Consider the following 72,089-nt stretch of genomic DNA (forward strand, 5'->3'; position numbering starts at 1 on the left):
CACACACTCTCAATGAACCCGTCATGTGCCCAATTTGCACCCGGTAACGATAAGGTATCATTGTGGCCTAACCCCACCTTTATCCCTAATATTATTAACCCATCTTTGATGCGTCTTCCCCTTGAGCTGGTAGCTTTTTATCCCCCACCGTTTTCCTCTCTGGGAACATCAATGGGTTACATATGTTGTGCCCAGTACGCGCTCTGCACATCTACATGGACAGGACTAAGGGGTTTAGAAAATATGATCAGCTGTTTGTTTCCTAGGCAAAACCTTACACAGGTAAAGCGCTGACTAAACAGCGCCTCTCCCACTGGATAGTGGGGGCTATTGTTTTGTGCATACACAAGTAAGGGTCTTCAGTCTCCTGCTGGCCTACGGGCTCATTCTACTAGAGGAATGGCTACATCCTGGGCTTTATTTAATGACATATCTATCCAAGATATTTGCTCAGCAGCGAGTTGGGCTTCGCCTCATACATTTGCAAAGTTTTATAGGCTCGATATCACTGCACCGACCCTGGTGCATACCGTTTTACATGTAGGATCTTTTGAAAGGCATGGGCAATTTGTGTGATATATCTCACAGGGCAGTCGGTCGTCATGATCAGCTTGTCTGGCAATACGGGAGTCAGTATATTGTCACGTCCTGACCAGTATAGAGGATATTTTGTTATTGTAGTTTGGTCAGGACGTGGCAGAGGGTAGTTTATTTATGTATTACGGTTTTTTTTTGGTCACTGGTCTATGTTTGTATTTCTATGTGTATGTTCTAGGGTAGTTTTTCTATGTGTAGGTTGGGTGCTGGACTCTCAATTGGAGACAGGTGTTTCTAGTTGCCTCTGATTGGGAGTCCTATAAATAGGTGTGTGTTTTGTTTGTCACTTGTGGGTAGTTGTTTGAGAGCACTGCTTTTGTTGAGTCTGCTTCTCTGTTCCTGTCGTTAGTTTGTTTATTGTTTTTCCGTGGTGTTCGCATTTTTTATAATAAATATGTTGAGCACGCAACCCGCTGCGTTTTGGTCCCATTCTCTCTTCCACGACAGCTGTGACATATATCCCATAAGTGAAATACCAAAACGAATACTTGAAAGAGAACTTTAGGTTATGACCATAACCCCGGTTCTCTGATAGTAGGAGTGAGGTATTTCATCAGACCACCCTCCTTGCATGAGCGAGGAAGAGGTGTTGTTTATTTTTGAAGGACTCTGATGCTGCGCCTGACCTTTTATAGTGTAGGAGGGACACCCTTCCCCAACGAACACATCTTGACATCCAGCCAATCACGGCTGGCGTAGTGTAATAAAGACTTCTGACGAATACACTGGGGACGTATCCCATAAGTGAAATACCCCACTCATACTATCAGAGAACCGGGGTTACGGACGTAACCTAAAGTTTTGTGCCTACCCAAAAACGGGTTAAATATATCTATTAGAATTAGTCTTCAAAACCTTGTTTCTTATTATTATTTTTTGGACTGTCCATTTTGCCATTCATGAATGTGTTAAATATATTATATATATATATATATATATATACACTGCTCAAAAAAATAAAGGGAACACTAAAATAACACATCCTAGATCTGAATGAATGAAATAATCTTATTAAATACTTTTTTCTTTACATAGTTGAATGTGCTGACAACAAAATCACACAAAAATAATCAATGGAAATCCAATTTATTAACCCATGGAGGTCTGGATTTGGAGTCACACTCAAAATTAAAGTGGAAAACCACACTACAGGCTGATCCAACTTTGATGTAATGTCCTTAAAACAAGTCAAAATGAGGCTCAGTAGTGTGTGTGGCCTCCACGTGCCTGTATGACCTCCCTACAACGCCTGGGCATGCTCCTGATGAGGTGGCGGATGGTCTCCTGAGGGATCTCCTCCCAGACCTGGACTAAAGCATCCGCCAACTCCTGGACAGTCTGTGGTGCAACGTGGCGTTGGTGGATGGAGCGAGACATGATATCCCAGATGTGCCCAATTGGATTCAGGTCTGGGGAACTGGCGGGCCAGTCCATAGCATCAATGCCTTCCTCTTGCAGGAACTGCTGACACACTCCAGCCACATGAGGTCTTGCATTAGGAGGAATGTCTGTCACATGTGCTCAGTGTGAACCTGCTTTCATCTGTGAAGAGCACAGGGCGCCAGTGGCGAATTTGCCAATCTTGGTGTTCTCTGACAAATGTCAAACGTCCTGCACGGTGTTGGGCTGTAAGCACAACCCCCACCTGTGGATGTCGGGCCCTCATACCACCCTCATGGAGCCTGTTTCTGACCGTTTGAGCAGACACATGCACATTTGTGGCCTGCTGGAGGTCATTTTGCAGGGCTCTGGCAGTGATCCTCCTGCTCCTCCTTGCACAAAGGTGGAGGTAGCGGTCCTGCTGCTGGGTTGTTGCCCTCCTACGGCCTCCTCTACGTCTCCTGATGTACTGGCCTGTCTCCTGGTAGCGCCTCCATGCTCTGGACACTACGCTGACAGACACAGCAAACCTTCTTGCCACAGCTCGCATTGATGTGCCATCCTGGATGAGCTGCACTACCTGAGCCACTTCTGTGGGTTTTAGACTCCGTCTCATGCTACCACTAGAGTGAAAGCACCGCCAGCATTCAAAAGTGACCAAAACATCAGCCAGGAAGCATAGGAACTGAGAAGTGATCTTTGGTCACCACCTGCAGAACCACTCCTTTATTGGGGGTGTCTTGCTAATTGACTATAATTTCCACCTGTTGTCTATTCCATTTGCACAACAGCATGTGAAATTTATTGTCAATCAGTGTTGCTTCCTAAGTGGACAGTTTGATTTCACAGAAGTGTGATTGACTTGGAGTTACATTGTGTTGTTTAAGTGTTCCCTTTATTTTTTTGAGCAGTATATATATATATATATATATATACCTAAAATTCCAAATCAAATAGCTAAATGATACATAGTGTTCCCATCTTAAAACAATTATATATGTCAGTTTAGTTTGACCCAACATCTTGGGTCGAACTATTGTTACCATTTTCTTTGTTTTCTTTTCTTATCTTATCACTCCCTGGGCCAATCTCTTTCACTCCAAATGACCATTTCACTCATTTCTGGTTCAAGTGCCTGAAGGACTCAAGGTATCATGTGACATTAACAATGATTTGACTTCCACTCTCCCAATCCCCCGACCCCACTCCAACCCCCCACTTTCCCCATTTTTCTGAAAGACACATGAGCTACATTATGTAGGCATCTTGAAGCAGCAGCAAAATAAGTACACTTTAGTTTTGATCTGTAGCTTCCCACCAATACAGCACAAACAACACCAGGCAACCTTACCTTACCTCTTAATTTGTCTTCCTTCCTCTGCCCTCCAGAGGCAGTAGCATTTCAGAAATGTCAATCAAGGGACACCTGTTTGACCACGGGCAACAGAAGTACTCAAAATTAATTACTGGAGATCAGTGGTGATTTTAGCATGTCAATCTTGGTGGGGCAAACTCCCCCAATTTTTTTAGATGCATGCCAGCAAAGCCACTACACAACACAACACTAAATAATACATTAATGTGCACTACAACGGTGAAAAATGGTGCCCACAAACTGTTCGGGCCTACATAAAGCTGTCCTAACAGCAGAGTCCCAACAGCAGTCCCAACACCTTACCACTACTACAACAGGCTATCAGCTGAACATTGTCTAGCAGCGGAACAGTTCATTCAGCCTCATTTTTTGCCTTTAAAAAAAACATTGCTGATATGGCTGATTTGCTTAAACAAATTTGGTTTTACTGACAAATAAGAAGTACAAACTATGGCATAAGGGGACAACGAGCCAAAGAGGCAATCTGTCATTTCGATTAAAACATTAATGAGTGAGCTAGGAAGGACGTAGTCAATATATCTATTTGTTCAGCACTTTTGAAATGTACATCGACAGAATTCAGAATATGGCCATTTTTACACTATTCACCCTGTACACCAAGTCAGAACCGTAGGATAAATAAAGAGGGCATATAAGCAGACAATGAAAGCTCTTACAATATTTGATGATGATATCTTTGCTCTTTGCTTTATCTTGGCCAGGTCGCAGTTGTAAATGAGAACTTGTTCTCAACTTGCCTACCTGGTTAAATAAAGGTGAAATAAAAAAATGTTAAAAATAAAAAATCTCTCAAAGAGGCTATAGGCTACATGTGCACCAAGCCAGAACAGTAGGCTAAGTTATTAGGGAAAAAGGTACTAAATTAGGATGTGGCATATGGGCTCCTAACAGCTTACTACACAACATACACCTGGTAGTACTTTCTTAGCTACAGTGTATATATCTCCCTGGCACATTACATAATTTATGCAGCATTTTTTTGACTCACCTTGTTGTGCTCACTTGAACAGGAAGGTGAAGTGACGGTCCTTCGTGGGCAAATTTTGTAATCAAACATTGTCATCAAAGTCTGGCATTCTCTGGATTTATGGTGCTTTCAAGACAACTGGGATCTAAAAAAAAAAACAAGGTCGAATCATGATGTCAGTGATCTTCAGGTCAGAGCTCTAGAAAGAGGCCTGAGTTCCCGGCTTGGAATTCCGAGTTGGATGACCGTTCAAAATGTATTTTCCCAGTCAGAGCTTGTTCCCCCCCCCCAGAGTTCCCAGTTGACTAGAATTCACTGAAGTCTGAGATTTCCCAGTTCTGAGTTTCCAGTTGTTTTGAACGTGACAGAAGTCATGCTGGATTGACAGCATGGCCAATGTTGAATGTTTATCCTTTTAAACTTGGAAAAGAGACCCTTAATCCCAGACTTGGACCACACACACTCTGACTCCACTGAATATCTAGCTAGTGATTGCTTTGTAATGCTTGCAGTCAGCCACTGATTCCTTCTAAACCACCCATTGTTGAATTTGCAATTTCCAACTTGTTGTGTAGTGTTTATGTCCAATAGCCAATGAGCACTCACACGTTTAATCTATCATTTCTCTTTATATAACAAGGGTTGAAAAGGATTTGCGAGTAGAATGCTGACTTGATTCTTGATGATGACAGCTACTAGCTTGCTGGCTAAGAATTAGAAAATATGATGTTGACATGATCAGTTCAATCAAAGCTACGGTAGATATAATGCGATTTGTCGTCATTTTATCTGTGGCCAATGACGTTGAGTCTTCTTAGATGGGCACTTCTAATGTAACTCTATGGCAGCACCCAAAGGGCTTGATTTTTCGAGCTCTCCCCGTAGATTTTGCGGTGACGTAGTGTCCCCAAGAGTGACAGAACACTGATCCAATCACAGTGCACCTTGAGAATATTATCAACCCCTATTCTCCATATTTTCCGCTGGCTGCCCCACCACCACAGAAAGCATTGAGCTAGGCTGAAACACCTGCATGTTGGAGCTGCCTTACTCAAGAAAGCAAAAAAGAGACCATGTTTGTATGCAGCTTTACTAGCTCAATGATAAAAAAAATGTTGACATAGTTTGCAAACTGATATGTGACACGTATTAATGCCAAAATAACATGCAAAACAGGCACACCAAAAATAATTTTATATATATACAGTGCCTAGTTAAATAAAGGTTAAATAAAAAAAATATATAAATAAAACCAGTCAAAAGTTTGGACACACCTACTCATTCAAGGGTTTTTCTTTATTTTTACTATTTTCTGTCACGTTGTATAAATGATTGAAGACAGGCGCAGGAATACGTAATAGGGGATTTTAATACTCCACCCAAATTACACAACATGTCATGAAGGCACAGGGACAAAGCCCAAAACAAACACGTATACAAAACACACAGGGATATAACCCAAACCAAAGAGCGAGGTTAAACCTCTAATAAATACGCGGGACGAGACCCGTAATAACAATGCACGGGACGAGACCCGTAATACAATGCACGGGACGATACCCGTAATAACAATTGCACAAAACACGTAGCATGAAAGCCGAAACAACAACACAGGTACTCACAGGACCAACGGACATGGCAACAATAACTGACAACACAATGGTGAACAAAGGGCACATACTGTATATACAATTACTAATCAGGGGAAAATAGGAACCAGGTGTGCGTAATTAGACAAGACAGGGGTTGGTGGTAATGAACCAGTTCAGTGACACCTAGAAGCCGGTGACGTAGAACTCCGGAACTGGTGCACGGAATGAGCAGCAGTACTGGAGAGATCCGTGACAATTTTCTACATTGTAGAATAGTAGTGAAGACATCAAAACTATGAAATAACACATATGGAATCATGTAGTAACCAAAAAAAGTGTTAAACAAATCAAAATATATTTTATATTTGAGATTCTTCAAAGTAGCCACCCTTTGCCTTGATAACAGTTTTGCACATTTTTGGTACTGTAAATATTTTTTTTGCTAAACAGGCGGTGCTCTGAATGACGGGTCACCACTGCTTGAGATAGAGTTCAAAAATCCCCCCTCTCTCTTTCTCTCTCTTTCTTTTAATTGTCATCCTTCTCCTCCTCCTCTACCTCCACCTCCTCCCTTATTCACTCTCATGATAATGGTTCATCATTAATTACTCTCCCCATTAAAGCAGTGCTAAGTTGTTGCTTCACAGTGTGGACTCTATTTCAATACTCATGAAGAGTTTTTGAGAATGGTTCTTTCACCACAGTTGGCACCTTGCTCATTCACCTGGGTGACTACAGTACTACTATTGTTGTTATTCATTGGTGCTTATAGGGACAGCCAACACAGGTGCTGCACGGCCCTAGCTACAATTTAGCACCCTGACAATGTTGTTTGTTTCAGTGTGAGTCCCCCTCTACTTTAGACCAATAAACACCCAGCGATACAGATGATGATACCCTTCTGTCAGGACAAGCTGCTGTGAGTGGGTCATTTAGGAGATGGTAAAGAGGAAATGATGAACAGGCAGGTCTGTAAATTCACTCTTAATGTGTGCTCACACAACCACAACAACCCTCCACCCTGTCATTGCATTGAAATCAACATACAATTATTGGATGAATAGAATATTCAGTTTTACTTTCCGGTTTTGGTCTATATCATTTTCCATTCCCCACAAAGAAATAATAAAAGCTAGCTATGGATATTTCATTCTGTTTTGCTGGAATGGCCACAGTCCATGAGCTGTAACTTTTTCTCAATTTCCCTCTGCATCTCTGCCAACATCACAGCTCTTTTCTAACGGAAAGATTTGTATTCTCTATCATAACCTGTCAAATCGAATGTTTTTCCAAAACAAAAGGAAATCTAAAATGTGAAGTCAAGGTTCAATAGAGATCGCAAGACATGAACATTTATTCTTTACCCATAAAACATTTGCATTTTATGTAAGAGAGGAAAGCTAATGATTAGAGATAGATATATGGCTCATCAAGTCTGTGAGACTTTTCGACTCCTGTTCGGGCCTACCCTGTCCAAAATAGGAGCTGTGGGAAGCCTCCTGCTAGATAAAGCTCCTTGCTCTAGTCCCTGTGTTTTCACATTGCCTATAAATCAGCGATAGCCATTCTATCCAGTCTATGAGTACAAATTGAAATGGGCTTCCTCTGTCAATCATTGAACTAATGAAACCCCCAAACATTCTTTATATTGTCTATTCATGAAACTTACATTGTTCATTTATGAAAGGACAATTATATTTGACAGCTGCAACATGTATTATTTAGTGAAATATGGCACAATTGCATCCGAGGAGAAAGATGGCTGTAACCAAATGAATCCCTAGGCCTGGAGGGAAACGTGCTATAATTCAGCAAACATCCACTGCATTCTTTTTACTTTTTAATGCATGTTTCCATCTACATTTCTTTTTACATAATTGGGATAATTATATTAAACCATTTTATGTGCTTTTCATGCATTGCATAGTTATAATGCTGTTCCATTTCTATTGGTCGCACAGGTGTTGACCAGGAAAGAGCAGATTGGTTTCCACATACGATACTCTTTGTCAATTTCAATTGAACTGATAAAAGATGCCAAATGCAGCACCACAACTAGGTTTAACATGGAATCGCACGACAACGTGCTGTTTGTTTGAAATCTGGATGTTGTCTCTTTCACACTATGTCTGTAGGGAACTCTGCAGGATAGTATACACCTGCCTTTGAACCAGCAGCCCTGTGTGTATTGGTGCATACCAGGGACATGCAGGATGAGAGAACTTTGCCTGCCTTGCCTGTGAAATCCATTTTTACACTTGTTACACCTATGTTGAATGTCATGCTGTCATAATTAATTATGGTCACCAGCAAGACTGACATGACATGCCTATAAGCGTTCCCTCCCATTCCTTCGCAATCTCTCCCCACCCCCAGCACGGGCAGCCAACCGGATGCACTCCATCTTAACTCCTCCTCCAAATTTACTGGATTGCTTGAATAGTGCATAAGAGAACCTCCCCCGACATCTTTTCTCTCTCATCAGGACCAGAAAGAAAGAAACACCGCTCAGGTGTTTCTTTTATACCTTCTACGTTAGGTTAGTCTCTCTCAATCCCTCCCATAGAGTTATAAATATAGGCCGTTTTAGCATGGGCAACACCATTGAGAACTTTCACAATTTTTAAGTAGTCAACTGGCTGGGACTTGCTATGGGTTAAGGAAGGATCACATAATTCCATCGAGGTCATCAGGAGGGATCAGCCAATGAATTATACTTGTGAGCATCCATTCCATAACTACATCGCCAACATTGCCTTCATACCTGTTCAAACAACACACTCCAGGTGGGAGTATGCACCCTTTCAGTTTGTTTACCAACTCATGGAAATAGAAAAATAAGAAAATGGAGATGGCCTCAATGGTGCTGCCCATGCTCTCACAGATGCCGTAATGGGAAAGATACAGCAATGTGATCTCTATACAACTATATTGTCCTCCCTGAGCTCCACAGAGCTCCATCTCCACCCAGAGCAGGAGTGACGAGGGGGCGAGCCTCCATCTCTTAATGATTTGTTACCTGTGGATTGGCTCTCTTGTCTATTTACATAAACTCTCCCCTAATTTACACAACCTGTCTCCTCCCCCTTGACATCAAACCCCTGCAGTAAGACACTTGTTCAGTAGGCTTCACCTGCTAAGATCAGACAGGCTGAGTATCCTGGGGAGAATACCCTCTGAAGCCTCCACCTCATCCAGCATCCTGCAGCCTGTTCACCCTGTGACGCCTCTGAACTTTCCCATCGCAGGCCTGCCAGTGATGCTCCATAGAGGGGATTAATGAATAAGACACCCTCCTTCCCTCCACCTCTCCACTGGAGCCCCCCTCAGGAGGCTGTGTAGCCCAAAAAGCTGCTCAGCAGGTGAAGCCCAGCAGTATGGTCACTCACAGTGTAGGCTACACTCCATACTGCAGTCTTCCTTTTTAATGACTGGTTCTTATTCTGGGAGATTCAATCAATCAATCAAATGTATTTATAAGGACCTGTTTACATCAGCAGATGTCACAAAGTGCTTGTACAGAAACCCAGCCTAAAACCCCAAACAGCAAGCAATGCAGATGTAGAAGCACGGTGGCTAGGAAAAACTCCCTAGAAAGCCAGGAACCGAGGAAGAAACCGAGAGAGGAAGCAGGCTTAACACTCTATGTCCCTATTTCAGGTATTTCTCGGCTGTATTCTTCAAAAACCATTAGGAACTGTACAAATATTATGGGTTTATTGAGGTTATTGCTTTGAAACTTTGATGAACACTCAGCAACAAGTTTTGGTCTTGCAATGTTCCACTGTCTCGTAAATATGAGTAGACTCTGTTATTGTGCACATTGAACTATATAAGCACAATACTGAATGTTCGTCAATAAAACTATGGCCCTGACATTTATTGCTGAATAGCTCCAGACTGTTGCGCTGCTGTGTACTTGAGGTGAAGACATAGGTACTTAACCAAGCTATTTTGCATTTTGTTTTCAAAAGCTTTTTAAAACACAGAAATGCCATTTGGCCTATTTCTTTTCATCCCCTTTTGTATTTATGAGTCTATAGCGTTTTACAACAGCTCGTTTAAGAAAACGATTGAAGTATTGTTTGAACTCCTGCTTTTCTCCCAGCCACATAAGCATGACTAGACCTTGTCAATGTTTGTGAGCAATGCATTGCTATATAATTCTTAAAGGTAAGCAGTCATCGGTTTCCAGTCTGTGTACAGGGCCACAGTCTCACAGTAATTCAAATACACTTTGCACAGATCCAGAGTAGTCTCACTTTCTATTTCTTTCCACACAATCCACTTCAGTAAAATGTCTACTGTAGAAAGGGAGTATACTGTAGGTTTAAATGCATGATTACACAATGCATTCTGCAGCCACTTTATTTTACTGGCCATTCAAGCATTTCTTACAGGCAAAATTCTCATTACATTGCCAATAAATGATCAAATATGGCTCACCAGGTAAAATTTAAGATTTCATCATAACGATTTTTAAGGGCTTGCTTAGTCGAGAGGGATTGCATGTTGAGAAACATTATGCATGCATTTTCTCAGTGAAGTGTTCCTTTTTTAACTTAAATAGTTCATGAAACGTCATGAGTCTGAGAGAAATTAATGCTAAAAGTATAGAAATAATTGGGCATCCACAGAGGCATTATCGTATGAGTGGATTGACTGATGTTAGCATGATTCAACTCTCCTCTGCATGTGTCCTGTTTCTGAGGAGAGGATGTGTGAGGGGGCAGCAGCACTCTGGTGAGGTCATTTGTTCTTGTTGAGAACTCTGACGTTCTGCTATCGGCCTGCTGGGTCCTCATTATTTACCTCAGTAGAGCTGAGACGTCCACAGTTAGAGCAGGAACAGGACAAGGGGTCTGAGGAGTACTGGATACGATGCTACTGCAACGTTGTGGGACATTTATGGTGGTCTTTGTCTCGCTCTCAATCTCTTCCTCTCTCGCTCTCTTTCTCCCCCCTCTCTCTATGTGGTGTGCTGGTTTCTTGGCTGGTGGAAAATGCCAGTGCTAACGCTTAATTAATCAAGGCAAGTTGTGTCATGGAATCAGATATTTGGGGAGTGGAAAGTAGAGTGTCCAAGCAACTAATGAGGTCCCTGGAGGTGAGACCACCCTGACAGACAGACAGACAGGACCTGAAATGTACCATCCCACACTGCATGTTCTCCTGTCTTCCCCTTGGAGAGGGCCAAGGACATAGGTTTATTTGGTAAGCAACATGTTGTAAATAGGTTCTGGGAATGTCTTGTGCTTACAACCAAATATTTGGTGTTTGGACCCATACTAAAAAAGATATGAAGATATGTCAGGTAATGTCAAATGCTGAATTCTACATCTTGGTTAAGCACGTACTATCAGGAATCAAGGTAAGACCCAAGTGCAGACTGTGAGAAGTAACAATGTTTATTGTAACCACAGGGGCAGGCAAACGACAGGTCAAGGCAGGCAGGGGTCAATAATCCAGAGCAGAGACCAAGGTACAGGACGGCAGGCAGGCTCAGGGTCAGGTCAGGCAGAGGTCGGTAATCCAGAGGTGGAGCAAAGGTACAGGACGGCAGGCAGGCTCAGGGTCAGAGACAGGCAGAGGTCGGTAATCCAGAGGTGGAGTAAAGGTACAGGACGGCAGGCAGGCTCAGGGTCAGGTCAGGCAGAAGTCGGTAATCCAGAGGTGGAGTAAAGGTACAGGACGGCAGGCAGGCTCAGGGTCAGGTCAGGCAGAGGTCGGTTGAATGGGTTGAGTCACTGACGTGATCTTCCTGTCCCCCCTTGGGTTGTGCCGTGGCGGAGATCTTTGTGGCTATACTTGGCCTTGTCTCAGGATGGTTAGTTGGTGGTTGAAGATATCCCTCTAGTGGTGTGGGGGCTGTGCTTGGAAAAGTGGGTGGGGTTACATCCTGCCTGTTTGGCCCTGTCTGGGGGTATCGTCTGATGGGGCCACAGTGTCTCTCGACCCCTCCTGTCTCAGCCTCCAGTATTTATGCTGCAGTAATTTATGTGTCTTATCCGGTGTTCTGTGTGAATTTAAGTATGCTCTCTCTCTCTTTCTCTCTCTCTCTCGGAGGACCTGAGCCCTAGGACCATGCCTCAGGACTACCTGGCCTGATGACTCCTTGCTGTCCCCAGTCCACCTGGCTGTGCTGCTGCTCCAGTTTCAACTGTTCTGCCTGTGGCTATGGAACCCTGACCTGTTCACCGGATGTGCTACCTGTCCCAGACCTGCTGTTTTCAACTCTCTAGAGACAGCAGGAGTGGTAGAGATACTCTGAATGATCGGCTATGAAAAGCCAACTGACATTTACTCCTGATGTGCTGACCTGTTGCACCCTCTACAACCACTGTGATTATTATTATCTGACCATGCTGGTCATCTATGAACATTTGAACATCTTATCCATGTTCTGTTAAAATCTCCACCTGGCACAGCCAGAAGAGGACTAACATAATAACTGCATAATAACATAATAACATAATAACTGCAAAAAGCTAAAGTGTTGCTCTACTGTGGAATTAGAGTATGACAGCTAAGGAGATGGAGAAGATTCTGGCTTTTGATTGCAAATATGCAGAGGGAGTCGAAAAGAGAACACACAGAAGGCTGTTGTATAAAACACCTGTCTCCAGATTACATCTTCAAACTAAGGGCAACCATGGCATCTGTGACAGAGAGGGAGAAGCATCCATCCATGTATACAGGTAAGATAGTCTAGCTAGCTACATTTTCAGAGATTACACATTTCTAATTTAGTCAGAAAGTCGTTTATTTCAAGTTAAAGCATACCGTTAGCTAGCTAGCGAACATTAGCTGGCTGGCTTGCTAGCTAATGTTACATGTAGTAATATTATTTGTATATAAGAGCCATTGCTTTGCTAGTTATTGCCTAATGTTAGCTAGCTAACTAGCAAAGCAAATGGCTACCTGCAGTTTCATGCAGGTTAGTGACATTATGAGTTGGGATTTTTGTCCATTGTTTAGCTAGCTACATGTCTAAGCAAAATACTCCACTATGCAAGTAACCATTTCAATAGAATGTTCATGTCACTAAAACAACTGTCAATAGACATTGCTGGTAAATTTGCCCTGGCCATCTACTCCAATTTCAGAGCACCCTCATCTGAGTGCTAACCAGCTCTGCTAGGGCGAGTAAAATGGTCAGAGTGAGCTGTTCTCTCATTTGTATTTGGAAGTAGCTAGCAATCTTGCCAATGTTAGCCAGTTAACTTGGGTGTTTGACTGCTGTTGTTAGGTCAGAACGCTCGGCTCAACACTCGGCCAATCTGACAACGTTCTGAGTTTACAAATGCCCAGAGTGCACTCTGGGCATTTACGAACACACCCGAAGTATAAACCAGCCTTTAGTCTTGAAATATTTGGTTGTTTAGTATGTGGCCTCACATCTGAAATCTTAAAGAGATGGGTGTGGCTAGGGCTTAAGAGGGTGTGAACGATGCTGAATGGGTGCAGACTAAGACGAGCTCTCCAGTAGGTGTACAAAAACATTCAAGGACTATTTTGTCAAAAGTGAGGTTACAAGTTTATCAGCATTCAAAGGAGAATTAATTTCCCATTGTTCCTCAACTGCAGTGTATGATATACAATTTCTAGCTCTGAGTCTCTACTTTAATCCAATGTAGTAAACACCAATTCAAATTTTGTTACATAAGACCGAATCGAGCCAGTCGGTCACATTTATGTTAGTATTGTGGAGTAAATACAATGTTGTTGATCTAGCCTCAGTTTTCTCCCTTCACAGCCATTAAACCCTTTAACTGTTTTAAAATCTGCATTGGCCTCATGGTGAAATCCATGAACGGTTTCCTTCCTCTCCGACAATTGAGTTAGTAAGAAGGGCACCTGTATCTTTGTAGTGACTGGGTGTATTGATACACCTTCCAAAGTGTAATTAATAACTTCACCATGCTCAAAGGGATATTCAATGTCTGCTTTGTTATTTACCCAATAGGTGCTCTTTTTGCGAACCATTGGAAAACCTCCCTGGTCTTTGTGGTTGAATCTGTGTTAGAAATTCACTGCTCGACTAAGAGACCTTACAGATAATTGTATTTGTTGGGTATAGAGATGGGGTAGTCGTTTAAAAATCATGTTAAACACAATTATTGCATGCAGAGTGAGTCTGCAACTTATTATTCGACTTGTTAAGCACATTTTTTGCCCTGAACTTATTTATGCTTGCCAAAACAAAAGGTTGAATATTTATTGACAAGACATTTCAGCTTTTCATTTTTAATTAATTTATATACATTTCTAAAAACATGATTCCACTTTCACATTATGGGGTTGTGTTTGTAGGCCAGTGAAAAAAACAAATCTAAATGTATTTTCATTTCAGGCTGCAACACAACAAAATGTGGAAAAGTCAAGGGGTGTGATTACTTTCTGAAGGCACTGTAAGTCGACTTCAAAGTGTTCTGGCTTCTAAAGGCCATGTCAGCCATCACATCAATTGTTGGATCATTCAGAATGAAATAATTGAATATACTTTGAAAATTCAATCATACCAATTACTTTTTCATCAATATGTCAAACCATTCAGACAAAAATAACTATCTGCTTCCCAGATCATTAACACGTGTTCTGTGTATAATTCACTTTCAACAGGGAGTTAGTTCTAAACTTAATCAAATGGCTTTTCTCTGAAAAGAACAGTATCTCTATCAGCAATATAATTCTATGAGACATGAACTCTGTTTCATATCTTTGATACTTCATGTTCACAAGAGCAAGTCATCTCAGTCAGGTCTGCTTTGGAGCCGAGGGATGAATTACTATTTCTTCATACACCAAAGATCGGAGACTTCACTGTTGCAGCTTCTTGATGCTGTTGCGTCATTAAACAAAGTACCAGAGAACTCAAACTTGCTAATTTTGCACAGTGACACTTGTGGTTCTCTCTGTAGAATAGTAAGACCTATTTACACCTTAACATCCGATGAGACCAACTCAGCCACAACTGATAGCCTGGTGCAGAGTCAATGTTTTCCCACAACAGCTGCATCCACCTCTGTTTGCTTATGCATCACATCATTCAGTTCTAGTGTTATTCATGAACGATTGTGAGTCTGTGATTTATCTTTGTTGACAGCGGTGTTGTGTCAACAACACAACCCAACCATGTCAAAGATAGCATAGTACAAAACATCCCACATAGGACCGGAAAGTATGACACACAATACCTAAGACACACAACAGAACAGAGCCCAATGAGACAACAATGCTGTATCACTCAAGCTCAGTAAGACACACCGAAGAGCGGCCCGCTCCTGACGTCAGGCCCATAAATCACAGTCCTCCAGATCGGGATTTAAGAGTCAAGACGTTTCAGAAATCCATTTTGATTTCCACTGTGGCAGCAAAGGATAAATCATTAAGCACACTCCTTCTCTACGCATCTTGTTAACGACTGGTGAAACGCTCCCTCATAAATCCCATGGGACCCGGCATTCTTTCTTCTTCCAATGCAAGGTGAATTTAGGATAGAACACCGGGGCCTAGCACTACCCTACTGAAACATGCTTTACCCCAGTGCTGCTGCCAGCCTTTTGAAGTGTGAGGAGCAGCTGTTTACCAAGACAATCGTACAAGAAAAGAAACCCCAGAACACCATCCACTGACACGGCGCTCTTTGATTGTTTAGACACAGCCAGCTTCAGAGCTTGGTAAAGAAAAAGCTTTTGAATGTGTGAACAGAGAGGTGTAACACCCCTTTAATAACACAGTCGTGTCAGCCTGGTTTGGATAGGTAGATGGAGAGAGAATTAAATGAGCAGGTAGATATTGCCACACTGTGACAGTAGATGCATTAAAAAGTGCATTTTTGAATGTGGGTAAGTGAACAAACTCATCCACCTTTCACCCAGGAAATATCCGGATGAAAAGTTGGCAAAGCAGCTACTGTAATAACCTATCTGACCTTTGAGATTTCATGACTTCTCTGAGGCTTTACTTTCTTACAGAATTCTTTCCCTTAGCTTTTCTTTCATAATCAAGTTATGTGGGCTGCTGTCAATGTTGGCTGCTCTCACTGGCTTCTTCTGGGACAGGTTGGTGGCTCTGCAGCCTAGTTGTCATGGAGATGTCACATCTCTTGGCTTAAGTGTTCTTGGCCAAGATCACCGTTTTTTTTTTCTATCCAGGGACTTCTCTGGTGATCTCAAAAAGATTGTATAAATCTTCCCTCGTCGAGCCTCACACGTCTGCTTATCAACCATCTCAAGGTGACTGACTTGCACAGACTCACCCTTTCTGAGTGCGCTATTGTACTTGACTGCACAGCAATGTGAACTGAGTGATGGCTCTATGAGCACAATGTGAGAGGCCTGTGATAAGGAACTGCTTGAGATCTCAACAATGCTCTGCTCAAATCCCATCCATAGGGAGGAACTTAAATAAAGTCTTATCGTAGAGCGCTGACAGTGAAGGCTGAGGACAAACAGACTAGAGAGCCCCTGGCCAGGTGTTATTTGGCACAGGGAAGAAGTGGCAGTCTGTCTCTTTATCCCAGGAGAACATCTAATCAAGCCCAAGTCGTCTTGGTTAAATCATCTGTACGTGAAAGGGTTATGCATATATGGTTCCAGGTGATACGAGTTGATTATGTACCTTTTGTGTTTGTTTTTCCTCTCCCACGCTCAGTGTAGCAGAACAGTGATGTTTCTCACTGACACCCACGGTACTCCCAATATACTGGATAAGTTGAATGTGTCAATATTGTAGGCCTTTTCTGTTATGTGCCATATGTAAACACACTTACCCAACCAACCTCTGCTGCAATGCGACGAATCGCTAACATAATATGAGTTCATCTTATTAAACCATACAGAACTTTTTTCCTTCAAGACATAGCTATGAATGCAGGTGAATTTCTAAGTGTGAGAAAATGGTTCTGTGACAACATAATAGATGATATAGATGACAGGTCCTCTTTGATATGCAGATGGAAAACCTCATCTGTCTTTCTCTGCTCATATCAAACTACTGATTAAAACATGCCACCCACACCTCTCCCAGTGGTGACAGAACCTCAGTACACTGGAGCCCAGACAGTCAGTCAGTCAAGGGCACCTTCAGACCTCACAGGATGGGCTGTCTGAACACCCTGGAACTGGAAACTTGAAGGGACACCGGCTTTACACTTCTGTACTGCATAGAGGAGTTTCCACCTACAATACCTAAATGGTCATTCGTAGTCATGACCTGATTCTCCTATTTAAACTTTGTATGAACAAATGTGTCCAAGGGTGTTATCCGTTATCACCTAGATTTGTTTACCCTAAAGATTCAAGGTTTAGATTCCCATGGATTTTAGTCACCCACATCCCAGGTTAGTCTCGATAGTCCCTGGTGTTTAACCCTTGTGTTGTCTTAAGGGTAAAAAAATGACCCGCCACTATGTTAAACAGCAGAGAAAACCCCTTAAATTATATTTTTCCAACTTGAAATATGATTACTTTTCCTAGAGTGACCAACATCAGAAAAAGTGAAACATCACCTTTGTTCATATTTCCATGAAAACTGTACACCACCAGGGTACAATGATTTTCTTAGGGTCATTTTTGACCTGGCAGTTATAAAAAATAATTTACACACCACAAAAACCACAAAGACACACATGAGAAATTGAGATTATGTGTGCTACAGATTGAACTCAGCCAGAAGCTCCTGAAGAGGAAGATCACCATGGTTGGCACAGTTAGAAAGAACAAGCCTGAGCTCCCCCCTGCACTCCTCGCAACAAGGGGGAGAGAAGCCTTCTCATCAAAGTTTGCCTTCACCCCCACTCTAAGTTCTTACCTCCCAAAGAGGAACAAGAATGTGGTCCTCCTGAGCACACTGCACAAAAGGGCTGAGATCAGTGATCGTGAGGACAGGAAGCCAGCTATCATCCTGGACTACAACCACAACAAAGGAGGCGTGGACAATCTGGACAAGGGGATTGGAACTTACAGCTGCAGGAGGACAACTGCCCGCTGGCCCCTGGGCATCTTCCATAACATCATGATCACGATGTGCCCTCATACAATGCCTTCGTGAAATGGAACAAGATCAACCCTAACTTGATGCCTGATAAGCGGAACAAGAGGAGGGTGTTCATTTAGCAGCTGGGAAAGGCACTTGTAACCCCACAAGCCTCTGCAGCGCTTGTGAAAGCTGTTCAGGGGACTGAATTTTGTCCTGATCCACCTGAGGCTTCAGCTGGGGCAGGCAAGAGGATATGCCAGTTCTGCCCCCCAAAGGAGGACTGTAAAACAAATACTACGTGCTGCACATGTGAGAAATACATCCACAAAATCCATGCACACACACTTGCATACTGTCCTAAACGTGCTAATTAGAGTTGATTGATGTATGTTCTTCACATTTTTGTTTTGTATCTATTATCTTGTGTTGTTGTTTATACACCTTGTGGGTGGGGGCAATGGTGCAAAACATGGGAGAAGACTAGTATTTTGTAGTTGAATTCCTCATTATATAAGAATATCACTATGCTGCCAAAAAAGTTTGACTGTTATTGTTTCCCTTCAATAAAATGCATTCAAAACTCATTTCTGCACATTTCTGCTACTTTCATAGGCTATACAAGTGCTATCTCTTGCAAAAAAAAAATGTACACCCATGCAGTACTTTCAGCAATAAACCTCTACTTTACTAAAGAAAACAATTATGACAGGTGTGTTGTAATAAGAACAAGTGGTGTCCACTGATTAAATGCAGTCTATCTGCATTGTGAAGAGGGAAACCCCAGATATTCACAAAGTTTGATGAATTACAGGTTGTTTCTTCATGCAAAATAGATTTTGGGTTTAAAATTCAAATAAGCTGCTTTATTTTAGGGGTTTAGTGAAGGTGTGTCATTTTTTACCTTGATAAGGGGAGTATACACAATGTTAAGAATACACAGGGTGTAGCAGGCTCAAGGGTGTGGGGTTTCCACATCACCAAGATCAATAACAAAACAGGCACCAGTAGCACAAATAGAATGCAAATGGGAAGTTTATTAGGGGTTTTGGTAAACTGGGGAAGAGGGGGAAATGCACCAATCACCTCACAGTCCAGAAGCCGTTCTCATTGTCCGTTCCGTTTTCCAGGGGTAATCCTCACACTCAGGTCCTCAGCCAGTCCGGTACACAAGGGGGGTAATCCGACAGTCCAGGTCACAACGGGTAATCACACAGATATTGTTCTCGCTTATCTCACTCTTCATACCACTCTTGGTTCTCTCCTACTCTGCCCCTTTGTGCAGGCTGCTTCCAATTTTATCCCCAAGCCCTCCCTGGCTTAACAAATCACAGCCTTGCCTCGTTGGGGCAGGAAGTCCATATAAGGCCCGAAGGTGGAGCCAGTGACCTGCAAGATACCTCCCCTTACCTCTTCCTGCCGTCTGCCACAAAGGGTTAAATCAACTGATAGGTTCAGCATTAACACAGATTGTGAACACAAAGGGCACAGAATCCTACATTCTCTCACAGAGCGGGGGCATGGCACAGTAATCATAGGCAAATCTACCTACACCCCACAACACACACTCACATGCACAAACACACACCCAAACTAATTTGCCGAATGTGAGACTATCCGATTCTAACTGGAGGATGATTGTTTTAATTATATTATAGCACAATCTCAAAAAAAGTTAAGAGTTGATATAGGAAAGAAGGCTACGTCTGCGTGCTTTTTATTTGAAAATGCACAGTGGTTATTTTTTTAGGCCCATTAAAAATGACAAATGACTCTTGGTGGCAGTGTCTAATTCAGTCTAAAACTACCTCTGCAGGCCATTGTATCTGAACGTATATATATATATATATATATATATATATATATAAATTAAATGACTTATGGTATTGACCTTCGTGTCTGTGCATTGTAACTGAAGATTAACTAATGACTACTTGTTAAATATCCCCAATTTTCCGTGATGGGATAATTAATTATGTAATTAAGCACAGAGGGTGAGTGCAGAATCATCAGAAAATCCCACAGCGATATTTTTTTCATCTTACCTGACTATCTGTTGCCTGCTCTATCTCCATTTGTGTTTTACTTTCTGCAGTAAACCTGTCTACTCTGTTGGCACCGTGGTCATGATAATGCTGATGATTAAATACTACAATTAAATGTTTCATGCAAATTGTCAGCGAATTCACAGGGGCAAAGCTTACCCCTTGCGATGATTTGTTTGATGCAGACATCGTTATTTTCCGCAGTACACGTTCAAAAAATGCTTCTGAATGGCAAAGCTTCTCCTTCTGCACAGAAAAGCGGAAAAACCACAATCAGAAAAGCTTCATGTACCATACTATGCACCTCGGTACATACAATGCCTTCGGAAGGTGTTCAGACCCATTGACTTTTCCACATTTTGTTACGTTGCAATCTTTTTCTAAAATGGATTAAAGAAAAATTCATCCTCGGCAATCTACACACAATAATCCATACTGTTGAAGCCAAAACAGCTTTTTATAAATTTTTGTAAATTGTTTTAAAACAAAAAAACAGAAACACCTTATTTACATAAGTATTCAGACCCTTTGCTATAAGACTCGAAATTCAGCTCAGGTGCATCCCGCTTCCATTGATCATCCTTCAGATGTTTCTACATATTGATTGTAGTCTAACTGTGATGAATTCAATTGATTGGACATGATTTTGAAAGGCACACACCTGTCTATATAAGGTCCGATAGTTGACAGTGCATGTCAGAGCAAAAACCAAGCCATGAGGTCGAAGGAATTGTCCGTTGAGCTCCGAGACAGGATTGTGTCGAGGCACAGATCTGGGGAAATGTATCGAAACATTTCTGCAACATTAAAGGTCCCCAAGAACACAGTGACCTCAATCATTCTTAAATGGAAGAAGTTTAGATCTACCGCCCAGCAAAACTGAGCAATCGGGGGAGAAGGGCCTTGGTCAGGGAGGTGACCAAGAAGCCGATGGTCACTCTGACAGAGCTCAAGAGTTCCTCTGTGGAGATGGGAGAACCTTCCAGACGACCATCTCTGCAGCACTCCACCAATCAGGCCTTTATGGTAGAGTGGCCAGACGGAAGCCACTCCTCAGTAAAAGGCACATGACAGTCTGCTTGGAGTTTGCCCAAAAGACACCTAAAGACTCTCAGATCATGAGAAACAAGATTCTCTGGTCTGATGAAATCAAGATTGAACTCTTTGGCCTAAATGTCAAGCGTCACGTCTGGAGGAAATCTGGCACCATCCCTATGGTGAAGCATGGTGGTGGCAGCATCATGTTGTGGGATGGTTTTCAGCTGCAGGGACTGGGAGACTATTCAGGATCGAGGGAAAGATGAACGGAGCAAAGTACAGAGAGATCCTAGATGAAAACCTGCTCCAGAGCGCTCAGGACCTCAAACTGGGGCGAAGGTTCATCTTCCAACAGGATAACGACCCTATGTACACAGCCAAGACAACACAGGAGTGGCTTCGGGACAAGTCTCTGAATGTCCTTGAGTGACCCAGCCAGAGCCCGGACTTGAAACCGATCTAACATCTCTGGAGAGACCTGAAAATAGCTGTGCAGCGACACTCCCCATCCAATCTGACAGAGCTTGAGAGGACCTGCAGAGAATAATGGGAGAAACTCCCCAAATACAGGAGTGCCAAGCTTGTAGTGTCATACCCAAGAAGACTCGAGGTTGAAATCGCTGCCAAAGGTGCTTCAACAAAGTACTGAGTAAATGTGATATTTCAGGTTTGTATTTTTTCAGAAATATAAAAAAGTTTTTTTGCTTTGTCATTATGGGATAATGTGTGTAGATTGAGGGAAAAAAATTATTTCATACATTTTAGAAGAAGGCTGTCATCTAACAACATTTTTAAAAAGTCAAAGGGTCTGAATACATTTCGAAGGCGCTCTACATTGTATACTGCTTATTGTGTGAGCAGTCTCACATAGATGCATGCATTTCCCAGCCCATATTCCCTAAAGCACAGTGTATTATACAGGTACACTGACAACTTTATGTAAAGTGATGAGGAATTAACTTCTGATGAAGACCTTGCCTGGGGCGTCTCTGTGGATTTATGTCCTGCTTTATGGAATCACTCTCACCCACGCCGCTGAGAGGGGGGGGGGAGGGAGGAATAGGGAGGGGGGGGGACGGGACAAATGCACTTGATTGGAATGTGTTGTCAGCTGTGCCAGGGCTCTCCAACCCTGTCCTGGAGAGCTACCCTCCTGTAGGTTTTAAATCCAACCCCAGTTGTAACTAACTTGATTCAGCTTATCAACGAGCTAAAAACCTACAGGACAGTAGCTCTTCGGGAATAGGGTTGGAGAACCCTGAGCTAATGAGGGACTTTGGGAGCTGCGCCAGCCAGGCTGAATACAACTCTGTTCTGCTGGAGCTCCTGTGTGTTGCATTGGCCCCAAAAAACACAGACTTAACTCAATAAAGCCACGTCAGTATGAAGACACATAAAACCGCAAGTCAAAATATCTGGCTTATTTGATGTAATATATTAATTGTCAAAATACTATCCCTAGCTCTAACCCTTACCCTAACCCTTATTCTAAATGTATCAACATGTAGTTTGTTGATATCATCTACAGATGGACTATCCAGACTATCCTCATAAAATGTGACCCGTATTTTAGATAAACAAGAATAAGACATATTTTTACTGGACATATTGGTGAAGACAGGAGTTGTCTGCAGGCATGTTCAATCCCTGGCTCAATCTTAACCTTAGCCTTAACCCTAACCCTAGCTTCATGTCCACATCCTGGATGAACCTTAGCCCTAACTCTAGCTTCATGTCCACACCCTGGATCAACTCCAACCCTAACTTCATGTTCAACCTCTGGATCAACCCGTGCCATAACCTTAGCTTCATGTTCAACCCATGGATCAAGCATAAGCCTAGCTTCATGTTTAACCCATGGATCAACCCTAACCCTGGCTTCGTGTTCAACCCATGGATCAACCCTTGCCCCTGGTTCAACCCCAACCCTAGCTTCATGTTCAACCCTAGCACTAGTTCTAGCCATACTTTACGTCTCACTTCCATCCTTACTCTCCACCTCTTACCTCCACCCCAATCCCTGCTACCCCACCTCTTACCTCCTCCCCAATCCCTACTATCCCACCTCTTACCTCCTCCCCAATCCCAACTACCCCACCTCTTACCTCCTCCCCTAACCCCACTACCCCACCTCTTACCTCCACCCCAATCCCTACTACCCCACCTCTTACCTCCACCCCAATTCCTACTACCCCACCTCTTACCTCCACCACAATCCCTACTACCCCACCTCTTACCTCCTCCCCAATCCCTATTACCCCACCTCTTACCTCCACCCCAATCCCTACTACCCCACCTCTTACCATCACCCCAATTCCTACTACCCCACCTCTTACCTCCACCCAAATTCCTACTACCCCACCTCTCACAATCACACTGCCTGGAGCTCCATGGTTAACTAGGCCTGTATATCAGTCCCATAACACCAAGTAGCAGATGGGTCCTTGCTTCTACAAAGCCTGTTTGAGTCAGCACTTTAAATCTAACTGTCTTCAAAGAACAAGACAAATAGGATGAGAATGAGAGGTCAGAAGGCAGATTTAAAAGATGATCATCAAGCTATCAATGTTACCTATTATAGTGAGAAGCGGCTTTGTCTTCACACATAGCTGTAGTATGACTGTAAAGGTCAGAGTCAGAGGACTTTGAGAGAACAGCATCACTCTGCCACCGGGGAATAGAAAAATAATAAGTTGACCCTGATTTCCATAATATGTCCTCTACACTCTTTCTGATCAGAATAACACTTTATACTGGGTCTCTCAACTTTACATGACAATGTCTACTTACTAGCAATAGTAGTTGGGCGGCAGGTAACCTAGCGGTTAGAGCATTGGCGCCGACAGAGAGGGCTGCCTCGCTAAAGGTTCTTAGGAAACTTTACAGTATTTAGTTTTTTTCATGTAGCCCAGAAAATGTTATGTGTTATTAAATACAGCCAGAAAGAACTATTGCATGTCAGAGCAGCGGTAACTCTCCAGAACTACCAGCATTACAACCAGGAATACAACTTTCCCAAAGTGGATACTTTGTTCTCACCACCCAGGGCTATTTAACTGATTCCAGAGGCCGACCCAAAACCACTGCGGCGAAGGAGAGGTACTCGGAGCGGTCTTCTAACCTGACTTAGGAGGCACGCACACCACCCACCGCTTCCAAGTATATTACTCGCTAACGTTCAGTCCCTAGATAATAAAGTTGATAAGCTCAGGGCAAGGGTTTCTTTCCAGAGAAACATCATGGATTGTAATATACTCTGGTTCACGGAAACATGGCTCTCTCGGGATATACTGTCGGAGTCGGTCCAGCCATCTGGATTCTCAGTTCATCGCGCCGGCAGGAATAAACATCTCTCTGGGAAGAAGAAGGGCGGGGATTTATATTTCATGATTAACGACTCATGGTCTAATTGTGATAACATACAGGAACTCAAGTCCTTTTGTTCACCCAACCTAGAATACCTCACAAACAAATGCCGATCGTATTATCTACCAAGATAATTTTCTTCGGCTATAGTCACGGCCGTGTGTATCCCCCCTCAAGCCAATACCACGACGGGCCTCAATGAACTTCACTGGACTTTATGCAAACTGGAAACCATATATCCTGAGGCTGCATTTATTGTAGCTGGGGATTTTAACAAAGCAAATTTGAGGAAAAGGCTGCCTAAATTCTATCAGCATATCGACTGTAGTACTCGCGCTGCTAAAACACTCACCCACTGTTACTCCAACTTCTGGGACGCATACAAGGCCCTCCCCGCCCTCCTTTTGGCAAATCTGACCAAAACTCAATGTTGCTCCTCCCTTGGTATTGGCAGAAACTCAAACAGGAAGTATTTGTGCTAAGGACTATTGAACGCTGGTCTGACCAAACGGAATCCACGCTTCAAGATTGTTTTGATCACATGGACTGGGATGTGTTCAGTGCCACCGACGCGGCCCACTACCAAGGACTGTGGGCTCTCATTCTCCATGGCCGACGTGAGTAAGACATTTAAACGTGTTAACCCTCGCAAGCCTGCCGGCCCAGACGGCATCCCTAGCCGCATCTTCAGAGCATGCACAGACCAGAGACCAGCTGGCTGGTGTGTTTACGGGCATATTCAATCTCTCCCTATCACAGTCTGCTGTCCCCACATGCTTCAAGATGGCCACCATTGTTCCTGTACCAAAGAATGCAAAGGTAACTGAACTAAATGACTATCGCACTGAAGCACTCACTTCTGTCATCATGAAGTGCTTTGAGAGGCTAGTCAAGGATCATATCACCTCCTTCTTACCTGTCACCCTAGACCCACCTCATTTGCTTACTGCCCTAATAGGTCCACATACGATGCAATCGCCATCACACACACTGCACACTGCCCTATCCCATCTGGACAAGAGGAATACCTATGTAAGAATGCTGTTCATTGACTATAGCTCAGCATTCAACACCATAGTACCCTCCAGGCTCATCATTAATCTCGAGGCCCTGGGTCTGAACCCCGCCCTGTGCAATTGGGTCCTGGACTTCCTGACGGGCCACCCCCAGGTGGTAAAGGTAGGAAACAACATCTCCACTTCGATGACCCTCAACACTGGGGCCCCACAAGGGTTTCTGCTCAGCCCCCTCCTGTACTCCCTGTTCACCCATGACTTCGTGGCCAGACAACACAACAGTAGCAGGCTTGATTACCAACAATGACGAGACAGCCTACAGGGAGGAGGTAAGGGCTATGGGAGTGTGGTGCCAGGAAAATAACTTCTCACTCAACGTCAACAAAACAAAGGAGAAGATCATGGACTTCAGGAAACAGCAGAGGGAGCACCCCCCCTATCCACATCAGTGGAAAAGGTATTTATTTCATTTTTTTCTTCCCCTTTTTCATGGTATTCAATTGGTAGTTACAGTCTTGTGTCATCGCTGCAACTCCCGTACTGACAAATTTGATTTTAACCGAAAGGTAGCCAGTTCAAATCCCCGGGCAGATAAAGTGAAACATCTGTTTATGTGCCCTTAAGCAAAGCACCTCACCGTAATAGCTCCAGGTGACCCTGGCCATGACCCCACTCTCTGAGGCTGTCTCTGGGAGAGTTGCGATATGCAAAAAACACATTTCCAATTCAACATGAAAATTAATACCCACTTGTACATGTGTGAAATAGGACAAATATAAGCACCCACCAAATTATTATTGTTGGAGTAGTCATTATGGTCTCTTACTACTCAGTAAACACCAAGTCAGCCCTTCCTCAAAGAGTAAATCAGTCTCTGCTATGTCAATGTCAAACATTGTTTCTCCCCTATGTAGCCAACACAAAATGTATTATTTCACTGCAGCTAGAAACTGTTCAGTGACAATTTATGTGATCACACGGCCTATTTGCTTGAATACTAAAATGTCGTTAGGATTTGACTAACCAAAGAACTTGTGATATTCCTCATTACTTCAGGAAAATGGATTGCTCTCCTAGTAATGTGTAAGTTAAGAGAACATTTCAAGCTCATTGATTTTAACGAGCAGTAGACTGTAGTAGGTGGGGGAGGTCATACCAAGGATCATTTTTTTAATTTTAAGACCCCATTGAAAAACATATACAGTGTATAAAACAATTATTTGATGAATTTTTCTTTTTGGCCTTACTGCTATTAGCCAATACAAATAGCAAACACAAAAATGTAAAGGAAGTTTGTTCTGAAGTGTCTGACCTATATCTGAGAAATATAAGAACATGTGTCCATATACAGTGCATACAGAAAGTATTCAGACCCCTTGACTTATTCCACATTTTGTTACGTTACAGCCTTATTCTAAAATGGATTAAATCGTTTTTTCCCCCTCATCAATATACACACAATACCCCATAATGACAAAGCACAAATAGTTTTTTTGTTGTTATCAAATGTACAAAAAAAACATGAAATATCACATTTACATAAGCATTCAGACCCTTTACTCAGTACTTTTTTGAAGCACCTTTGGCAGTGATTACAGTCTCGAGTCTTCTTGGGTATGATGCTACAAGTTTGGCACACCTGTATTTGGAGAGTTTCACCCATTCTTCTCTGCAGATCCTCTCAAGCTCTGTCAGGTTGGATGGGGAGCGTCACCGCACAGCTATTTTCAGGTCTCTCCGGAGAAGTTTGATCGGGTTCAAGTGAGGGCTCTGGCTGGGCCACTCAAGGACATTCAGCTACTTGTCACGAAGCCACTCCTGTGTTGTCTTGACCTTGGGCTTAGAGTCATTGTCCTGTTGGACGGTGAACCTTCACCCCAGTCTGAGGTTCTGAGTGCTTTGGAGCAGGTTTTCTTCAAGGGTCCCTCTGTACTTGGCTCCGTTCATCTTTCCCTCGATCCTGACTAGTCTCCCAATCCCTGTTGCTGAAAAACATTCCCACAGTATGACGCTGCCACCACCATGCTTCACTGTAGGGATGTTGCCAGGTTTCCTCCAGATGTGATGCTTGGCATTCAGGCCAAAGAGTTCAATCTTGGTTTCATCAGACCAGAGAATCTTGTTTCTCATGGTCTGAGAGTCTTTTAGGGGCCTTTTGGCAAACTCCAAGCAGGCTGTCATGTGCCTTTTACTGAGGAGTGGCTTCCGTCTGGCCACTATCATAAAGGTCTGATAGGTAGTGTGCTGCAGAGATGGTTGTCCTTCTGGAAGGTTCATCCATCTCCACAGAGGAACTCTGTAAGAGTGACTATTGGGATCTTGGTCACCTCCTTAATCTCTTAGTCAACAAGATTTTTGGTGCCCTTCCCCAGATATGAGTCTCAAATCAAAGGGTCTGAATACTTATGTAAATAAGTTGTTTCAAAAAAAATATATATATACATTTGCAACTATTTCTAAAAACCTGTTTTCACTTTGTCATTATGGGGTATTGTGTGTAGATTGATGAGGAAAATATTTATTTAATCTATTTTAGAATAAGGCTGTAATTTAACAAAAGGTACAAAAAGTCAAGGGGTCTGAATACTTTCCGAAAGCACTGTATTCAATGCGTTTGTGAGAGTCTCACCTTTCCTCAGAGGGGTCATAATAGTTTGTAGACCAAACTGTTCAGACGCTACAGAAGATTTTTTGAGAATAATGATTTTCGGGGTGTCTCATGGTCTGACAAACACCACTCTAGCTCTGTCACCTTGCGGAAGTACGACATAGGTGGATGCAGTTGATTGAGACGCATCTTACATTTTTTTTTTTTAAACTAGTTTAAACTGACGGATTTTTATGAGAATATTTTTTATTCTGCTAATTAGATTTACACAGGGGCTCGGAAATCGACCTTAGGGGGTTAAGGTTGTCAATACAATCATTGCTCATGATTTTACATTGTTTTATGACCAGATACAGAGGAATTACATAAGACATTCAGCAAACTGGTATTTATCAGTTCAAAGGGGAAAGATAACCAACATTCTTCTTTACCACCTTTAAGATGCAGAGCATGTCTGAGAGAGCACTATTTAAATCAAATAAACAAACAAAGTAAAAACCTTTAAGCTAACACTGCTTTGAGGCTGCTTAGGCCTCTGCAGAAGATCCTCAATCTCATTCTCGTAACTGATAGAGTTTGATATCCCTGTGTGTGTCATCTCCCCCCTCTCTTTCCTAACAGCACACTCACCAACCACAGGAGTGGGCTGCAGCTTTATAGAAACGCTGTTAATGATGAGAGTGTGCGAGAGGAGGGAGGCACACGCATTATACTTGAAACAGATGCTCTTACCAAGCCCTACCAGCTATCCCTACAGTAGTCCCACACACAACATACACTCACTCACTCAAACCTACTCTCACACTCTGAGAATACTCACCCACCCATAGTATAACAACACATTCTGAGAATACTCAGCCACCCATAGTATAACAACACATTCTGAGAATACTCAGCCACCCATAGTATAACAACACATTCTGAGAATACTCAGCCACCCATAGTATAACAACACATTCTGAGAATACTCAGCCACCCATAGTATAACAACACATTCTGAGAATAGACCCTGTTACATTAGCTCTGGCACCAAACACAAGACACACTTTGAGAAAGTGAGAATCCACTCAGCCACCACTAGTACACAACAACACTGACTGTCTCACATGCAAATTGTTGGTTACATATTTATACAACAACACATGTTCTTATTCTTAACCTAACTTTTAGTGTCAGTGGCAGCAGCTTTAGTACTCTTAGTAAGCCTTGTATTTCTCACATCATAAATTCTCTGTGTTGGTGTCTGAGCATTAATTTACGGCTAATGTTGTCAACAGGGCCCAGGGCCTGTTACTAGCCCCTGACATCAATCTAATTGACCAAAGGGGAACGGCCAAGTTGCATATAGTCACAATTCCGATACATTATTTATTTCCAGGCAATATAAAGTGGTGCGTATTAATAAACAGTGCTGAGGTCAGAGGGCATAATCATGTCAACCCTAGTCAGAGACGGAGAGAACAGGGTAGAATGGCCATACTTTTAAGAACACCCATATGTATGCACGTTCTATCATAGCTATAGCTACAAAGTATGACTGTGTTATGTGTGTCAGAATGGCTGAACATATTGTAAGCACGTAGAAACGTGTATGGCCCGAGTTAAACATTCAGTATACGCAGAGAAAAGAGCAAGCATAATCACAGATGCTTTTTTCTGTTCTAAAAGATAACATTGCTATGTCCTTGGATACGGTAGACTGTGTCATCATTTTCAGCTCAGTAAGTGTTGTAAGTACTCCCACATCTAGTTTATGTAAGTGATAGACACAGTATCCACTGAGAGAGCCGGTGGCTGTGTTTACTCCCCTCTGTCCTTCCTCCATTGATTCCTGCTCATCAAAGAAAGATACAAATTGGGCTTTGTGCACCTCTAAGGAGACTTTATGGATCTGTATGAATGCCACCAGTCTTAGGTCAAGACTTGTCCGTCCTGGAGCTTGTCTCTCTGGTTTAAAGACCAGGGTGTTCGTGAGAAAAGATGGGGTCATTGCAGGTGTACAGGTGTGCATGCACACGTGTGTTTGCACGGCAATGTGCATGTGCCTAGGTGGATGTGCTGTCTCTTACGAGTCAATGTTGCACTCTATGGTATGTGAGGCAAGTGCAGTGCAGTGTCACCCAGGCTGGGATATTTTTGTGATCTTGTGGCAGGCCTGGGGCCTTCTCTAGCACGGAATCATGAATCATTTACTCTTTAAAGACATACAGTTATTATTCAGGCAGTTCTACACACACACACACACACACACACACACACACACACACACACACACACACACACGCACACGCGCACACGCGCACACACGCACACACACGCACACACGCAAACACACACACACACACACAGAGAAATGTGCACTCACAAACAAACATAAATAAGTCTTTATTCACAAACTTTCACTGATATAAACATTGGCCCGACTCAACCTTCTTGTCTAGTCTACCACTGCATCACTTCCTGTTTCTCTGCTGGTGCAGACAGAGAGAGCTCCCCTACACACAGCAGAGTTCACTGTGAGAGAAATACTTCCTGGTGACAGTTACAGTCAGGGGGAAATCTCCAGTGACTTCCTGTCCACTAATGTGTTCTCAAAGAGCATCGTGAATAACAACGCTCAATTTCCATGTTTTGACATCAGTGGGGACATTTGATAAATAGTGGAGGACCTGAGCACATTAGGAAAGAATAAAAAATACATAAATTAAGTTCCATTTTATGCAGATGTCAGTGTGTTTCTCCAGTAAGCGGAAGACTAATTACCCGACTGCAGAGGAGTGATACTGAATTTTAGAGTAGGAAAAAGATCTAGGGATGGCTTCAGTCAATATGTCTCCATATTTACCATATGTGGATGGATTGCATAGTAAAAACAGTCATCTCTCTTTAGCCCTGCTTTCTAAAGTGAGAAGGTCTAACATAATAACTACATCTAATGCTATTTAGTCCTATACAGAAGCAACATGTCACCTTTGAGATGCAACTGCAACATATTCACAGAGTTTCTATCCCATCTCTGTCTATCCCATTTCTTCTAAAGTGCTAGCTGTTATATGTCTCAAGTTCAGACATGGAGATGTGTGTCTGTGGCTGTGAAGGTGCAGAAAGAGTGTCACTCAGGCTAATGCCAATAGACAGACCTATGTGTGTCTCTTTGCCACTTCTTGTGGACCAGAGCGTCCAGACATCGGCAGCTGTCCGCTTTGGTTTCTATCACTGGAGCTTGGACGGGACCTGACACTTCCCATCCCTGACACAGAATGCCCTAGTTAGTACCTCAGACTGCTCGCCATCACAACAGAAAGGATGCATTTTTAATGCCAGCATTACCGGATGGTCCTGAGGTGTTTACATCCAGCCATGACTCGGTTCACTGTAGTAGAACTAATGAGTGATGTAGCGTACACTCAATGACTAATCGAACACATCCCATAGAGGCCACTGAGGCCGTACTCAATGTTCTCACAGCTTTGGCCAAAGACTTAGGAAACAAAATAAGCTAAAGGAAAAGGTGACCCAAGGCTCATCTAATCTAAATGAGGGACCATGTCTATGGCACTTAATATTCTGCAGTCAAAGCCACTCAAAGTCCTTCCAATCCTCAGAGGGGAAAAGGATAGCAAATTGAAAATAATTGTAGTGATTATGAAAACAGCTGTAATGTTTAATAAATGTAGGTCATGGGCATATATCATCACGCTCCAACATTATCAATTGCTCTCCACACTGTCCTTATTAACTTTACATGTTTAATTAAGATAATATTATATCTATATCACATGTTGTTTTGCCATGTACTCTCTGAACATAAACACTCTCTGAGGAAATATTCTGTAGAGGATGTGGAATTAACTGTTGTCTCTTCAAAAAAACTATTTAAACAAACAGTTAAAACTGTTTACATTGATTCCTTTACTTGCTTTACAAAGGACACGCTTTTCTCATCTCTCCTTTGGGTGATCAATAGGTCTATTTGACCAGCTAAATGATCTGCCAAGGTCAAATGAAATATAAAAACAAGTATGTGTTTATAAACTGCCTGGTAGAAGCAGCTAGGCAATAGTGAATACAGTGCCTTCAGAAAGTATTCATACCCTTTGACGTATTCCACATTTTGTTGTGTTACAGACTGAATTCAAAATGCATTAATTATACATTTTTTCATCCATCTACACACAATACCCCATAATGACAAAGTGAAAAAGTAGTTTTTACTTATTTAAAACATTTATTGAAAATGAAATACAGAAATATCTAATTTACATAAGTATTTACACACCTGAGTCAATACTTTATATAAGCCCATTTGGCAGTGATTACAGCTTTCTGGGTAAGTCTCTAAGACCTTTGCACACCTGGATTGTGCAACATTTGCAGATTATTCTTTTCAAAATTCTTCAAGATCTATCAAATTAGCTGTTGATCATTGTTAGACAACCATTGTCAGGTCTTGCCATAGATTTTCAAGTAGATTTAAGTTGATTCAAGTAGGCTTAAAACTGTAACTCGGCCCCTCAGGAACATTCACTGTCTTCTTGGTAAGCAACTTGGCCTTTTATTTTAGGTTATTGTCCTGCTGAAACGTGAATTTATCTCAAAGTGTCTGGTGGAAAGCATTTCCTATGGGATTTTGCCTGTGCTTAGCTCTATTCCAATTGTTGTTTATCCTGAAAAGCTCCCCAACCTTCACCAATTACAAGCATACCCATGGCAGCTTCATTAAATAGTACCCGCAAAAAAAACCAGTCTCAACGTCAACAGTGAAGAGGCGACTCCGGGATGCTGGCCTTCAGGGCAGAGTTCCTCTGTCCAGTGTCTGTTCTTTTGCCCATCTTAATCTTTTATTTTTATTTCTGATCAATTTGATGTTATTTTAATGGAGAATTGTTTTTGCTTTTCTTTCAACAACATGGACATTTCTAAGTGACCCCAAACTTTTGAACGGTAGTGCGTATATATATATATATATATATATATATATATATTTAATCCATTTTAAATTCAGGCTGTAAGACAACAAAATGTGGAAAAAGTCAAGGGGTGTGACTACTTTTTGGAGGCACTGTATATACACTAGCATTTACAGATACTAGATCTTTGGCTGTTTTCTCCTATAGAGCTCTATTTTTATGGAATGGTCTGCCTACCAATGTGAGAGACGCAGACTCAGTCTCAACCTTTAAGTCTTTACTGAAGACTTATCTCTTCAGTAGGTCCTATGATTAAGTATAGTCTGGCCCAGGAGTGTGAAGGTGAACGGAAAGGCTGGAGCAACGAACCGCCCTTGCTGTCTCTGCCTTGCCAGTTCCCCTCTTTCCACTGGGATTCTCTGCCTCTAACCCTTTTACAGGGGCTGAGTCACTGGCTTACTGGTGTTCTTCCATGCCGTCCATGGGAGGGGTGCGTCACTTGAGTGGGTTGAGTCACTGACGTGGTCTTCCTGTCTGGGTTGGCGCCCCCCCTTGGGTTGTGCCATGGCGGAGATCGTTGTGGGCTATACTCGGCCTTGTCTTAGGACGGTAAGTTGGTGGTTGGAGACATCCCTCTAGTGGTGTGGGGGCTGTGCTTTGGCAAAGTGGGTGGGGTTATATCCTGCCTGTTTGGCCCTGTCCGGGGGTATCTTCGGATGGGGCCACAGTGTCTTCTGATCCCTCCTGTCTCAGCCTCCAGTATTTATGCTGCAGTAGTTTATGTGTCGGGGGGCTAGGGTCAGTCTGTTACATCTGGAGTATTTCTCTTGTCTTATCCGGTGTCCTGTGTGAATTTAAATATGCTCTCTCTAATTCTCTCTTTCTTTCTCTCTTTCTGTCTTTCACTCGGAGGACCTGAGCCCTAGGACCATGCCTCAGGACTACCTGGTATGATGACTCCTTGCTGTCCCCAGTCCACCTGGCCGTGCTGCTGCTCCAGTTTCAGCTGTTCTGCCTGCGGCTATGGAACCCTGACCTGTTCACCGGACGTGCTTGTTGCACCCTTGACAACTACTATGATTATTATTATTTGACCATGCTGGTCATTTATGAACATTTTAACATCTTGACCATGTTCTGTTATAATATCCACCCTGCACAGCCAGAAGAGGACTGGCCACCCCTCATAGCCTGGTTCCTCTCTAGGTTTCTTCCTAGGTTTTTGGCCTTTCTAGGGAGTTTTTCCTAGGGAGTTTTTCCTAGCCACCGTGCTTCTTTCACATGCATTGCTTGCTGTTTGTAGTTTTAGGCTGGGTTTCTGTACAGCACTTTGAGATATCAGCTGATGTGATTTGTTTTCAGCTCAGCAATATCTGAATATTACGAATGCAGTATATGTATAGCATTTAGTATACTGCTGTGTACAAACTAAACTACTAGGAGAAGGCCATTAAGATTCCTAGTGCTCCTATGATCAGAAATAGGGGTTATATCAAGGTTCACAACATTTTCCAGACAAAGGCCTTGGGAACCCAGTGTGGGAATGGTGCAGCTAGCCCTGCTCTCCCCAAGGATAAAGTGTTTCATGTCCATCCCCAGGCCGGTCCAGGTCGCTGCTGTATTTGGCACCTGGGAGACCTGTCTGTCTCTCTGTAGGACTTGGCTGGCAGCCTGCAGGTGCTCTCGGAGCCAGGTGTTGTTTTAATTATCTCAGAGCAGAAGTGACCTTTACATCAGAGCTCTGGCTGCCGAGAGCCCAGCCTCCTAGGAGCTGTCTGTCTGGTCCCTCTCTTCTCTCACATTGCCCCAGTGAAGGGCGAAACTGAGACACATCAACAGCAACCATTTCACAACTGCCAGAAAAACCTTCTGTTTTCTAGAACTTTCTGTCTCCCTGGTTTTAGGAGTGTTTGCTGAGTTTCTTAGTCAGTCTCCCCAAATAGTGACCTCTATGCTTTCATAGAACCTTATGTATTCTACTTCATCTGGTGGACACATCCATCAATTTAGTCTAAAACGCTTTTCTGAGTGGTTTCTCTCAGCCACCAGAATCAGGCCAATTGTCTGTATGGAAATATACTCAAACAACTCAAGGCTGCATTTGTTATTTATGTATAATGAGCACTTGAAGCACACATCCCCTTCTCAGTAGATGTTGTATGGTTGAGTAGAGAGAGAGGGAGAGGACACCCACAGTTTAGGGGTGGGGTACACTGCATATAAAGACATGCCTGCCTCAAGTCACTAGTTGTAGTTCTTTTCCTTAGTATGAGTGCACTCCATTGTAAAGCGAACTTGAATGTGGTAATGTTGCTATGGCAACATTAAGTGTCTTCGGGTTCCTGAAGTTGCCCGAAAGCACAACCTGTGAGATGTCCACTTATTTTAAGATCTGAAATACACCCCTTGATTTTGAATAATATGACTTAATGACCTTAATGAGATACTGTTAGTAGTCTTACCTTATCGTAGCAATGTTTTTAAAGAGGGGTCATTAAACATGGAACTACCCAAAGCCTTCATCAGAGTTCCTTACTTTTACTTTAGTTCCTGTCATAGATATGGGACACACACACACACACACACACACACACACACACACACACACACACACACACACACACACACACACACACACACACACACACACACACACACACACACACACACACACAGTTTGTTGTTTTGAAATGTTGTCCTCCAGAGTTTTCTATTCATCCAACTCCTCTACCCTGCAATGACATGGTCACATTGCCCATTTGTTCTATGAGTCTATGACAACATCAGAGATGCATCTATGGCAACCTTATTCTATCCAGAGAGGAAGAAAATCCATACCTAGACAATATCAGATGTCCTCCTATCAGTCATCTAAGGACACCCCAACAAATAAGCTACAATGGAAGGTGAGGCTGAGGTGAGTGTGTTGGGGGGGACAGTTTCACTTGGAAGGAAGGAGAGAGAGAGAGAAAGAAAGAAAAAGAAAGAAAGAAAGAAAGAAAGAAAGAAAGAAAGAAAGAAAGAAAGAAAGAAAGAAAGAAAGAAAGAAAGAAAGAAAGAAAGAAAGAAAGAAAGAAAGAAAGGAGAGATCATAAATAAATCCAATTGAAAACCACTTTATTTTTTGTATTCAGAGGAGTGCTTCAGACGACTCAGCCGTCCCAAATGTAGCTCTGTCGCAATAATACACCCCTTCAGTTCAATCAAATTAATTTGGCGCTGTTTTACCCAGTAATTGTGTTATTCATCGCATTATGTGAAATGTGCTTTGATGTTTTGTAATAAAAATATATACTTTTGTAACTTTTTCTCCTCAGTGAGGTTTGATTGAGTTCTAGCTGCCAAGTTGCCCTGTTCTTTATGTATTTCCCAACACCTTGGCACTGACACTATTAGGAGACAATCAGAGCTTACTTCAATTCAGTTATAGCATTATTGCTCTTAAAATGAGTTGACATTTTGACATCAACCTCCATAGACACATCCTAAAGACTGTGTTCTGTACTTATTATTCACACTGTTGCCACGAGGCCATAACATGCCCATGTATTAGAGCCCCATAGGCATTGAGCACAGTTAACTAAGAGCTGAAATGCTTAAAAAATAAAACAAGTGTCCTCTATTATTATGTGCGTACATTACCAACGACAAGCCTTCTGTTCAGACCGTACTGCATTAAAACGATACAGTATATCAAGTGTAAGGGGAGGATGGCTTTGTTCAACTATGTAAGGTAATGCCTTCTTTTTCCCTTTCCCCAATGTTCTCTCACAATTACAGCAGCCATGAAGGTTTTAAAAGATATCACTGAAGCTCTTGACAAAAAAACAGCATTGTGTCTCACTTTTTATTGATCTCTCTAAGGCTTTTGATACAGTTGATCATGCTATACTAAGGCAGAGATTGTCGAGTGTAGGTCTTTCAGAGCATGCAGTTGCATGGTTTGTTAACTATCTGTCTGATAGAACTCAGTGCACTCAATTTGATGGGCTTATGTCTGTTAAATTGTCTGTCTTTAATGGTGTGCCCCAAGGCTCTGTACTTGGTCCCCTCTTATTCACTATTTATATAAATAATTTAGACAAAAATGTCCAAAATGCGCAACTTCATTTTTATGCTGATGATACTGTTATTTACTGTTGTGCCTCATCTCTTACAAAAGCTTTCCAGAACTTGCAAACTGCTTTTTATACTGTTCAACATACCTTGTGTCAATTGAAGCTTATTCTCAATACTGACAAAACTAATCTAATGGTGTTTTCTAAAGCAAGAAATAGACCTGTGAACCTTTCACCTATTACTACCTGTCAGGGCAAGGAGATTGAGGTTGTAACCTCATATAAATATCTTGGAATTTTGATTGATGATGGCCTCTCTTTTAAAATACATATTCAACAACTTACAAAAAAATTGAAGCTGAAATTGGGATTTTATTTTAGGAATAAGGCCTGTTTTTCTTTTGAAGCCAGAAGGAGGCTAGTATCAGCTACGTTTATGCCTTTACTAGACTATGGGGATATTTTATATATGAATGCTTCCGCTCAGTGTTTGAGATCAATTGACACCCATTGCACTTTGAGATTTATTTTAAACTGCAAAACCCTTACGCACCACTGCACTTTGTATACCAGGGTTGGCTGGCCTTCTCTAGTCACTCGTAGGCTCAGTCATTGGTATACTTTTATTTACAAAGCCATTTTGGGTTTACTACCTTTTTATTTGGCATTTTTATTGTTCAGAAATGTGGTGGGTACTCTCTTTGTTCGCTGGACTTTATCCTGCTAACTGTTCCAAATGTCTGAACTGAATTTGGTAAAAGGGCTTTTATGTACTCTACACCATCGTCTTGGAACGCCTTACAAAATACTTTTAAACTGGAAGAACTTGTCCCGATTGGTATTTTTAAATCACTGATGAATGATCTTGAGACTGATTCCCTGACATGTCAATGTTTTTAATTTGCTGTTTTGATTTTGTTATACTCTTGTGAATTCTATGGTTTTTACTAGATTACTTGTAGTTTTTCATGTTGTTTGTCTGTAATTTTTGTAATGACTTGGTGCTGCCTATCGTGGCCAGGATGCTCTTGAAAAATAGATTTTAAATCTCAATGAGCCTTTCCTGGTTAAATAAAGGTTAAATAAAATAAAATAAATAAAAATAAAAATACACACACAGCTACTGAACTGAAGTGCTGAGATCAGGAATTTACTCAAATCAGACTGCCTCTCTAAATATAGCCAGGCCTAAGACTGGCTGTGATAACATGACAAAGTAAATAGGCTGGAAATATGGTAAGAGTTAGTCCTGTTAACTACAGCCTCATTAATTTAGGAACTGTGATCTGTAGGCATGGGCTGAATACAGACAATGTTCTGGTAAGTGTCTAACTTTTAGGGCTTTATCTTTAGCATTCATACTTTATATCAGTTATAACTACTTTCCTGTTTTAGTCCAAGGATGCAAAATAGAAGTAGATGTTCTGAGCCACCTCTACTACCCTGAATATATTTGCTTGGATGCCTGGATGACGGTTGTTTGACTGGCAGTCCCTGAGAGAAATTGTTTACAGAAATGTGTTATCTTCTTTCATAAGAGGTTATTTTGCAGTCATACTTGACTTTGAAATTCATTTAAACCATCAATTTGAATGCCAAGCCAATAGGAGCTTGCGCCATTGCCAAAGTCTTTCACCTCCTAAGTTGGACAGTTTACTGACTGTTTGTGAACATGGTGTTTACAGCACTTTGCTCCTTATGAAGTGTAAAGTGAAGCAGCTGTTGCGATCCCAGAGGTAATAAAGAACTCTTGATTTGACGCCTTTTGACTCCGCTGTGAGTGCTTTCACACTTCAAGCATTAGGATGGGTGTTTTTGCAAAGAGCTCATGTTTTTGCTTTTTTGTCAGAAATGGCATGTGTGTGTGATGCAAAAAATAACTATTGAGCCGATGAATAGCACAAATGAATTGACATAGCAGGTCTTTTAGAGGCTCCACTTCCACAGCAATGGGTTCTGGGAAAGGAAAAAATTATTAAGCTCATGGCTTCTTATTAGCCGAACCAATCAGGTTCGATGGGTAATTCCTGTCCTGAAGTACTCTCACTAGAAACTCTGACTTCTCAGACATAGAATCACTGAGTGTTGCTGGAACTGAAAGTTCCATTGTGGAATTGCTTACGTCTCATTAAACCATTGATTTACTGAGTAAACTGATATATTCACTATTCTGGAAGTTGATTTCCCCTTGGGTCAATAGTGTGAGAGAATGAGCTGGGTCTTCTAACACTCACCTCCTCCTCTTACACCATCTCTTCCACAGTCACCATAGTGTGTGAAATGTTTTATTTTATTATTTATTTAACCTTTATTTAACTAGGCGAGTCAGTTAAGAACAAATTCTTATTTACAATGACGGCCTACCCTGGACAAACCCGGACGCCCCATGGGACTCCCAATCACAGCCGGATGTGATGCAGTCTGGATTCGAACCCAGGACTGCAGTGATGCCTCTTGCACTGAGATGCAGTGCCTTAGACCGCTGTGCCACTCGGGAGCCCAAAATGTAACACCGAATGAGACCAAGACACCCAACCTGTCCCATTTGCAGGCAAACATCCGCCAAGTTCTCCCGATTTAGGTGCCCTGCCCATGGGGATCGTCTGCACAGGAGGGCTCAGCGTCACACCAGACCCCCCCCCAGTCCTTAATTAACAGGAAATAGACCCATTGAACTACCAGGGCAGGTTCTTCCTTTCAGGAAATGCCTAACATCACAAGGCATGACTGTCTTGAATAGGCCAAATACACTACTACTCGTCAAACATCTCATTCCAAAATCCTGGGCATTAATATGGAGTTGGTGCTATTTTCATTTTTATACCTTTATTTAACTAGGCAAGTCAGTTAAGAACAAATTCTTAGTGACAATGACAGCCTAGGAACAGTGGGTTAACTGCCTTGTTCAGGGGCAGAACAACAGATTTTTACCTTGTCAGCTCAGGGATTCGACCTTGCAACCTTTCGGTTACTAGTCCAACGCACTAACCACTAGGCTACCTGCAGCCACTAGGCTACCTATAACAGCCTCCACTCTAATGGGAAGGCTTTCCACTAGATGTTGGAACATTGCTGCGAGGACTTGCTTCCACTCAGCCGCAGGAGCATTAGTGAGGTCGGGCACTGATGTTGGGCGATTAGGCCTGGCTTGCAGTCGGCGTTCCAATTTATCCCAAAGGTGTTCGACTGTGTTTCAGCACTTGCCAGTCCCATTCTGTGAGCTTGTCTGGCCTACCACATCGCGGCTGAGCCGTTGTTGGTCCTAGATGTTTCCACTTCACAATAACAGCACTTACAGTTGACCGGCTCAGCACTAGCAGGGCAGAAATATGACGAACTGATTTGTTGGAAAGGTGGAATCCTATAACGGTGCCACTTTGAAAGTCACTGAGCTCTTCAGTACAGGCAATTCAACAGCCAATGTTTCTCTATGGAATTTTCATGGCTGTGTGCTAAAAATGTATACACCTGTCATTAACTGGTGTGGCTGAAATAGCCGAATTCAATCCTTTGAAGGGGTGTCTACATACTTTAGTAGTGCATGTTACACAGGGAACCAGTTCCAGGAACTCTCAGTGATTCTTGGTCTGAGAGATCATAGATATTTGTCTAATGCATTGCGCAATATACATAGAGATTGTAAAAAACTGAGATAACATTAATGAGGTGGGTCAATTCCAGTAAACATTAGGGCCGGTTTCCCAGTCACAGATGAAGCCTAGTCTTGGATTGTGAAGCTATTTCAATGGAGAATCTCCATTGATAATGCTTTCTAGTCCTGGACTAGGCTTAATCTGTGTCTGGGAAACCACCCCTACAAGTTTGTATTGTCTTTGTACAAGAGTTGAATATTGCTGCTAATTATATAACAAGAGGTATGAAATCAATAACAACTTTAAACGGAATGGATAAAGATGCTAAAACATAGTGGAATGAAAAATGTTATTATAGTGGAATAACATGGAAGCTAACAACTGTCCCCGAGACCATCTGTTGTCTGTGTGATTAATCATCCCATCGTGATAGATCTCAGAGGGCTGTCAAAGTTATAGGGATCTTAGGGGGAGTGCAAAGTTATTTTTATCAGTGCTGCTGACACCTTGTGGGTTTAATAAAGATTTCTTTCCCTTTTTAAATCTCTCTTTCAGGGGTTCATTCTCCCCTCTGTCTCATAATTAAGTCAGTATATGAGCCGTAAAGACTGAACTCTCCGGAAATAAACCCTGGAATTCAACACCATCTGCTCCTCCAGTCTTCTTCTTCACTGCATCCTCCCAACTCTTTCTCTCCACTCCTTACTGCTATCATACTGCCTCTTCCTCGTACAAACATGCAGACAGTACACACACATGTTCAACACACTCACAAGCATGGATGACTCATGGATGCACAGTTTGCACACACCCCTGCAGCCTTGAACAATGAGGGATGCTCAGCCAATGGACTGCCCTCATTAGTATTAGGAGCCACTAACACTCACCCATCTCTCTCACTGTCTCTCTCGCTATTCCCGTCTTTCTCCTTATTCCCTCTCTTTCTCTCTGCAGACAGCCAGGCAGCTACAATGGACCAGAAAGGAAAAGAAAGGTTTGAATGAATGGGCTGTCTCATGCGTAATTGGGAGCATTAATTGATTAATGACTTTGTGCATGCAAGTGTTAGAATTTGTGGTTCCCACTGAAGGGGAGGACTCAGTGTAATCATCTGAATTTGCTCTCATTCTTGTCTCTTTAAAAGGGCTGCTGTTGTCAGGGCAGTGTGAACACACATTGTTAAATGTGATGCTCATTCCAATCAGAGTTCTCATCAAAAACAAATGTACCCACTTGTTTCATAAAAACCCAATTCAACTTAATGTAAGATTAATATGCACTTTTCTGTGGTTGTATATGTTAGTTTGAAACTCAGACCCCTTGACGAGTTTAATGGATGATGAAATGGGTTGAGTGGGAGTTCCTGTAGTAGGTTATAATAGCCTAGACTCAGTTGTGACAAGAGGGATCCAGTGGATGAAACACAACAGAATAACCCTGGGCAGTTCAGTTCAGTGTGATGGCAATGACACAGAGTAGTGCAGAGTAGTTCCTCCCCAGGCTCCTGCTTTCAGTGAAACAGCTCACGTCGACCATGCCCTGGTGAACTATATCAATATCTGTGGGTTGACGGCCGTGTAAGCCTGTTCGATCTCTCAGTGTCTCCGATCCAATCCCTCACCTTTATTCCTCTCCCCGGCCGTCATCTGCTCCTGTCTGAGCAGCGCCATTAATTACCCTGCAGCTGGGCCCAAACAACAGCAACAACAAGCGGCTCCCTCCTCAGATAAAAGACTAATGGAAATGGATGACCACTGGCTGGCGTTTCCTGCTTTACTGGGACTTGGCTGCAAGGCTTGACAAAAGTTTGGTGTTTTCTCTTACATCCACTGCAAAATACTGTTCTTACATCGCAAATGTGCATCCTGACTGGCTAGTTACACTCCTGGGTTGAGAGGCAAAGTGCATCGCTTGTGTGTAGTTTTACCCAAGACTGCACCAGGGGACAGAGTAGGGAGAAAAATAATCAAAATAAAGTTACAGAACAAAACAATGACTGCAGTGCCAGTGAGTGCACTCTCTATCTTGCCACTTCAGGCCAAGGAGAACTTGCAGTCTGACGCTTTGCACTCTGTGAACAATTCTACTATAAGTTGAGAAATGTTCTGAGAATTGTGACTCATTCTACACAAAACGCTCACATTTTCTTTAACCAGTCCCTTTGTAATCTATGTGCTATCAGTTGAGAAATGGGCAATAAAACACACAGTCAGTTTGAAGGTGCAGGGTTGCGTGAGACAGCTTCTATGAGTGATGCTAGCTCCTGTAGGTCTTCCTCCTACTCCTGGGGCTGCTGGGTACTGTTAGAGTAAACACTTCCTTTGGAACAGTTTGTTTGTTTCATCAGTTGAGATGAAAATTGCCTGTGGACCTATCTTTACCTTTAAGTCTTTCTGAGAAGGAAAGAGGAGGAACAGGTGTTTGTAGAGTGAGTCAGTCACAGATTCTCCAACAGAAGTGGGCAACACATATTATTTGTACACTGAGTGTACAAAACATGTATCTACACTGATTGAGTGACATCAATAAGGGATCATAGCTTTCACCTGGATTCACCTGGTCAGTCTATGTAATGGTTCCTAATATTTTGTACACTCAGTATTCTTAGTCAAACCACCCACAGAAAAACAGAGTAGCACATTTAAATGCCACTCAAAAAGCATGTGAGCACTGATTAGATTGACCTAATGTACTGAATGGTAATTAGGTAAATGAATAGGCTACGTTACTGTTACTCCTCCCACATACAGCATTCTTAATGTAATAATTTAGTCTGGTTTTTTTCCTCTCTGCTGTGAATATATCAGCATAACAGCCTTTGTTTATGATAAGCATGGTAGTGAATGGTAATGAGACATAACTATTGTGTAGTACTGTGGTCTCTACAGACATGCCCCTCTCACATACTTGCTGTTCCAGCTCTGCATTCCACAAGACAAGAACTCTGACCAGGGCTGAAGTCCACACATATCAATTCTAGGTGATCAGACTCCCCTACTTGATAGGCATGAACCACATCGTATGTAATCCTCAGATTACAAACAGCATGTTCCCTCTGCAGGACATTGGTATTTTATGTGTAATTGAGGGCCCTTGATATGTATTCTATATTTTATCATTCCTAGTTCTTTCTAATTGTGCTAAGTGAATCCTACATCATTTGATTGTGTGACTGTGTTTCTGTCTGTCCTCTACACTGGGGGGAGAAGAGTGGTTCACTGTTAGTGAAGATTAGGGCCAGGAGTTTCTCTAGTCAGGTCATGTGGTCAGGAAAAACTCTTGGCCCTAGTTATGGTATTCTTTTGTTACTGATGTTGAGGACATTTCCCATCATTCATTTTATCCAAGGACATTATGATTTGCAACTGACAGTGATCCATGCTCAGGTGATGATTTTGTGTTGAGCTATGATAAACCGACCACACTTTCACATGTAAGCTCTGTCAAGTGTGGCATAGCCCTATCACTGCCCATATTACTCCACAGCCCTGCATCTACCAATTAACAGACATTCATTATAAACTGATTAAAGAAAATGTGCCCTTTCACAACTTTAAATGCACCCAATTCCTTTGAGATACTGTTGTAGCACCAGTCTATATCATGTCCAGGCTTTCAACAATGATGCATTGCTCTTTGACAAATAACACGGCTCTCCAAGTTGTGTGGGCATCCTGGGCTGCCAGTAATGTTTTTGTTTCTCTTCCTTGTTGACACTATCTCTGCCAATCAATTTTGCCTTACCAAAAGCAGTGTGTGAAGTGACGTTCTTATATTTACAAAGACTTTTTGTGATATTAAAACAAAACTCAAGGATACAGAGCCTCATCTCTGAGACCTGACAGATCAATAGATTCACAGTGGCAGAACACTGCAGACTGTCTCTGTGCCTCTGAGAGGATTCGCTCTGAGGTGGCTCAGGGGGAATAGAGAAATATAGCTTTTGTCAAAACGTGTAATTAACTATACAGATTTTTTGCCTTTTTTTACAAATATTCTTTCTTGTTCTTATTTCCAATGGAATAAGTCAAAATTAATTTGGTGCCTGGTTTCTCTGACGAAATATATGCTAATAGCACAGTTGTTAACAATAAAATATTGAAGAACTTTGCCTAGGAAAACACAATACAGCTGAACAGCACAGGAGTTTAAACTGTGGTACATTTCATCTGTAGTGTAGAAAAAATACAAATCTTGTCCAGCTTTAATTTACATGCTTTTATTTTGCAGCGAGTCTTCTGTCTGTCAAGTGCCAAGGCTGTTTTGGCCCTAACATACTGTATCATTTTATTCTGAAGTACAGTATATGCAGACCATGCGTTTCTCCAAAATACAAACCCTTTCACTTATTCAGCATTCTGTCAGGGAGAAATGCGTGCTAGAATTCAATTTACTGCACTGCACATGCTGCTGAAGGCAAAGAATGTCGCCTGTCGTCTATAAATATGGATTTGATCCGCAAACTGCTATGAGAGCATTTGAAAATCTTACATTTTTCCCCTGTCCTGGACACATATAAATCCTCATGTGTGTTTACTCACTGGATTTTGGCATATGAGAACACATAAGAGGCAGGTGTGAGCGATTAGCAAACCCCAAATTGTTGTCCCACAGTGGATCACACACGCCCACATGATGCAAGACATTACATTTCACTCTTTGCTCTTGCCAAAAATCCCCGCCGTATAACGGATAGGCCAATAGCCAAAACCCCATCGTCTCACTCACAGCTCACGCCCCCTCTCCAGTGTTGAAGTCCCAGCCAGCTTGGCAGACCACAGCAGATGGATCTGGAAGATTCCATGGACATGTTCCTGCTGAGCTCCTGAAAGCACCATGCATCACAAACAACAGGTCAGAGCACAATGAAGCAGTCTCAGAAAAAGGTTTCCACATACTACAACTATAGTGTATTGAAGGTCAAAGGGTCACTGTAGTTTATAGTGCTGGAGGGGTTGGATGGCCTAGTGAAGACGAAGAGGGTGTCAGTCTGATGCAGACAGGTCATTTCCCATCCATGCAGGGGGCCTGGGCTGCAGACTCAGCAGTCCTGTATTGAGTTGATGATGACAGCTATGGATGCACATCGCCAGCTCCTCCACAAGGCCATTGCTCCTCATCAGCCTCTCAGAGGGAGAGTTCAGCTGAGTCAGCACAACACTGATAAGACTGTGTGGCTTCCCTCCACTCTGCTTTACTCCTCTATACTCTACTGTTGAGACAGAGAGAGGGTCTATCCTACAGAGACCACCCCAATCCCTTCTCTCTCCTCTGTCTCTGTTTTATCTCCTCTCTCTCCTCTGTCTCATCTCCCCTCCCTCATGAAAATGTCTGTGGGACTGCAATGTTTTTCTGAATCTCTGCAGGTACTGTATGTATATGGTGAAGGAAGACACTACACACTTATGCAATATTGTCATTTTGGTGCTTACACAGTTGTTTACTTCGCTTTCTAAAAGAGGATTGTGACATATTGTAAGCGACTGTTGTCTGCTTCAGTGAGATATACAGTATGTATTGTCAGTCAGGACAGCCATTGTAGAGTATGATTGCATTGGATTACATACAGAGAGAGGGGAACAAAAAATGTGATTTCATTATCATCACAGTGGGCTTTGGTGTATCTAAACCGTTTGTTTCCCCTATGCAGACACACAAATAATACAAGTCTGAACTGGCTTAGCCACCATAGAAAACCACAGAAGAAACAAGCATAAGAAAAGCCTCGAGCTGTTATTCAAAATATGTACTACAACACAGAGCCTTGATACATGATCTATACACAGACAAATATTCAGGAGCCTTGTGTTTTTGGTTCCTCTATACACACCCTAGGGTTTCAAATATATTCCCCCAAAACAGTCAACTCTGGAACTTCTCTTTAGCTTTCTCCTTGGACCACTCAAATAGGACAGATGTTATACATTTAATTAGATTACTTATTTGTCTTTCATTATTGGATATTGCCCCATTTTATGAATGACCAGAAATGATAGAGATCTAACATGGCGGAGATTAACACAATATTAAATGGCTAAGGAGTCAAGAGAACTCTGGCTTGATGTGACATGTGATATGAATGAGAAGTTGATTAGCTGTCAGCGGCCGTGCATTGGGCTGCAGCTCCACGGACCTAGATCCTGGATCAGATTAATGAGAGGAAATGGGCCAATCAGAGAGGATGCACAGCCTTTCATCTTTCAGAGGAGCTAGAGATAATTTCACTTGAACAGGACTGAGGCCTTTACTGAGCCAGGTGACTCCAGGAGAGGGATAGAAAGCAGAAAACCTGCATATTTGATCCAGTCTTATTGAAGGACTGGAGTCCTGGAGCAGACTTTCACCTTTTTACACTGAGCGATGTTGGGCCAATATCGACTGGCCAGTCACGCACTCTGGGGAATCATGTTAAAGAGCTTTTTGACTAACAGGATCTATCAAAACCGTGTCACTCTAAGAGAGCTTTTCCTCTCCTCTATTCCCAGCAGTGGGTCTCTGTGGATGAGAACAGTCAAACGATTATCTCTCCACACTTGACTTATTGACAGGGTCCTAAAATCACAGGCCCTTTTCAAAGCCGTGCTAAATGATTGCGGATGAGGGGGAACCTGAGGTTAGTCACTCAAAGCTATTCAAGTCACAGTCAGAGAAAAGAGTAAAAGGTAGGCATGGATAGAAACATTGTGGAAGTGGAACATTTGAGTGAAGTAAGTAGAGACACAGGATGTGGAAAATAAGAGGACGAATAGAATCATAGACAGATATATATTGACATAGAGTACAGGCCTTATTCTGCCCCAATGTCCCTTTATAAAAGCTTAACAGAATATGGCTAAACAGCTTCAATAAATATCTGAGGTCTAAGCATATAGAAGAAGCTGAAAACTGCAGCAAATAAAGCAACATTTCTTGGACATCAAATAAATGGATACCAGGAGGTATTAGTGCTGACTTCACACCAAGAGCACATATCATATTAATGGAATATGTAAACAGATGGCATATTTCCAACAAATGTTACACTATACCCCTAAACAGATAATGCCAACAGATGTTTTGTTATAGTAACACTCCTGTGCTCCTCACACACATTATCACACAATGCCCTCTGACTCCAGCTGCTATCTTGAATTAGTGACGGGCTAATGTGCAGAAGGCCTTCTTGTCTCCCTGTCATCTCCAATGTAGACAGAGGAAGCAGATACCGCCCACAGCTTGTGCCCACATTTCACATCCACTCTGCCTCACGCCACTCATCACTGTAGTAAACCATGTGGGAGTCAGACTACATTAGGAAGTGGGGCAGACTTAATAAACTTGATAAACTTTCCCAGCTTTCCCCATGAAGCTTTTGAAGCACTTGCAACGTCTGGCCGTATTCGGGTCGTTGGAGGTTTGCTGACGCAAAACCATAAATTGCTATTTAATTGCAAGTAAGCACATTTACAGTCTAATTTTACAGTAGTGCTCTAAATATCTCTTAAGCCGCTATCTGAAAGTACTGTGAATTTAGATGAGTTAACAGAGATAATAAATGTGATTTGTTTGTCCTTTTCACTGTCCACACTGAAGCTCTTTGAGTAGGGGAACAAGAAGAATGGCCTCTCATAAAATCAAAATTAAGGTAATGTGTGAATGAGCAGCGCTGCTCCATGGACAGTCTAGTGATAAATATCCAATGCTTTAGAATCACAATGCAGGTTAAACTGTGCCTTGACTGAGACACCCTCTGGGTTATAAGCAGTATTTAAGTTTACTTTAGTTATTGCCTTAAATGGCCAGTGTTTGATATGGAGAGTTTGCCAAGTTTGAGTGAGAACTTTATTTTGGGACATGAAGATTCCCCAAGCTACCTGTTAAGCCTTTTTAGTTAATAAATCCCCATTTGAGAACTCAATTGCATCATCTGACTCTTGGTTTTGCACTACCACGCATGTTATACACTCCTCCACCACGGAGTTGTTGCACAGCATAAATGTAGCCGTGGCGGGGCTTCCGGTATGGCGCAGAGCTGAGCAATCGCATCTTTTTTGGCTCCAATACAAATTTGAAAGAAATCCTAAAAAAGTTCACCCTTAAGCTTAATGTACCAGGAAAGGCAGTAATTGTTTATTAGCTTCCGAAACCCACAATGCCGACAAAGTCACACCAAAGAGTCTGAGGACGAAGGCTTCATGTGCTAGTGGTGGAAGCAGGACTGAGGCGGTAAACACGTGCAGTGCCGTTAGCTCCAAAGATATCCTCAAGGCCATGCAGAATTCTCTATCAAAATCAACTTTTTTAACCTTTATTTAACTAGGCAAGTCAGTTAAGAACAAATTGTTATTGACAATGACGGCCTAGGAACAGTGGGTTAACTGCCTTGTTCAGGGGCAGAACGACAGATTTTTTATCTTGTCAGCTCTGGGATTTGATCAAGCAACCTTTCGATTACTGTCCCAGCTCTCTAACCACTAGGCTACCTGCCGCCCCAAAATGTACTGTCTGCAGTGGACAACGTTAAAAAGGTAGTCAAAGAATGTGCTGTTCAAATCTCTCAGGCTGAGGTACGCATCTCTGGAACTGAAGACAACATTATAGCCCTGCAGGCAACGACCACCACTCTTGAGGAAAAGGTTGAATCGCTTACCTCCAAACTAGCTGATTTGGAGGGCCACGGCAGGAGATCAAACTTGAGAATAGTACAGCTCCCCGAAAGGGCTGAGGGGAGCGATACTTGCTCATTCCTAGAGCAAGCATGGAGATGGAGCCACACAGGCTCTGGAGATGGAGCCACTCCGCTCTCTTTTGATCATTGAGAGATCTCATCGGATTTCTGTCCCACGATCCGACCCCAACGCACCCCCGAGGGCTCTGATAATGAAGTTCTTAAACTATAAAGATAATATGCGCATGGTGAATGCAGCCAGGGCAAAAGGGAGAGACTCTACAATAATCCCAGATCTCTCCATGAAAGTCCACAAGCAGCAGAAACGCTTCGACAGTGTCAAGCAGCGGCTACGGGCTAAGGCTATCCGGTATGGAATCATCTTTCCAGCGCGCCTGAGGGTCTCCCACGACGATGGTTCCTACATTTTTGAAACACCAGCCGTGACGGAGCAGATTCTTGAGAAGCTAGGCAGAGGTGTGGAAGCGGAGCAACGCTGAAGAAGAGGCAATAGCAACATAAAGTTAAACTTTGACCATTTTGTTTTACATTTATCGAACTATTGCTTTCGGTTTTGTCCAAACAGGTATTTAAATTTTGACCCAGTTCACCATGTTATAATTTATCTGGTAACATAATAGCACTGTGTATTGAACTATAATAACATGGCCAGTTTACAAGTAAGCCTTATTATAATTTTATGTACCATGAAACGGTTTAGTTTTATTTAGGCCTATATGAGGCTAGATAATGGTGGTCTTATATTCTGGCTCACTCCTGTTATTTTGTTTGGTTCTTTGTTAAATGGTGAACACAATATAGTGTAATGACAACTGGTGGGGCAGAAGGTGTACAAAGGGGGAAGAAACACGGAGGCGGAGGCGGCTCCTCACGTGTGTGTGGATCTGTTGAGCACTTTATACGGCGTGTCACTGAGAGGGGGAGGTCTGTTAGAGACTTTGGGGTAATCACACGTTTGTGGTTGATTGTTAGGCATGTGTTTTTGTACAATGACGTGCTTTAAAGCATCCTTTGTGTTTTTGTTTATGGTGGTAACAGAGGTCTATTGGTATATTAGGCTGATCCAATGTACTCTTATTGGGGCAATATTTTTAGTTAAAGTGTCCCTGGTAAATTCGATGACTCATAGTGTTAAGGTTAAATTTACATCCTGGAACTGTAGGGGATTAAATAAAATCGCCAAAATAAAACAGGTAATAAGTATATTAAAACAACTGCAGACGAAGATCATATTTTTGCAAGAATCACATTTATTATCTGGCGACATTCCTAAGATACGCAAGAGGTGGCCTGGGCAGGTCATTGCAGCCTCATTTAGTTCCCATGCAAGGGGAGTTATTATTTTTCTCCATAAGTCCATTCCATATCAGATATTGCAAACAATTTGTGATCCCGCTGGCAGATATATTATTATACGGGGTACCTTGCTGTCCGAGCAGTTTAATTGAATTAATGTGTATGGTCCCAACAAAGATGACTCTAAATTCTTTAACGATTTGTTTTTAAACCTTTCCACACTTCTAGGTAATTATATTGTTGCAGGAGACTTTAATTGCACTTTAGATCCTGTAAAAGATCGCACCTCGGATTCAAACTACTCCCACACCTAATCTAGGAAAACCATACAGCATTTTATGAAAGACTTAAACTTAATAGAGATTTGGAGAGAAAGGAAACCAGATGATGTGGAATACTCCTGTTACTCAAGCACTCACCAGACCTATTCCCGAATCTACAATTTTTTGATCTCAGCAGCATTACGCTCTAAAATTGAAGATTGCTTTTATAATAGCATTGTCATCGCTGACCATGCTCCATCATCTCTTACATATTCTGATTCAAATTTAGTCGGTGACCCACCTAAATGGCGCTTCCAACCTAAATGGCTGCAAGATACAAGTTTTACAGAATACATTGGACAGCAAATTGACCTATACTTTTCAATTAATACAACACAGACTTCAGCTTGTACTAGATGGGAAGCCTTTAAAGCTTTCATACGTGGTCAAATTATACTGGTCAAAAAATGAAATTACTTGAAACCAAAATTAAATCTCTGGAGAGAGAAATTATTCTCACTAATTCCACAGGTGCACACAAAGAGTTGCTCTTGCTCAGGGCTCAATATAACAGAATTTCTGTGGGTAGAGCTGCAGCAAGCTTATTGAGACTAAACCAATCATATTATGACCAGGGTGAAAAAGCTGGGAAGCTGTTGGTCTGGCGAATCAAACAGCAGCAAACAGAGAGAGCAATCAATTCAATTCAGGATGCAGGGGGAGCTGTGACGGTAGAACCTCGGGAGATAAACAATACCTTTTATTCCTTTTATGGAAAATTATATGAGCTGACTGTGGAGGAAATTTCCAATGCAATTGATAGTATGACGGCGGGGAGGGCATCTGGCCCAGATGGGCTGCCCATTGACATCTACAAGAGATTTAAGAACAAACTGTGCACTCCCCTCCTGGAGAGGATTTGGAATCTTACAAAAATGGTCTCCTGCCCCATTCTTTGAGAGGAGCTCTGATCACTCTGCTCCTAAAACCTGGAAAGCTGCATACCAAATGTGATTCCTATCGTACTATCTCACTTTTGAATTCTGACATTAAGGTTCTTTGTAAAGCACTTGTGAGGAGGTTGGAGGGTTTTCTCCCGGGTGTGGTGGGTAGAGACCAAAATGTCTTTATTCAAGGTCGTCAAGGATTTCATAATGTTAGGAGAGTGCTAAATGTTCTACATGCTAGAATTGGGTCGTCAGACACTGCGATCCTGTCGTTGGACGCAGAGAAGGCCTTCGACAGGGTTGGGTGGCCCTACCTCTTTGAAAAGTGTTAACTTGTTTTGGTTGTGGTGAGAGCTTTTGTAAATGGATGAAGATACTATATACAAATCCCACTGCAGAGATCCTTACTACTAATACAGTATCTAAACCTTTTGACATCTGCAGGGGTTCTAGGCAGAGCATCAGAATAGATCATATAGAACATAGAACTGTTCTTCATGCAAACTATGTAATTTTGTTTCTCACAGACTTGTGCAATTCCATACCCGCACTTCTGGACCTAATCAACGAGTTTGGGGTGTTCTCGGGATCAAAATAAATAATGAAAAATCCTCAATTATGATGCTAAAGGAGGAGGAAAGACGTAGACTTACTTTTATTTTTTAATGCAACGGAATGCTTTACATATCTCTGCATTCGTATTGTAACAGAGATTGACCGCATAGTCTCAACTAACTATGACCCTGTCATAGATTCAATAACTCAATCGAGCTGATATCAAGACACAAAAAAATATATTATAATAATCGCTTTGTTTTCAATACGATCAACGTTTGGTATGAAGTGTGGAAGTTCCTTGGTGAAACACATTCTTTGTCATGTTTTAGTCCTATCTGGGGAAACCACTGTTTTATTTCTGGGAGAGCTGATCAGGGTTTCCAACTATGGGCCAGCATGGGTTTATAGAAAGTTTGAGGCCTGTTTAAAGAAGGTAATTTTATGTCATTTGAAGAACTCATAGCAGAATATGATGTTCCTAGAAAACATTTTTTGAAATATTTACAGCTAAGGAGCTTCCTCACGGCTGCCCAAAACCAAAACCTAACAGAACCCCTTCTGTCCACTTTAGAAAATACAATCTCAACCCATTGTAATGGTAACGATTGTCACATCCTGACCATTAAAGGGGTAATTTTGTTATTGTAGTTGGTCAGGACGTGGCAGGGGTGTGTTTGTTTTGTGTGTTTCAGGGTTTTTGGTTTATGTTTTCTATTTCTATGTGGGTTTTCTAGTTTGTCTATTTCTATGTTAGTTTTGGGAACGACTTCCAATTAGAAGCAGCTGGTTGTCGTTGCTTCTAATTGGAGGCCATATTTAAGTGGGTTTATTTTGTGTTTGTGGGTGGTTGTTTCTATGTATAGCTTTGTAGCCTTACAGGACTGTCATTCGTTTTCTTCTTTTGTTTAGTGTTCACGTTAAAAAATAAAAGTATAAGTATGGACACTTACCACGCTGCGTATTGGTCCGATATTTCTTACTCCTCAGAAGACGACGAAGATTATGACAACGATAGAATTTCAGCTCTAAACAATATGCTAGAGTCTGAATCAACTGAATCCTCTGCGCACAAACTGAATAGTTGGAAGAAAAATATTCAGGAGGACATAGTCTTGGACGAATGGAGTAGCATATGTACTTAGGCTCAGACATAGACTGTGAATACTCGGCTAAAAATATTGCAATACAATTGGTTGATGCGAACATACAGTTGAAGTCGGAAGATTACATACACCTTAGCCATTTAAACTCAGTTTTTCAAAATTTCTGACATTTAATCCTAGTAAAAATTCCCTGTCTTAGGTCAGTTAGGATCACCACTTTATTTTACGAATGTGAAATGTCAGAATAATAGTAGAGAGAATGATTTATTTCAGATTTTATTTCTTTCATCACATTCCCACTGGGTCAGAAGTTTACATACACTCAAATAGTATTTGGTAGCATTGCCTTTAAAATTGTTTAACTTGGGTCAAACGTTCCAGGTAGCCTTCCACAAGCTTCCCACAATAAGTTGGGTACATTTTTGCCCATTCCTCCTGACAGAGCTTGTGTAACTGAGTCAGAATTGTAGGCCTCCTTGCTCACACACACTTTTTCAGTTGTGCCCACACATTTTCTATGGGATTGAGGTCAGGGCTTTGTGATGGCCACTCCAATACCTTGACTTTGTTGTCTTTCAGCCATTTTGCCACAACTTTGGAAGTATGCTTGGGGTCATTGTCCATTTGGAAGACCCATTTGCGACCAAGCTTTAACTTCCTGACTGATGTCTTGAGATGTTGCTTCAAAATATCCACATAATATCCACATAATTTCCCTACCTCATGATGCCATCTATTTTGTGAAGTGCAACAGTCCCGCCTGCAGCAAAGCACCCCCACAACATGATGCTGCTTCACGGTTGGGATGGTGTACTTCGGCTTGTAAGTCTTCCCCTTTTCCTCCAAACATAACAATGGTCATTATGGTCAAACAGTTCTCTGGTCTGATGAAACAAAAACAGGACATTTCTCCAAAAAGTACGATCTTTGTCCCCATGTAAAATTGCAATCAGTAGTCTGGCTTTTTTATAGCGGTTTTGGAGCAGTGGCTTCTTCCTTGCTGAGCGACCTTTAAGGTTATGTCAATGTAGGACTCGTTTTACTGCGGATAAAGATACTTTTGTACCTGTTTCATCCAGCATCTTCACAAGGTCCTTTGCTGTTGTTCTGTGATTGATTTGCACTTTTCGCACCAAAGTATGTTCATCTCTAGGAGACAGAACGCGTCTCCTTCCTGAGCGGTATGACAGCTGCGTGGTCCCATGGTGTTTATACTTGCGTACTATTGTTTGTACAGATGAACGTCGTACCTTCAGGTGTTTGGAAATTGCTCCCAAGGATGAACTAGACTTGTGGAGGTCTACAATTTGGCTCAGGGAAATGCCGTCTTGCCTAACAATGGAAAAGATAACATATATGGTTAAGGTTAAACAAGACACTTTTGAAAATGTTTGGGGACCATTTTGGGATTTTGTTGAGCATTGTGATGTGGGTGAAATATTGGCTAATTAAAAACCTCTTACATCTAGACGTTCCGCTAGCGGAACACCTGCTCCAATATCCAATGATGGGCGTGGCGCGAAATACAAAGTCCTCGAAAATCCGAAAACTTCCATTTTTCAAACATATGACTATTTTACACCATTTTAAAGACAAGACTCTCCTTTATCTAACCACACTGTCCGATTTCAAAAAGGCTTTACAGCGAAAGCAAAACATTAGATTATGTCAGCAGAGTACCCAGCCAGAAATAATCAGACACCCATTTTTCAAGCTAGCATATAATGTCACAAAAAAACAAAACCACAGCTAAATGCAGCACTAACCTTTGATGATCTTCATCAGATGACACTCCTAGGACATTATGTTATACAATACATGCATGTTTTGTTCAATCAAGTTCATATTTATATCAAGAAAACGCTTTTTACATTACCATGTGACGTTCAGAACTAGCATACCCACCGAAACTTCCGGTGAATTTACTAAATTACTCACGATAAACGTTCACAAAAAACATAGCAATTATTTTAAGAATTATAGATACAGAACTCCTTTATGCAATCGCTATGTCCGATTTTAAAATAGCTTTTCGGTGAAAGCACATTTTGCAATATTCTGAGTAGATAGCTCGCCATCACAGGCTAGCTATTTTGACACCCACCAAGTTTGGCCCTCACCAAACTCAGATTTACTATAAGAAAAATTGGATTACCTTTGCTGTTCTTCGTCAGAATGCACTCCCAGGACTGCTACTTCAATAACAAATGTTGGTTTGGTTCCAAATAATCCATAGTTATATCCAAATAGCGGTGTTTTGTTGTGCGTTCAAGACACTATCCGAAGGGTGATGAAGGGTGACGCGCCCGGCGTGTTTCGTGACAAAAGAATTTCCAAATATTCCATTACCGTACTTCGAAGCATGTCAAACGCTGTTTAAAATCAATTTTTATGCGATTTTTCTCATAAAAAAGCGATAATATTCCGACCGGGAGTCGTTGTTTTCATTCAAAGACTGAAAATAAAAACATGGAGTCTTCTCGTGCACGCGCCCCCAGTCTCATTGTTCTCTGATCGACCACTATCCAAATGCGCTACTGTTTTTCAGCCATGGCCTGCAAAGTCATCATTCAACATTCTGCCGCCTTCTGAGAGCCTATGGGAGCCGTAGGAAGTGTCACGTTACAGCAGAGATCCTTAGTTTTCAATAAAGAGAGTGTAGAAGGCCAAGAAATGGTCAGAGAGGGCACTTCCTGTAAGGAATCTTCTCAGGTTTTGGCCTGCCAAATGAGTTCTGTTATACTCACAGACACCATTCAAACAGTTTTAGAAACGTTGGAGTGTTTCCTATCCAAAGCTAATAATTATATGCATATTCTAGTTTCTGGGCAGGAGTAATAATCAGATTAAATCGGGTACGTTTTTTATCCGGCCGTGAAAATACTGCCCCTATCCATAACAAGTTAATAGAACTCTGGGTAGTGTACTATGCTTTGTGTGCATGTGGGGTGATGGTGAAAGATATCCGATTGGCTTGTGGTGCTGTGTTTCATCTGAAATTTGTCCCAAATGTGTTCTATCCTATTGGATCAGACCACTGTAAAATGTGATTTTGGTGCTTTTATGCTTCTGTAACACTTTTGTTTTTTCTTAGCTGTTCCATCATTTTTATTTTTTTATTTTTTGTTACTGTTAACTTTTGATGTGGTTTTTGCTGTTATTTGTTTATGTCTTGTTAAAGAAGAAAAATCAATAAACATATTGTTTTAAAAAAAATGTAGCAGTGGCTAAGTGTAATGATATTTCCCTTATGAAAACAGTGAAACAAAAAGTTTGTTTTGTACGGCTTTCCCCATGTGGGTTGGTTGGAGTAGAGGTGTGCTGTGCTAACTGTTTGATGAGATTTGAACATGGATCAGAGTGCACTTGAGCAGTCACTTTAACATTTCATTCCCTTGAAGCCCTAAGTAATATTTCCATTCTACTGAGATGAAAATGTACCTGATGTGACATTTGAGCTGCAGTTTCTGGGAATCAGCTTGTCTGCTCGTATCAGGAAGGATGAAGAGGTGAATCTGAAAGAAAACTATTCTATAATGCAATGGTTTAAACTGTCTCCAGACTAAATGCAAAAACACAGCAGCTACACTATCACAAGCAGATTTCCTCACTTCTCCCACCTCTGAGGGAACAGAATGTTGCTCTTGCTGCTGGTGATTCTCTGATCCACCTCTACGCAGACGACACCATTCTGTATACTTCTGGCTCCTCTTTGGACACTGTGTTAACTAACCTCCAGACGAGCTTCAATGCCATACAACTCTCCTTCCGTGGCCTCCAACTGCTCTTAAATGCAAGTAAACTAAATGCATGCTATTCAATCGATCACTGCCCGCACCTGCTCGTCCGTCCAGCTTCACTACTCTGGACGGCTCTGACTTAGAATACGTGGACAACTGCAAATACCTGGGTGTCTGGTTAGATTGTAAACTCTCCTTCCAGACTCACATTAAGCATCTCCAATCCAAAATGAAATCTAGAATCGGCTTCCTATATCGCAACAAAGCATCCTTCACTCATGCTGCCAAACATACCCTTGTAAAACTGACCATCCTACCGATCCTCGACTTCGGTGATGTCATCTATAAAATAGCCTCCAACACTCTACTCAAGAAACTGGATGCAGTCTATCACAGTGCCATCTGTTTTGTCACCAAAGCCCCATACCCTACCCACCATTGCGACCTGTACGCTCTCGTTGGTTGGCCCTCGCTTCATACTCGTCGCCAAACCCACTGGCTATAGGTTATCTACAAGTCTCTGCTAGGTAAAGCCCCGCCTTATCTCAGCTCACTGGTCACCATAGCAGCACCCACACGTAGCACGCGCTCCAGCAGGTATATCTCACTGGTCACCCCCAAAGCCAATTCCTCCTTTGGTCGTCTTTCCTTCCAGTTCTCTGCTGCCAATGACTGGAACGAACTGCAAAAATCTCTGAAGCTGGAGACTCTTATCTCCCTCACTAGCTTTAAGCACCAGCTGTCAGAGCAGCTCACAGATCACTGCACCTGTACATAGCCAATCTGTAAACAGCCCATCTATCTACCTACCTCATCCCCATACTGTATTTATTTATTTATCTTGCATCCCAGTATCTCTACTTGCACATTCATCTTCTGCACATCTTCCATTACAGTATTTAATTGCTATATTGTAATTACTTTGCCACCATGGCCTAGTAATTTATTGCCTTAACTTACCTAATTTGCACTCACTGTATATAGACTTTTTGTTTTCTTTTGTTCTACTGTATTATTCACTGTATGTTTTGTTTATTCCATTTGTAACTCTGTGTTGTTGTATGTGTCGAATTGCTATGCTTTATTTTGGCCAGGTCGCAGTTGCAAATGAGAACTTGTTCTCAACTAGCCTACCTGGTTAAATAAAGGTGAAAAAAAAAATACAATTAAAAGAGCTCTGTCCATGGTTCTGAAAGTAAGAGTAAAGTGATTCAACACTGAGCTAAAGCTGAGATTACTGATGAAACTCAACAGATCTGTCCATGGTCCGGGATTTATCCATTCACTTCACTGTGACAGCACTCCAGCGCCTTATTGGACTGGTTAGATGACCTTTACCATGTGTTACCATACCTTTCCATCTCAGCCTTGATGCTGAATAATTTCCTCAGTGTACTGTCGTATACCCTCATCTGTCTTGAGTGTTTTCAGTCCATCCTCTTCACAGCTAGGAGTGTTGAATAAACTACAAATCAGCCAAAGGATCAATCTCACTTTGCCGGGTTATAAAACACATCACTCTTATGTTTTTTCTCCACTTCCTTCTATTTGTTCATTTCTAATTAACTGAGCTTTTGCCTGGCTGAATCTCAAAAGGCAAAGAGAGAAAAGAGCTTTGTGTTTGGATGCGAGTCGCGCCATCTCTAGTCAGAATTATGGCTTCTGAAAAGTCAAAGGGAAGCATTTTGAGACAGACTGAAATGGAAAAATATGCAAATCAGGGGAAATAATTGAAACTGTCTGATTCAAAGTTTACTAAGGGGGAAAAAATACCTTTTTGCCACTGCCAGCAAGCTTAAAGTACTTCAAACATGTAACACAAGGGATTGTTTAGAGGAAGGCTACAGTAGAGTTTTCTATCATCTGCATGAGTGCATCTTTAAAGACGGGAAAATCACACCCCACTCATCCACGAGCGTCTGGGCACAGATTTTGAAGCCCTGCCTGCCTGATTTTTCACAAGGAAGACAGTCTCAAAATAAATCAGTGAATGTATTCCACTCGATTTATCTCAAATAGCACAAGTGAACAAACTGTCACTAAACAACACATCACATTGATGATACTGACTAGAGTGGTCAACTAAAGTGCCATCCACTATGACCCAATTTCTTCCTTTGCCTACTCCTTTCTCTCTCACAGTTTCTCTTATGTAATCAAGCTCTCCCTATCTCTGCTATGTGACCTTGTAGTTATGACAGTGTGACGTTCCTCACTAGGCTAGGTCTGGTATGTCATTAAGAGACAAACTAATTGTTTCCTGATTACACCCATTTTTTTCCCCTCATATTTTCCATGTTTTTGACACAGCTCATTAGAAGTCTTCTGGAATTATCCCATTGCTACAAAATGGCCTCTGCTGTTGGTGATTACTAATGTTGTCGGTGACATTTGTTTCACTATTGCTCCTTGAACTCTTCAACATATTCATATTGTTGATTTGTGAAAATGTGCTGGTGTGGATTCTGGCATTTTTGATGCATACATTATTGTTTATATTGTTTACTGCAGCACCGGCTTACCTTTCCTCGAGCAATGCAGAAACCAATGTGCTACTGTTATTTTCTATGCTAGGTAACTACATACTGAAACATTAATAATATTATTCTCTATTTTATTACCTGATATTTTATGTAAGAAAGGGAACAGATTCCAGAAAAACAAATGTAAAACCTCACTTTAGCACATCCACATAATCAATGTTATGTCCCCCACATCTTAGACTCCATCTTGACCCGATCTAACAGAAGAAACAAGGATACCAGGAGATATTCAGTACACCACCCCCTCTTTCATAGACTTATTTCATAACCTTGAAAGCTTCCAGTTCTGCTGGCTTCTGACACAAAGCTTAGCTTGCACTGTGTATGTACATTTTCATCAGTATGGTACCCATACAACAGACCTAGCATGCCTACAGGACAAAATCAATGAACTAGCTCAACAGAATAAGGAAAGCAGGGTGAGATAATCATCTGAGCAAAGATAATAAACCATAAGCGGTTCTTCCCCTTCCGCCCAGCTTATAATTTCATATCCCATCATGAAGACCAAGGCGGACAAAGTAGAGATCAACCCGGGACAAAATGCTAGAGTGGTTCAGTGTAGACACTTTAACATCGTCTAGAATTTTTAAAGAGACAGAGTGACTTGCTGTCAGGGTCAGTCTGGTTGTCATTCATGTTGACTTGTTATGACCTCAACTCTCTTGAATATTATAGCTTTTTACGGCTGCTCTGAGGCTTTCCCCATTCCTACACAATATTATAGATCATCATAAATGCTCAGAACTACATTTAATACAGGTAACATTATGTAATGCTCTAAAAAGCACACAGCAGTGGATCCATTGACAATGTGATGATGATTATTATTGATGTGAGAGGCATAATTCAGCTGGTTGCTTTTCTGCACTTTAGTAAATCCATGATTATTCATTTCACACTGCAAGGCTGGCTCGATTATGATCTCTTTCTTCCAGCCTGTCATCTTATCTTCCACTGCTTCTGAACCATTTCTTCATCCCTTCTTTCCAAGCACAGCAGGGAGGGACTGGATGTCTTGGACCTGATAAACACCAAACAGAAGCCAGGTCACAAAAAGGCTGTGTGTCAGCATCACACAGCCTACTCTTCCATCTTCTCTTCCAGTCTAGTGGAGCAGTAGAGACACATATACATTTTAGTCATTTAGCAGATGCTCTTATCCAGGGTGACTTACAGTTAGTGCATTCATCTTAAGATTCACTATATATGCTTCTACATCTGCATTGCTTGCTGTTTGGAGTTTTAGGCTGGGTTTCTGTATAGCACTTTGTGACATCTGCTGATCTAAAAAGGGCTTTATAAATACATTTGATTGATATACACACAAAAGTATGTGGATAACCCTTCCAATTTGCGGATTCTGCTATTTCAGCCACACCCACTGCTGGCAGGTGTATAAAATCGAGCACACAGCCATGCAATCTCCATAGACAAACATTGGCAGTAGAATGGCCTTAAAGAAGATCTCAGCGACTTTCAACGTGGCATCGTAAAAATTCTGCCCTGCTAGAGCTGCCTCAGTGAACTGTAAGTGCAGCTATTGTGAAGTGGAAGCATGTAGGAGCAACAACGGCTCAGCCGCGAAGTAGTAGGCAACACAAGCTCACAGAACGGTACTCCCGAGTACTGAAGCACGTAAAAATCATCTGTCCTCGGTTGCAACACTCACTACCGAGTTCCAAACTGCCTCTGGAAGCAACGTCAGCACAAGAACTGTTTGTCAGGAGTTTCATGAAATGGGCATCCATGGCCGAGCAGCCGCACACAACCCTAAGATCACCATGTGCAATGCCAAGCATCGGCTGGAGTGGTGTAAAGCTCATCGCCATTGGACTCTGGAGCAGTGGAAACACGTTCTGTGGAGTGATAATCACTCTTCACCATCTGATAGTCCAACAGACGAATCTGGGTTTGGCGAATGCCAGAAGGGTGGAAGGAGAAAAATAGTTGAGGGTGAGGATATGACGGATCCGAGTGACTTGGTGTACATAGAGAAGAGGAGAGGGCCTAGAACCAAGCCCTGGGGGACACCAGTAGTGAGAGTATATGGTGTAGACACAGATCCTCTACACGTCACCTGGTAGGAGGGGCCTGCCAGGTAAGATGCAATCCAAGAGTGTGCAGAGCTTGAGACTCCAAGCCCTGAGAGGATGGAGAGGAGGATCTGATGGTACATGGTGTCGTAGGCAGCAGATATATCTAGGATGAGAACAGAGGAGTGTGTCTGCTTTGGCAGTGCGGAGAGCCTTTGTGACACAGAAGAGAGCAGTCTCAGTTGAGTGACCCATCTTGAAGCCTGACTGGTTAGGGTCAAGAAGACTGTTGTGAGAGAGATAGTGAGAGAATTGGGTTCAAGTGTTTTGGAAAGAAAAGAAAGAAGGGATATCGGTCTGTAGTTTTTGACGGCAGAGCTGTTGAGTGTTGGTTTCTTGCCAATTTTGGCAATTTTGAAGTGAGAGGGGATGCAGCCAGCGGTCAGGGATGAGTTGATGAGGGAAGTGAGAAGGTCTCCAAAGACTGACTGGAGGGATGGGATGGGGTCGAGCAGGCGGCCTGACCTCACCAGTCGCAGGATTTAATCTGGAGAGAGCGGGGAGAAAGAGGTCAAGGCGTAGGGTAGTTCTGTGTGAATGGTACCAGTGGACTCAATAGGCTGAGTGAATGAGGAGTGGATGTAGTCAACCTTCTTCTCAAAGTGGTTGACAAAGTCATCCACAGAGAGGGAGGAAAGGTGACAGTGAAAGTCATAGGAAAGGGAGGAGAGTAGGGTCCAAGAGGCAGAATCAGGAGACAGAACAGAGAAGGATTTAGCAGAAGGGAGAGATGATAGGATAGAAGAGGAAAGAGTAGTGGGGGAGAGAGAGTGAAGATTGCTATGGCGAATGACCATCTGGGTAGAGGCTGAGTGGGTAGGGTTGGAGGAGAGGGAGACCAAAAAGGAAACAAAGTAATGATCAGAGACCTGGAGGGGGGGTTTGCAGTGAGATAAGTAGGCAGACAGCCTCGAGTAAAGATGAGGACAAGTGTATTGCCTGCCTTGTGAGTGGGAGAGGACTAGGAAAGGGTGAGATCAAGAGGCAAAGAGGGGAAAGAACGAGGTGGAAAGAAAAGAAAGAGGTGGAAAGAAATTAATTAAAGGCAGACGTTGGGAGGTTGAAGTCACCCAGTACGGGGGTGGGGAGCATCTGTAAAGCCTACATGGAGAGGAGCAAACAGGTGTAGAGCACACATAGTTGACAAAGCTACAAGAAAGCAAAATGAGATCTGAAAACAACTAGGTAAGATATTTAAGTGAGAGAGGGGTGTGGAGCCTTCCTCTCTTTCCTTCCTCAAATAACTCAGCAGAACAACTCGTCAGAACAGTCTTAGTTTTGGCGACGAGACTTCCGCTGACACGACTGCCGCTGACACAGAAGGGGAGACTGAAGTACTAACACTAATTGCTAATTGCCTAGCAGAGGTAAAGAGCACACCTCCAGGTACTAATTGCCTAGGAGAGGAGAAACCACTCCCCCTCCCATAAAGCCACTGATTACCAAAGCAACAATAAAAAATTGCCCTGCCCCTTAATCCTGGTTGACGTGTCAACAATCAACTGCAAGTTATGAGCAGTCAGCAGTTCACACACCAAGTAGGCTACTAGGAAGACAGGCAGCACTTAAAGTAAATGGCCCTAGCTAGAAAAAATACAGTACAAGACAAAAATTATACTTAATTTTTTAGGAGTCCTCTATGGGGTGTGTGCTACACTAAATGTCATGAGCTGTGTTTGCTTGTACATTTTATGTGTGTGTGTTGCAAGTGTGCATGCAAGCCTGCCTGCCTAACTGAGTGTGTGCTTGTGTCTGTGCGTGTCACCGTATAGGCATACATAGTCTTCTCTACATAGTTGTGTTGTGACAGGGAATGAATAAGAAATGAATTAGCCTTGCGTTCTTATCAAAATCCAAACCATGTGTTCCATTCAACTTACAAAATGGCCAATAGAAATGTGTGCAGAGCAGCCACTTGAATGAAATACAGTGTCATCAGAACTCTGCCAGGGAATAGCATTAAGGTTTACTTATTCATGTTTCTTTGGTGCAATATATCTTGCTAAAACCAAGAGCTATCATATTACTTTGGCTGTGTCATATTAACCCAGCATTGGGTTATCAATTCCCTTTCTTCCTTCTTTCCACAGAACTGTAGTCCCTGAGGGAAGGAGATACCCTGGGAATTATTATGCTCTGACGTGTCGCTTGATGAGATCTCAAATCTTGGCTGTAATACGTGATCTCCAGTGTGACTTCTACCAGTTTTTTACAATCTATCTAACGGAATCAGGATCAGGGATCAATTCAATTCAGATTGCCAGATGGGCTGGACAATTTTTTGGTTGGGTGGTCTGGTCAAAATGTATACACACACACACACAAAAAAAATAAAAAATATGTATATATATATATATATATAATAAAAAATGAAAAAGGTGTCATGGCCAGTGTCCCATGGGCCTGTTAAGAATACGTTTTTGCCGGTTTTCTGATAGGCTGAGCTGAGGTCATGCAAACTCACATTCAAAGTCAAACGCGACATCAAGGAAAGAGACCTGCTCCAATTCTGTAATCAGTTAGACAGCCAAGATCATGGAACGTCAAAAAATGGAAAGGGTGCTTATAAATGTAGAAAGAGCACATTCTACATTTGGAAATAGTTCGGGTAGCCATTTGATTAGCTGTTCAGGAGTCTTATGACTTGGGGGTAGAAGCTGGGGGTAGAAGCCTTTTGGACCTAGACTTGGCGCTCCGGTACTGCTTGCCGTGTGGTAGCAGAGAGAACAGTCTATGACTAGGGTGGCTGGAGTCTTTGGCCATTTTTAGGTCCTTCCTCTGACACCGCCTGGTATAGAGGTCCTGGATGGCAGGAAGCTTGGCCCCATTGATGTACTGGGCCATACGCACTACCCTCTGTAGTGCCTAGTGGTCGGAGGCCGAGCAGTTGCCATACCAGGCGGTGATGCAACCAGTCAGGATGCTCTCGATGGTGCAGCTGTATAACTTTTTTAGGATCTGAGGACACATACCTCCGACCGCAAGGCACTACAGAGGGTAGTGTGAACAGCCCAGTACATCACTGAGACCAAGCTTCCTGCCATCCAGGACCTCTATACCAGGCAGTGTCAGTCTCCTCAGTCTCCTGAGGGGGAATAGGTTTTGTCATTCCCTCTTCACGAATGTCTTGGTGTGCTTGGACCATGTTAGTTTGTTGGTGATGTGGACACCAAGGAACATGAAGCTCTCAACCTGCTCCACTACAGCCCCATCGATGAGAATGGGTGCATTCTCAGCCCTCCTTTTCCTATAGTCCATGACAATCTTTTTTGTCTTGTTCAGGTTGAAGGAGAGGTTGTTATCCTGGCACCAAAAAGTTACATATTGCAGCTTTAAGTCAAAAAAGGTCCTCCAAGTGACAAGGTGTGCATTTTACTGTCTGAGTTCTAACAGGAATCTCAGCCAGTTCAGGTGGAGCAGGGGCCTGAGGCTGAGGCACCTCAGGAAGCGGAGGGCCCTGCAGGTGGTGGAACAGGATAGGGGCCCCGGATCATGTTGTCCCTGTTCCGTAACGTCCAGTTATGCTTATTGTTGCACAATGTCCAGCGGCGGGGGAAGGGATGGAGGGAGGCGTTTGAGTGGGGGCAAGGACCTAGAAAAGGCTGTCGGGAGGGACAGGGGGAAGAGAAGTGACCTGATGAAAATAGAGTGGGCATTCTTCAGTCACTTTAGTGGAGCGGGGCCGTAACACTGGATCAGGAAGGTCATAGGGCTTCAAGCGATAATAATGAACAACCCTGGATTTTGCTTGTTGTTCTGCCAACTCCCTGTACTCAAAGTTCACAGGTGTGTGGTCTCTTCACATGCTGATGGGGTGCAGAACCATGTAAGGTCTTAACCATCGTCGTGCCAGCTTGTCACGGAGACATGCTGGGTCATCCACCATCCCCAAGTTGCTGACCTGGTATAGAACATACTTTTGACGTCGGTCAAAGTAGTGCTTCTGTTGTCCTTTTGCTCAGTCGCTGAATGCATGTACATCTCAAATTGCTCTCTGTAGTTTGCTCTAAAGGGAAATTGCATATTCTGCCGGCATCCCAGGTGTGGGGTTTGCTCCTGGCTATGTATACCGGAATATGTCGATCACCAGGTTAGCCTCTCGTCCATGGGCCAGTGAAGAAAGGTGTGAAGCCCGTGCTCGAATGAGTAGATGTGTTATATGCCAGATCTACCTAAGGCAAGTCATCATCCCATTCGAATCCACTGTCTTGGGACCTTTGCCAATTTTGCCTTCAGGGTGCAATTGTTGCATTTGACTGCCCCGTCACATTGTGGATGATGTGCAGAAGTTTGGTGTTTGTAGTCCCTAGGAGAGAGCAGACTGACTTTACCAAATCTAACTTGAATTGCCAGCCCTGATCACTTAACACAGTATGGGGCACACCATGTGATATGCTTTGTTCAAACAGGCAGTAGGCCAAAGAGTTTCATAGTGGGGCAGCTTTGTGATGTCGGCAGCAATCATCTGGAAGGTTTGCAAGGGTAAGATTGGGACCAAGGGTGCCTGCTCACGTGGCACATGGGCCAGTCTTGACAAAAGGCAGATATATTAGCTGACATATGGGGCCAGTAGGGTAGGACATCCTGACTGTATGATTTAAAGTACCCATAATGTCCTACTGATGGGTGACCATGAACATGTTCTAGAACACGCGGGATTAACCCTCGTGGGACCACAACCTGAAGCTGAGTATTGTGTGTGGATCTGTGACGAACCCTGCAGCAAAGGAGCCCATCCTGAACCACAAGGCGAATGAACAGAGTCCATAACTTGTATGTATGAGGAAGCATTGTGAATCTCCCTGTGAGGTGATTTCTGTCCATCTGTTAGCCACTGGAAAACAATCTGTAGCTCAGGTTCTGCCCTTTGTGCTTCACATACGCCCCAGTCATCAGTCTTGGATATGGATGAGGTTAAGGTCCTCCACAGCGGAGTGCCATGGGTGTTGGAGGAGCCCTCGGTGGGGTACTGCAACATTGAGGAGGGCACAGGAGCCAACTCAGAGGTAGACTGTATCCGCATGGAGGTGATCTGAATGGCTCATGAACACTCAGACCTCTGACTGGCCCATGAACACTCAGACCTCTGTGGGTGATGTTGGGACTGGCCATGAATGTAGCTTCTCTGTGTAGGAGGGGTTAGGTCGCACCCCATCTTTGGAGACAAGGAATCCCAGGAAGGTGAGAGGCTTTAGCAAGGTGTTCATGGGCAAGTCAGAGGTCGGGGTGGCAGGTAGCCTAGTGGTTAGAGCATTGGACTAGTAACCGAAAGGTTGAAAGATTGAATCCCCGAGCTGACAAGGTAAAAATCGTTCTGCCCCTGAACAAGGCAGTTAACCCACTGTTCGTAGGCCGTCATTGAAAATAAGAATTTGTTCTTAACTGACTTGCCTAGTTAAATAAAGGTAAAAAAATGTAAGTGGCATTTGGAAGGTTTCAACTTCATTCCAGCTTCTCTGATGCTGTCGAACACTGCCCTGAGATGTTGAAGATGATGCTCGAAGTTTGATGCAATTTTTTTATACAGCTTCCACTGTTGTTGCACCATGTTCATGTACCTTAAGCTGCAGGGCTGTATACAGTCCAGCAACAAATCACCTGAAAAGTTCTCATTGTTTTGCTTCATTACCATAACTGGGCAAAGCCTCTATAACTAAGGTTGAGCGTTCAGCTGCATACAGCTTCAATGGCTTGTTTGGTTTGTGGGGACGCCCAAAAGCGTCACCAAGACGTTTCTTTGTTTGGTTACAATCATCTTTGGTAGTATCTGAAAGGCTCTGCCAGTAGGCAAATACAGGGATGGACAATCTAGCTGGCAAAAGTAAAATTGTATTTATGACAGATGAGGATACATCCAGGCTACTTCAAACCTGAAAATCAACCTGAGAATCCATGACGAAAAATATGAATTATCATCCCCAGTAAAGGGGAGGTAGCTCTACTCGAAACGTCATGTCTCTCACGGGCTGCGGGTGTTGTATGATGGGTAAAGGATTTTCCAGTATCTCCTCTGGCTGCTGTTGCTCAACAGACATTATATCGGGTAAATGTTGCCATTACTTGCTTACAAGTCCAATAGCTAAAAGGGTTAACCGTGAAGGTTATAGTCCAAAACTGGAAGAGGCACTCACAAGTATATGCATAAATTTAGTTGAAATGTTATTCCAGGAGCTAGCAAATTAATGAGACCCCCCCCTTGGTAGCATTGCCTTTAAATTGTTTAACTTGGGTCAAACCTTTCAGGTAGCCTTCCACAAGCTTCCCACAATAAGTTGGGTGAACATTTGCCCGTTCCTCCTGACAGAGCTGAGTAAGGTTTGTAGGCCTCCTTGCTCGCATGCGCTTTTTCAGTTCTGCTCACAAATTTTCTGTGGGATTGAGGTCAGGGCTTTGTGATGGCCACTCCAATACCTTGACTCTGTTGTCCTTAAGCCATTTTGCCCCAACTTTGGAAGTATAATTGGGGTCATTGTCCAATTGGAAGACCCATTTGAGACCAAGCTTTAACTTCCTGACTGATGTCTTGAGATGTTGCTTCAATCAATCCACATAATCCACGATCTTTGTCCCCATGTGCAGTTGCAAACCGTAGTCTGTTTTTTTTATGGCGGTTTTGGAGCAGTGGCTTCTTCCTTGCTGAGCGGCCTTTCAGGATATGTCGATATAGGACTCGTTTTACTGTGGATATAGATACTTTTGTACATGTTTCCTTCAGCATCTTCATAAGGTCCTTTGCTGTTCTTCTGGGATTGATTATCACTTTTTGCACCAAAGTACATTAATCTCTAGGAGACAGAACGTGTCTCCTTCCTGAGCGGTATGACGGCTGCGTGGTCCCATGGTGTTTATACTTGCGTACTATTGTTTGTACAGATGAAGGTGGTACCTTCAGGCGTTTGGAAGTTGCTCACAAGGATGAACCAGACTTGTGGAGGTCTACAACCGACTTGCCAAAACTATAGTTTGTTAACAAGAAATTACTTTACTTTAGGGAAGGCTCACCTTCCCCTAGCCTTATGGACTCGCCACCTATGCTCCCTGTCTTCCTCACACATACACCGCAGACCCTCCACTCCCTAATAGCCTACAGCTGCGCGCTCTGTGACCCTCTCCCCTTTCGGTAATGGCTCCGGTTTAATAAAGTAACAAAACAATTGGCTTTTCTGCTGCTTCCCTCACTTGGATCGGACTGGTTGTCCTTTAGGTCCTTTCAAAACGTTTTTCAAAATGAATTTATGCATATTGGGTCCGGGTCTTTCTGGTGTCCATTTCACTAAGGGAGCTCCAACTCCCATCACCATTTGTCCTCATCATTCAGATTATTCAAATTCAATCATGAAGTGTTAAGAGAATGATTAGAGGGACAATAGAGCACTGAGTACCATGCCATTAGCGAGGGACTTTAGCAAGTTTGGTAGGCTACCCATCAACGCCATTTTTGGATGGGATTGCGGTGACCAATTTGACTGTGGCCATGACTGGTGACATTTGGTAATACGGTCACCGCAACAGCCCTATCTAGAGCGCACAATATTCCACCACGACCAAGAATATTTAGTGTAAAAATAGCTGTAATCTAGTCAGGATCATTTTGAGATTAAAGTAGACATTGTTAGGGAGTAATACATGCTTATGATAATTCTTACAATGTGTTAGCTGCATTATAAGAATTATACCTGCCCGTTTTTCTTTCTGCAATGCTGTGAACGTTTCTGAGCACAGTTGTCTGTCGATGCTCTGGCAGCACAGTGTTGGCTTTCAACCAACCCAACCATTTACACTGCTCTGTGTGGGAGTAGCATTTTGTCCTACTGATTGGTTTCCTCCTACACAGCAGGGCACAAAGACAGGCTCTGGAGTGCAATTCTGCGCCTGTTTACATTCATCAGGACAGAGAGCGTGAGACAGTTCTTTGCGAGAGAGCTCAAGTGAGCGAGAGAACGCGTTCTGCCTTGGCAGTTGCACTGAATAACAAGGATGGCTTTCAATCCTGCATGTATTAGCACTTGATGAAAGATTATTATACAGTTGGCAGGCTACCAGTGTCCATTTGGTTGAACGCCTGTACTATACATTTAAACCTTTTGATTTGCACAAAGTAATGGTCCAACATAATTCTTATTTTATCATGTCTGGTGTCCATCCACATGTCAATGTGGTTCTCAGTGGTTAATCCTGGACACCCAGAAATAAAATCCCACGTAATTGCAATATATGCTGGATTTAGTTCTTGGGGAAAACATGTTAGATAATGTACTAAAGTCAGTATCAAAGTCTCCACCCCTCTAAACGAAAACACTCAGCCAGTTTCCGAAGTCTATGGGCCAAATGCTCCCTCCCCTTCCAACATTCAAAAGAAATGCGAGCACCTGCGAAATCGTGATTTATCCAAATGATCAGTGATGAACATTAAGCATACCGGAACAAAGTTTCTTGTGAGTCATGACATCCCAGTCTCTGTTGACAGATGCTACTACCATTTATGTTACGTGCATCTGTCCATGTAAGATTACGCAGTTGTATATCTCAGTAAGGTAGCTCTCTGATAAAGTATGACTTCTCACTGTCCAGTTGTCAATTACAAGAAAACACACTACGCTCATGCGTGGTGAAACTGCCCTGACCACCGATGCACTGCACTGGAGAAAAAAGGATATTGAAATGGAAGCAATGCGAGTTGTCTCTACTTAGAGAAACATGGACAGTGCTGCTTACTCAAAAATATATGCTGATATCATTGTCATAAACAGTTATTTATTTTTGAATGTTTTCCAGATAGTCTTATGTAACCACACATGTACAGCGCATTCGGAAAGTATTCAGACCCTTTCACTTTTTCTACACTTTGTTAAGTTACAGCCTTATTCTAAAATAGACTAAATACATTTTTGGCCCTCATCAATCTACACACAATACCCCATAATGACAAAGCGACGACAGGTTTAGACAATTTTGCAAATGTATAAACAATAAAACAGAAATTCCTTGTTCACATAAGTATTCAGACCCTTTGTTATGATACTCGAAATTAAGCTCAGGTGCATTCTGTTTCCATTGATCATCCTTGAGATTTTTCTACAACTTGATGTATTATATTATTTTATTCCCCATAATGACAAAGCAAAAACAGGTTTTTAGTAATGTTTGCAAATGTATTTAAAAAAAATAACAGAAGTACCTTATTTACATAAGTATTCAGACCCTTTTAATATGAGACTCAAACTTGAGCTCGTGTTTACATTAATCATCCTTGAGATGTTTCTACAACTTGGAGTCCACCTGTGGTAAATTAAATTGATTGGACATTTGGAAAGGCACACACCTGTCTATATAAGGTCTCACAGTTGACAGTGCATGTCAGAGCAAAAAGAGGTCAAAGGAATTGTCCATAGAGCTGTGAGACAGGATTGTGTCAAGGCACAGATCTGGGGAAGGGTACCAAAACATTTCTGCAGCATTGAAGGTCCCCAAGAACACAGTGGCCTCCATCATTCTTAAATGGAAGAAATTTGGAACCACCAAGACTCTTCCGAGAGCTGGACACCCAGCCGAACTGAGCAATCGGGGGAAAAGGGCCTTGGTAAGGGAGGTGACCAAGAACCCGATGGTCACTCTGACAGAGCTCCAGAGTTCCTCTGTGGAGATTTGAGAACCTTCCAGAAGGACAACCATCTCTGCAACATTCCACAAATCAGGCCTTTATGGTAGAAAGCCCAGACGGAAGCCACTCCACAGTAAAAGGCACATGACAGCCCGGCTTGGAGTTTGCCAAAGGGAACCTAAAGAACTCTCAGACCATGAGAAACAAGATTCTCTGGTCTGATGAAACCAAGATTGAACTCTTTGGCCTGAATGCCAAGCGTCACATCTGGAGGAAACCTGGCACCATCCCTACGGTGAAGCATGGTGGTGGTTGCATCATGTTGTGGGGATGTTTTTCAGAGGCAGGGACTGGGAGACTAGTCAGGATTGAGGGAAAGATGAACGGAGCAAAGTACAGAGAGATACTTGACAAAAACCTGCTCCAGAGCACTCAGGAGCTCAGATTATGGGCGAAGGTTCACCGTCCAACAGGACAAGGACCCTAACCACACAGCCAAGACAACGTAGGATTGGCTTCGGGACAAGTCTCTGAATGTCCTTGAGGGGTCCAGCCAGAGCCTGGACTTGAACCCAATCTAACATGCCTGGAGAGACCTGAAAATAGCTGTGCAGCGACGCTCCCCATCCAACCTGACAGAGCTTAAGAGGATCTGCAGAGAAGAATGGGAGAAATTCCCCAAATACAGGTGTGCCAAACTTGCAGCATCATACCCAAAAAGACTCGAGG

Source organism: Salmo salar, chromosome ssa01, assembly GCF_905237065.1.
Source record: "Salmo salar chromosome ssa01, Ssal_v3.1, whole genome shotgun sequence".
NCBI lineage: Eukaryota > Metazoa > Chordata > Actinopteri > Salmoniformes > Salmonidae > Salmo > Salmo salar.